The following is a 69,881-nucleotide window of genomic DNA, read 5'->3' as shown; positions in this document are numbered from 1 at the left end:
TTGATGAGCATATGTGTGTTGGCTGTCCAGGTCAGGTCATCTGATATTTGTGTCCCCAGGAACTTAAAGGAGGCCACCCTCTCTACACTTTCTCCACTGATTTTGTAGTGCAAACAGCTGTTACTTCTGTATGGAGCTGCCCATGGATATAGAATCTGGACCATGCAGACCACACAGACCTTGATTTGACCGATTTGAAATTTTAAAAAATTATATTCAGCACCAAATATTTATTTGATCCTGGTTATTGTCTCACATTTAAAACTTATCTATATCACCAACTCTGAAACTCACTGAAACCATTTGCGTGTAACCTAACCAAAGGACTGGGATTACAGAAGCACTAAAACTTGCATCCACTGTGACTGGATGAATGTTTCTAATAAGAGGCCATTCATTTTTTTAAATGACATTAACAAAGAATCTGTAATTATTGTGGATCAATCTTGTCCTGGCTGATTCTAGATCCACTTTGTTACCTTTTCTATCGCTGCTTCTCTCTGTTTCATCGTCATGTTGGAGTGGATACAGGCGGCCTTCAGCTTAGCTGGCAGGCCAGACAGCTACACAGGAACATACAAGATATTCACAAAATCATTACTCAAGTGCATCACTGTTTAGAGAAATTAGATTTGCACTTTGCCTATTGACAGTCATCAGGTGTAGAAGTCTTTACCTGGTCATCCATTAGAGAGACAAGAGGTGATATGACCAAAGTGATGCATTTGGATCTCTGAGCATAAAGGTAAGCTGGGAGCTGATAGCACAACGATTTCCCCATCCCTGTTGATAATACTACAAGGGTAGAGAGACCTAAAGATGGAAACACACAAAAATGTATGGAGAGATTATAAATGTGCGAATGAGTGCTGGCAGATGAGCTCACGAGTGTGCACTCAACATACCTGACAGGATCCTCATGATGGCTTCCTCCTGTCCTGGTCTAAATGACTGATAGCCGAGATCTCTTAGAGCTGCATAAACTTCTTCAGATGTTTCTAAACATAAAAAGTCCATTTTTAGCCTAATGTATAGTATTGCATCATTTTCCGTATGAATTAAGCAGACAGTGCTTACCCTGGACTTTTCCATCCTCTGTGAGCTGATAAAGTGGTTCCATGGGTGGTGGAGGAGCAGGCCGCTCATAATCGGGGCGAATCACATTCAGCAACACTTCATCTCTACGCTTACTGTCCACTTCCTTTTCCTGTTCCTGCTGCTCCTCTTTACTAGCAGAAGCTACCGCTAGAAGACACAAGCACATCAGTATGTAACCATACACAACTAAAGAAGACAAAATATCTGTATTTGAGGCTTTGTTACATAAGGCAGCTCAAAAGTAACATTTGGGAAAAAAAAATGACACAAATTTACACGAGCAAAGTGTTAAAATCGTACAAAGGTTGTGTTGTGTACCTCCAGTCTATGTGTAAGCTGTGGAAAACATAAAGTTAATAATTTTTATTGCAGAGTGCCTCTGCCATACAGATGAAGGTAATACTAAGACTCATTAATAAACATATACAGTGCATATATGATACTGGAACTATACTGTCAGAAATAAGCTGACTAGCTGTGATAGACAGCAGCATGCTCACAAAACAGGCCATCAGTTCAACAGATGTACCCAGTGGCTGAGGTCGTAGCGTTCCCGTTGCCCTGGCAACATCCTCCAGGGTGGGCAGTTCAAATGGCTCCTCATCAGGCAGCTTGTCGTCAGCAACAGGAGGTGGAGGAGCTGCAAAACATATCAGAGGTTTTAGTGGACCTATTATGCTCATTTCCAGCTCCACAGTTGTATTCTTGGACTCTACTGGAGTAGCTTTGCTCCAAATAATGCTAATTTTTCTTACACTGGGCCTTGGTGGGGCCCTCAGTTCATCCTTTGTCTGATGGATGAACTAAGGGGCTCCAGCAAGGCTTTGAAGAGAACTCTTATTTAAAGCCAAGCAAACTTTTTTCTTATTGGCTTCCTCTTGTAAACACAAGATTTGAACAGCCGGTGGGTGCGGCTGCTGTGTTGACTATAGTTAAGATATCCCCTGGAGCATTAAGAGCAATCTGAAGCCCAGGGAGTACTTGTACATATGCTGACCTCCTTGAAAATTTGTCCATGTTTAATATGAGCATCCACTATGACAGCAGTATATATGTATATGACAGATAGTAAGGAAAAGCATAAAAAATATAATATATTTGTGCTCATTTGGCAGTGCTAATACAGAGCATTCATATCACAAATAAGGAGTCAGATTCAAGGGGTCACAGCAGCTTGGTTTACAACAGCTGTTCAAACTCCTGCAGGCATTTACTAAAACTTAGGGAATATAACATTAGTTATGTGGTTAATAGCAAAAAAAAAATTTCTCTCATAATCAACACAAAATGTTGTTAAAGCAAAATCCAAAAAAGCAGCAGGGCTCAGGTGGGAACATCAGGTGATTTTACTCTGAAGAATATAGACAGTTCACTTAAAGGTGCAGCACAAGGATAAATAGCGGTCTCTCACTGATCATCTTTTATCTGTTTTAGCTTTGTATGTGTGTTCCTGTGTCACCTCGTCCCTTGCAGTCAATAGCCCAGTGTCCAGCCCCTCCACATTTGTAGCAGGTGTCACCCTGTCGACTGAGGCCCCCTCTGAAGCCACCCCTCCTTCCTCTACCAAAATATCCGCCACCTCCACCAAAGCGCTCTCCCTTCAGCTGGAACTTCTGCATGTACAACTGCACCAAAAAGGACACATTTATGACACAAAGGAAACACAAAAACAAAGACATATTTATTACTGTGAATACATTTTGTATTATGATATGGACACGTTATAATTTCTGAGAAAAAATAAAGATTAAATACAAACAATTTTGATGCTAGAGTCTGTATAACTGATCTGAGTTTTAATTAACAAGACAAAAACATAATAAATTTATAGGCTTTTGAGAGGAATTGAACAAATAAAAAAAAGTGCATTTTAAAATTTCTCTCCATTCCAATATTGTCCAAAGCAGCCCTCCCTAAGACAGGCATAGCATTATGCTTCAATTATACAACTTAAAATAAGATAGGTGTAATCTTGCATGCACACAATGACAACTACACACACACACACAAATAAACTTGATGTACCTGTTTGCGCAGAGCAACCCCTCTCAGGGCATATCCTTTGACATGAGATTTCGTCTTCAGATTTATTTTCACAAAGTTGCCCTCCGCACCTTTCGTGACTCTGTTAAAATAGAAAAATACACATGTAAAACCTTTCAGTGTCATTTTACCTTCCTCAAATGCACTCTGGCTTACCTCGCTCTAGCAGACTGTGTCCGATATATTCTGTTAACTCCAAATTCCTCCTCTATTTCTCCAAGCAGGTTTTCTTGGGGCATCTGGACAGAAGCAAAGCTACATCAGATAATCTCCATATAACTGTAAAATATAGCCATAAAATATGACCTGCCATGCCCTTTACCTTTTTTGGTGCCTTGGTTTCTTTCTCCTCTTCATCCGCTCCATCGTCTTCTCCTTTGTTCTTGCGTCTCTTTTTCTTCTCTGCTCCTCCGTGAGCTGAGCTGGGGCTAACATCAGTGCTCTCCTCTTTCTTTTTACCACTACTCCGCCTCTTCTTTACTCCTCCTTCTTCTGTAGTGTCTCCCTTCATGTCACCCCCTTCTCGCTGCCTCTTCCTCCCCCTCTTCTTTGTACCTTTAGTTTCTGGACTACTCTCATTGTCATCATCAGCTGTTATAATTGGCACCTGTCCTCTTTCCATCTCCCCCTGTCTCTTCCTTTTCTCTTTTCCATCCCCTTCTCTTTTGCCTTTTCCAGAGTTTGCAGCACTGTCAATGACTTCTTTATCCCCTATTATGCTCTCAAATGTTTTACATTCTCCCATTTCTAATGACTGCTTTCTTTCTCCCTCTACATCTAACTCTCCCTTTCCTTCTCTTTCACCACCTTGCATTTCCCCTTCTAATTTTCCACCCATTTCTGTCCCTCCTCTTTTCTCAGCCTTTATCTCCTGGTTGCCAGCTCCAGGCTTCTCCTCTGCTCCCATCTCTCCAAATACTTGACACCTTTCTAGCCACTGCCTGTCAACAAAGCTAAGCCTGCTAGCAGGAGAGGGCCTTCCTCCTAAGCCACTGCCTCCTCTGAAACCTCCAAGAAACTGCGGACTTCCTTTAAATCCAATTAAAGTTCCACTACCTGCAGAATCAGTACCCCTATGTGGAGTTTCAAATGTTTCGGCATTTTCTTTAACATCTCCTAAACTGCCTTTAATTTTATTTCCTGTAGTTCTGGCATCTACATTTGAAGCCCCTAAAGTTCGCTCAGGAGATAAAGACGACAACGGGGTGGAGGATCTGACATGAGAAGCACCTGAAGTGAAGGTAGTGAATTGTGAACCAATGCCTTTGGTAATGCTACCACTGGCATTACCACTAATACTACAACTACTACTAGCATCTGCAGGTTTGTCATTGGCCGGTCTGACTGGTTCAAATGGTTGAAACTGCTCTTCAGGCTCTAATGGCTGGAGAGTCTTTGAAGCCAGAGATCCCAAGCATGGATTAATTCTTCTGTAAGCAAAGACACATTAACAAGGAAGGCTACCATAAATAATCACAAAGTCACAGTTTTTAAATAGCTGTGTAAGAGGAAAACTTTAGGTAGAACAAACAAAACTACACAGTAATTTATAGTACATGACTGGGCCAAGCAAAAAAAAGCTATATTGGGTTCTCTAATATCCAAACTTCTTATGTTTATAGTTTAGTGTCCTGATGGTAGTTTTCTAATATATAAATCTGAACAAATCTTAATAATCAAATTATCATTATAAAAATTTTCATTTATTATAAATTAAAATAAATATTTTTGGTTATTTTCTGGTCTGTAAAGCTTCAGACTGTTCTAAAAAAAAACAAAAAAAAAAAACAGCTTTTACCACCCGAGAACTAAAATAAAGTCAGGTATACTTGTTTTAAAAGCCCTCCATGAATTAACTTCACAGTATATATATTTAACTCCAGGTCACTGAGGTAATCATCAAAGCAACTTCTCTCAGCGTCCCTCTTCTTGCCTTAAAAAAAAAATAGGCCTTTGGTGTTATTGCCTGCATGATCTGGAATAGTCTGCCTTCACACATGAGAACTTGTTCAACAATTAACAATTTATAATCAGCTCTAAAGACATGCCTACATTTTTGGTTGCTTTAAGTCAAGTCTCTCAGGGTTTGGTCACTGTAAATGTTTTCTCTTGCACTACAGACACCACATTTTCTCTTGCACTTTTGTATGACTGATTATGTTCTCTGTTTATGGGAGTTTTGTAATTAGGTGCCTGGAGACCTGAAAAGCCCTTTGGGTCACTTCCTTTTTTTAAAAAAAATGTGTGATATAAATAAAATTTAACTGACTTGAATACTTGGTTCCACACAGATTTTTACAACACTTGGACCTCTATGATGTCAGTGAGAGTGTACATCTTTGATAATCTTTGATTATTTCAGGGAAAACACAGCTCTGAGTATGAGCACCCAAGCACCACCCAACTGCTATTCAAACCATCTGGTTGTGAGGGGCACCCAATCAGAAGAAAGTTGGCTTAAAAGGGGGAGGAGCTAAAACAGACCATCAGAAACAGACTGTTTTAGCTGTTGGACAGAGGGAATCCACCAACGCCCAGAAAAGGATAAATTAGGATTACCTTGACTTATCATGCATAAACCATTATTTATAACTGTTATTTATTAATGGGTGACACCTGTAATATAATAACATTAAATTTCTTTCCTTGATCTAATTACCTTGGTGAAAAGGGGCTGGATTCGGGGTCAGTGACTGTGTTCTTGGCAGAAGCATCAGTAGAAGTGGTGCTCTTTGTTGGTATAGTTTGTTCATCTTTCAAGGAGTTCAAAGGTACTCGACCAGGATGGCGCATTTTCTTCAGTGAGATGGGTTTCTCCTTGAATAATGAAAACATAATAATAATAATAATAGCAGTATGAAAGCAATATAAAGGCTTCTTTGGTTAATACCTGGTGCCAATATTTTTTGGATATTTTATTGTTTTCTGTCCATATTTGCTACCCTCTTTGGACCCGGGGAAGGGAAAAGCTCTTCATTAAAATAACTAATAAAGTCTTTCCACCCTTCACATTACCTTTATATCACTAAACACAACACAAAGCTCAAGGCAAAATTCAGATGGCTCGGCCACTGCCACTGGTTAATGTTGTCTTCCTCAGTCAAACTGAATATTGTCCTTCGGCAGAATATTGTCCTTCGGCAGATAAATCAGAGCATCCCTGGTTGGTTCTTACCTGTCTTAGCATAACAAGTGGAATTAGCTGCAGTGATCCTCACCTTACTGAGTGAAACCAAGTTGTTTTTAAGCTTTAGGCCGTAATATTGAGAAGAGGCCTTCAGACTGTCTCTGTCCTGAGATGTCAGTTTGGGAGAAGATGCCGGCAACGCACTGCGATTCAAGTGGGCACCCCAGCAGTCTGAACCCTACATAGACAGAAAACAATGGAACGGACTAATTTATAGATGAAAATGAAGGGAGGAACAGTGGCAGAATAGCAAAGATCTTTAAGAGTACTGTTCAGATATGTTAGTGTCAGATTTAGTTAAGACAGTAGCAGACACAAACTGAGGCTCTTCATTACCTTTTGGGCTGTGCTGCTCTGAGCTGCAGCTTGAAGATGCCCACTGGCTGCCTCAACAGTGCTGTTCTCTTTGGCTTGCTTCAAATTACGGTACTCTTTGTACAAATCTACACAGAAAACACACAAAATCAGTCACCATCTTCTTTGATATTTACACTGCAGCTGAAAATGCATTGATTTATTGCAACTCATGGTGAACACTCACTCTTGGTCTCCTCTGGAGCCCGATCAATGTCCTCCTGGAAATCAAAATGCCAGTGAAACAACAATACTTAAACAGGCAGCATGCTAACAAAGCTCCATCCTTGTTTTTACTTAAGGTAACGTGTTTCTCACAACAGCTAAGGGCGTGCTAACGTTTAAATCACCTTGTTAGGTTTCCTCTGGTGCTCTTTGACAAACCCCTGCTCCCAGCGTTTCAGCAGAAGTTTCACTTCATTGTAGCGATCCATGCTGAGAGGATGTTTTCAGACTGCTGTCAGACAATAAGGACGGCGTTATTGTTCTTTTTTTTTAAAGGAATTAGCAGCGTACACTTGCATGTTTTGCCCCTATTATCTGCTATAGCTTCTTCTTACTCTAATTAACATGTCTGCAAGTCTAAAGATAGTTTTCAGAATCTAAGATGACTTTTGTGAGGTATAAACTCACTATCAAACCCCCCTTCCGCCGTGTTGTTTACGATTTTCCCGCGCCGGAAACATGTCAGTTTGTGTTGCCATGTTTCTTCCTGTATCCCCCGATCTCACGAAACTGAGTTTTCCGGTTTCAAACTGACTGGTGATGAAACTGCAGTGTAAACCTTTTAATGGCGACGACATAGGAGCAATAGCGATAAAACAATAGCGCCTATAATAAAAATAGCTGCGAAATACTAAAATTTCTCTTGAGAGATTCCGTCAAATAAGAAAAAACCGGCATCCAATTTGTCGTGCAGGCACTTCCGCTTAGCTTTGACCCTCCTTCACTAAAGACGCTGTAAAAGTGCTGAGACTAAAACGACTCCGCTCTTTAATCTGTGCTTGTTTACGGGTTACAAAACTGTAGAAACATGAGATTCCTATGTAATATGCATTTTGGAACGATATTACTCCATTATTATTCCAGGCTGCAAATAATGTCAATTATTGTCTAAGTCACAAGTTTAATTTATTCAACTAAGCAAAAATGATCAATTATCAGACGGAATTTAAAAACATAAGAGAACATCTATCTATCCATATTCATTAGTTCCACGGGGTGTCTTTTATCCTGTCTCCCTCCCCCGACCCCCAACCGGTTCTGGCAGATGACAGTTCAAAGATCACCAAAGATTTTTTTTTTTTAATTAAAAATCCCTCTCTCTCATCATCTTTTTCTATTTTAAATCAAAAGACCATAATGCGATGTGAACTTAAAAAAAAAAAAAAATCACATACACAGGTACAGTTCATGTCTCAGCAAATGTTTGTTTTTCTTTTTTCATTTTGCTTTTTAGAAGATGTTATTAAGGGCACATAAACCAAATAAAATACATCTAGACTATGTATCATTCATGTGGATCTATTTTTTTATTTTTATTTTTTTAATATACAATTGTTTTACAGTTTTTAGAAGCCAAAAAATACATTTCAGCCGGAAAAGGGTGGAGTGCCCACTTCAGTTTTCGACAAGTTGCTGCTGGTGGAGGAGCTTGAGTATTTCGGGGTGTTGTTCACGAGTGATATGAGAAGGGAGCATGAGACTGACAGACGTCATTGGGCTGCTCTGCATAGAGCAGGGGTAGGGAACTCCAGGCCTCGAGAGCCAGTGTCCTGCAGGTTTTAGATGTGTCCCTGATCCAGCACACCTGAATCACATATAGAAGTCATTAGCAGGACTCTGGAGAACTTGACTGCAGACTGAGGAGGTAATTCAGTCATTTGATTCAGGTGTGCTGGATCAGGGACACATCTAAAACCTGCAGGACACCGGCTCTGGAGGCCTGGCGTTCCCTACCCCTGGCATAGAGTATGGAGAGCAGTCATTTGGGAGGAGTTCAGAGTAGAGCTGCTGCTCTTCCACATCGAAAGGAGCCAGCTGAGGTGGCTCGGGCATCTGACTAGGATGCCTCCTCACCTCTTGGGTGAGGTGTTCTGGGCATCTCCTACTGGGAGGAGGGAGACCCAGGACATGCTGGAGAGATTACATGGATGGGGTAATCTTGTAATTTATAATTGAGTATAACATTGGGTGGTATCTATTACTGTGAAGTTTCTTCTCCAAAACTGAAAATTTGGGGTGGGCAAGATATGTGCACTAATGAGGGTCCTTCTAGTTGTCAGAGTTACAGACATATCTGACAGCTCAGGTAGAGGCAGAATTCATCCAGAGGAGGGGGTGCGTCATTACAAACTACACTGCTCAAAAAAAATAAATGGAACGCTTAAACAACACAATATAACTCCAAGTAAATCAAACTTCTGTGAAATCAAACTGTCCACTTAGGAAGCAACACTGATTGACAATCAATTTCACATGCTGTTGTGCAAATGGAATAGACAACAGGTGGAAATTATTGCCAATTAGCAAGACACACTCAATAAAGGAGTGGTTCTGCAGGTAGGGACCACAAACCACTTCTCAGTATCTATGCTTTCTGGCTGATGTTTTGGTCACTTTTGAATGTTGGTGGTGCTTTCACACTTGTGGTAGCATGAGACGGACTCTACAACCCACACAAGTGGCTCAGGTAGTGCAGCTCATCCAGGATGGCACATCAATGTGAGCTGTGGCAAGAAGGTTTGCTGTGTCTGTCATGTAGTGTCCAGAGGCTGGAGGCGCTACCAGGAGACAAGCCAGTACACCAGGAAACATGGAAGAGGCCGTAGGAGGGCAACAACCCAGCAGCAGGACCGCTACCTCCACCTTTGTGCAAGGAGGAAGAGGAGGAGCACTGCCAGAGCCCTGCAAAATGACCTCCAGCAGGCCACAAATGTGCATGTGTCTGCACAAACGGTTAGAAACTGACTCCATGAGGATGGTATGAGGGCCCGACGTCCACAGATGGGGGTTGTGCTCACAGCCCAACACCATGTAGGACGCTTGGCATTTGCCAGAGAACACCAGGATTGGCAAATTTGCCAATGGCGCCCTGTGCTCTTCACAGATGAAAGCAGGCTCACACTGAGCACATGTGACAGACGTGACAGAGTCTGGAGATGCCGTGGAGAGCGATCTGCTGCCTGCAATATCCTTCAGCATGACCGGTTTGGCAGTGGGTCAGTAATGGTGTGGGGTGGCATTTCTTTGGAGGGCCACACAGCCCTCCATGTGCTCGCCAGAGGTAGCATGACTGCCATTAGGTACCGAGATGAGATCCTCAGACCCCTTGAGAGACCATGCTGGTGCGGTTGGCCCTGGGTTCCTCCTAATGCAGGACAATGCTAGACCTCATGTGGCTGGAGTGTGTCAGCAGTTCCTGCAAGATGAAGGCATTGAAGCTATGGACTGGCCCGCCCATTCCCCAGACCCGAATCCGATTGAGCACATCTGGGACATCATGTCTCGCTCCATCCAGACTGTCACAGACTGTCCAGGAGTTGGCGGTCCAGGTCTGGGAGGAGATCCCTCAGGAGACCATCCGTCACCTCATCAGGAGCATGCCCAGGCGTTGTAGGGAGGTCATATAGGCACATGGAGGCCACAGACAATACTGAGCCTCATTTTGACTTGTTTTAAGGACATTACATCAACGTTGGATCAGCCTGTAGTGTCTTTTTCCACTTTAATTTTGTGTGTGACTCCAAATCCAGGCCTCCATTGGTTAATAAATTTGATTACCATTGATGATTTTTGTGTGAGTTTGTTGTCAGCATATTCAACTTTGTACAGAGCAAAGTATTCAATGAGAATATTTCATTCATTCAGATCTAGGATGTGTTATTTGAGTGTTCCCTTTAATTTTTTGAGCAGTGTATATAACAGCAGTTCTTCCAGCTGCGCTCTTTAGAGGTCACCACAGTGGATCTTCTGTGTTTGTCTCACCTCATCTCTAGGCATCCTTTTTTGACACACCAACCCTCTGCATCTCCTCCTTCACTACATCCATGAACCACATTTGAAGTCTTCCTTTCTTCTTGATTGGAAGCTCCATTCCTTCTCTCTCACTGCCTCCTAACATCCCTATCCCTTTATGGAATGTCATAACCAAGTGGCTGGGATAGTATACCGGAAAATCTGTGTCAAGTATAGCCTGGAAGTCCCAAGGTCAAAGTGGGATAGGAATAGGAATGGTGGAGACTGCCCTATAATTAGCTGAGACAGAAGCTAATATTTGGTTTCTGAAAAGTGCAGAACAGCCAAATAATTTAACATAAACCTAAATGTAATTTTTTACATGATCATGTAAATGTACAAATTTTAAAAATTTCTTTTAAATGTGGCCGAGGTTGATCTAAGGAGAACACATTTTTTATTTGGCACCTTGGACACAGACAAGCTTAAATGTGTAAATCTACTGTTGAATTCACAGGCATCAGAAAAAATGTGGTGAAAGAGGGACAAGTTTGTTTTCCTTGAGGGAGGTGTTTTTGTGTTTGTCTTCTTATGTTGCATTTGTGTTTAATTTGTTGGATGTTGCTAGTTCCCTGTAAATTCTCAGTGGAATGCCCTAGTAAAATAATACTAAATAGATAAAAGAATCTATTAAGCTACAATTCTGAACTACAATCACTATATGTAGTTATCAGTATTCAGGTATTGCCATAGATTAATATTACATTAATAGTTTTTCCACAATGGACAGAAAGTTCCATTGCACATCTACTGTAGTACTCTCATGAACATTCCAGGTAACCTAAATTACTTTGCAAAAAAAAATTTACACTTTTTTCTGAGTATGAATTTTTGAAAACTGATTTTACCAAAATTGTGGTTCTACTAGACCGGTTAAACTGATGTTTATGTTGTAACATGGAAAAACAGTAACACACAGTTATAGGATATAATCCTATAACTGTGTGTTATGGTCATGCCGCTATCACAGATGCTCCAAATACATTTGATAGTTTCTAAATTAAGCTTACAAGCATTATATCCATTATATAACTGTGGGTTATAATTGTAAGCACACTGAGTGCACTGCATCAAAATAAATCCAATTAGATCATGAAACAAACAGGACAACACAAAAAAGTAAAAGACACTTTTATTATCAGAAGTGTGTGTATAAAACCGTACACTGTGGATGGTAAATCCATGTCGCTCTGATAGAGAACAAATATATTTGACACCTGTCATGATGAGACACCATAAAATCACTCCAGCAGAGAGACCTCATGGAAATATGCTCCCAGCATCTTGATTCCCTGAATGTAGTTTGATCTGAAAACGGAGAAATAAAACCATGATCATAGTTTGTGATTGAAAGCCTCAACAAGAACTTCTGTCTTTACGTTTAACTATCACTCATTTTAACAAGTAGAAGAATATTTTAAGAAGTAATATGGAGATGATGAACATGAAGCTGTTCCTTTACCTCAACATTTCCGCTGTATTAGAAAAAGTTTCTATTTGCTATACATTTCAAAGGAAGTGAAACGCTGGGCGCTGTGACAAACCTGTTGAGCTTTTCATTCTGAGAGTGAGCTCCGTCATCGGAGGATCCTACAGGAAGCAGCATGACGTTACGGCCTGTGGCCTCCTGGAAGGTCAGGGTGACCGGGATGCTGCCGCCCTCACGAGTCAGATCAGGCTCGACCCCAAAGACTACAGCACAGCAAGGAGGAGAAAACAGGAAAAGCAGTCAAAATGTGTAAAAAATAAACAGCAATAAGACTAATTGTAATATCTTTGTTGTCATTGCACATGTACAATGAAATTGTATGCAATCCCATCAGTGCAAATATCTGAAAAGGCTTAATAATATGTCCACAAAAATATATAATATATATTAATAATATATTTAAAAAGTATATCTATATATATATATATATGATATATATATTATATATATATATATATATATATATATATATATATATATATATATATATTATATATTATATATATATATTATATATTATATATATATATATATATATATATATATATATATATATATATATATATATAGACAGACAGACAGACACACACACCACACACCACACACACACACACACACACACACACACACACACACAGTGTATCACAAAAGTGAGTACACCCCTCACATGTCTGCATATATTTAAGTATATCTTTTCACGGGACAACACTGACAAAATGACACTTTGACACAACGAAAAGTTGTCTGTGTGCAGCTTATATAACAGTCTTCATGTAGAGCAACAATTCATCTTTTAAGATCCTCAGAGAGTTCCATGAGGTGCCATGTTGGAACTTTCAGTGACCAGCATGAGAGAGTGTGAGAGCTGTACTACAAAACTGAACACACCTGCTCCCTATGCACACCTGAGACCTAGTAACACTAGCGAGTCACATGACATTTTAGAAGGGAAATGACAAGCAGTGCTTAATTTGGACATTTACAGGTGTAGTCTCTTAGGGGTGTACTCACTTTTGTTGCTGCTGGTTTAGACATTAATGCCTGTATATTGAGTTATTTTGAGGGAAGAATAAATTTACACTGTTATATAAGCTGCACACAGACTACTTTTCATTGTGTCAAAGTGTCATTTTGTCAATGCTGTCCCATGAAAAGATAGACTTAAATATCTGCAGAAATGTGAGGGGTGTACTCGCTTTTGTGATACACTGTGTGTGTGTGTATGTATATATAAATACTGCATGATTCATTCTCTTAAAAATTACACACTTCCATCAGGCTTCCTTAATATTCTAAGTATACAACTCATTTAAACTTTGTATCAAGATAACAGTAGAAATAAGTGGGAATACATATTATTGAGTGAACTGACCCTTTAATCACAGAGCTTTTGTCATTAAGGTCCTGTTTACCTGTTTTCATGGCCTTTCTTCCTGCCATGTAGTGCGGGTGGTTGAAGTCAGACACCCAGGCTCTGGCCCCGTGGCCCATGTGCACTTTCAGTTTGTTGGGACTTCCCAGTTCAGCAAACTTCTTCTGCAGATGATCAATGACCTTGATGAGAGAAAAAGAAATTAGACGTCTGGCTGCATTTATGCAAAAACAAACTGGAGCTGATCTTCAACTGTTTCCAAGTGGCCAAGAGTCAAGAGATTTAAATACCAAAAACTAAATACATGGCTTTGTCAATGTTAATTCAGAGTAAATTCACTATCTAGATGATTTAAGTGTATTGGAGGGAACTCTTTTTGATAAGATTACACAAAACAGCATTTATGATTATTATAAACAAAGAATTAATAGTAGCCAAAGGGTTATTTATAATATTTCAGTGACTCCATCTGTTTCAGCTGACAGATTGTCTTTTTCATTTTCTTTATTGTTCTTTTTTATTTGGCTCGTTATATGCACAGGTCAAATTCTCAATAAATCTTTGCAAAATTTCAGCTGCAGATGCAATATCCTGTCCTAAAAAAAGTATGACTGAGCAAATCATCTGAGCAACAAGCTACAATTAAGCATGTTGTTGGCACAGTCACTAGTTTTTCATTCCAGTGGTAGATATGCAAAACAACCTCTGCTACCCTGTGACTACTGTACTCGAATGTAAAAAGATGACCTGATGTACAGTGGCTTGAAAAAGTATTCATACCCCTTGAACTTTTCCATATTTTGTCACATTACAACCACGAACATAAATATATTTCACTCAAATTTAATGTGAAAGACCAACACAAAATGGTATACAACTGTGAAGTGGAACGAAAAGTATACATGATTCAAAACATTTTTTACAAATAAAAAACTGAAAAGTGCGGTGTGCAAAAGTATTCAGCCCCCTTTTCTCTGAGTGCAACCAATTGCATTCAGAAGTTGCCTGATGACTGCTAATGACTAAAAAGAGTCCACCTGTGTGTAATCTAATCTCAGTACAAATACAGCTGCTCCGTGACGCCTCAGAGGTTGGTTAAGAGAATATTGGGGAGTAAACAGCATCATGAAGTCCAAAGAGCACACCAGACAGGTTGTCAGGCCGTCCACCTAAACTGACAGGCCGAACAAGGAGAGCACTGATCAGAGATGCAGCCAAGAGGCCCATGGTGACTCTGGACGAAATGCAGAGATCCACAGCTCAGGTAGGGGAATCTGTCCACAGGACAACTATTAGTCGTGCACTGCACAAATGTGGTCTTTATGGAAGAGTGTCAAGAAGAAAGCCATTGTTAAAAGAAAACCATAAAAAGTCCCATTTGCAGTTTGCCAGAAGCCGGAAGGAACAAGGTGTTTTGGTCAGATGAGACCAAAATTGAACTTTTTGGCCAAAATGCAAAACGCTATGTGTGGCGGAGAATTAACACTGCACATCACTCTGAACACACCATCCCCACTGTCAAATATGGTGGTGGCAGCATCATGCTCTGGGGCTGCTTCTCTTCAAGTTGGTCAGAGTTGATGGGAAGATGGTTGGAGCCAAATACAGGGCAATCTTGGAAGAAAACCTGTTGGAGTCTGCAAAAGACTTGAGACTGGGGCAGAGGTTCACCTTCCAGCAGGACAACGACCCTAAACATAAAGCCAGGGCTACAATGGAATGGTTTCAAACAAACATATTCATGTGTTAGAACGGCCCAGTCAAAGTCCAGACCTAAACCCAATCGAGAATTTGTGGCAAGATCTGAAAACTGCTGTTCACAAACGCTCTCCGTCTAATCTGACTGAGCTTGAGCTGTTTTGCAAAGAAGAATGGGCAAAAATTTCAGCCACTAGATGTGCAAAGCTGGTGGAGACATACCCTAAAAGACTTGCAGCTGTAATTGCAGCAAAAGGTGGTTCCACAAAGTATGACTCAGGGGGGGCTCAATACTTTTGCACACCACACTTTTCAGTTTTTTATTTGTAAAAAATGTTTTGAATCATATATAATTTTCTTTCCACTTCACAATTGTATACCACTTTGTGTTGGTCTTTCTCATTAAATTCCAGTGAAATATATTTATGTTTGTGGTTGTAATGTGACAAAATATGGAAAAGTTCAAGGGGTATGAATACTTTTGCAAGCCACTGTAAGTGTTATATGCCATCAGTGTGAGCTATCAGTGTTTACCTGCTTCTCCACAACTTTGGGGTCCATGTCAGGAACAAGGCGGATGGAAAACTTGCCGATGACCTTGCGGGGGATAACCGTCTTGGCTCCTGCTTCAGAGAAAGCCCCCTCAATACCATGAAGTGATAGAGATGGGTATCTCCAACGGTGCATGAGGATTTGCTCCTACAGTGGCAAAAATAAAGAAAACGAGGTTCAAATGAGTGTGAGTGACCCAAAACAATACACTGCATTTCCATCGATGAGTGATATGAGTGACATAAATAATTTTCTTGCCTTAGTGTCATGCAGCAACTGGCAAACTCCCACATCTTTGCAGTACTCATCCAAGTCAAAGTCGATCTTCTCATACAACTTTTGCTCATCTGCTGTCAGAGGGGCCACGCTGTCGTAGATCCCAGGAACCAAAATCTTCCCCCTTTTGTCAACAAGGCAGCCTGTGTAGGAAGTCACAAAGAAAAGATTGAAACTCCAAACAGTTCAACGAGAGATATGTTTGTGACGATAGTCTGCCGTAAAATAAGCTTAATGAAACTCAAAATCTAAATTATTAGTTTCACTTGCCCATAAGTGCAATGAGGTCAGTCATGGCCTCATGAACAGAACCACCAAACACCCCTGAGTGTAAGTCCTTCCCACCACACTCCACCTTTAAGTTGGAAAGTAAACCATCACTTTAAAGTTTGTAAAAAGATTAAGTGTGCCTCTCTTATAATGAAATATTACACAGGACTTTACCTCAGTGAAGAAATAGCAGATTCCTCTCAGACCGTAGGTGATACAGGGTTTGCTCTTGCCCAGCCAGTAGTTGTCAGAGATGCAGACGTAGTCCACGTCTTTAAAGAAAGTGTCCTTTCTAGAAAACACAAGATCATCCAGGCCCTCAGATCCAGATTCCTCCATCCCCTCAAAGCAGAATTTGATGTTGATGGGAAGCCATGCAGCAAGAAGAGAGAGAGAGAGAGAAAGAGAGAGTGAGAGAGAGAGAGAGAGAAGAGAGAGGAGAGAGAGAGAGAGAGAGAGAGAGAGAGTCAGGGGAAAACAACAACAAATACAAAACCATTAACAAGCCTCAGTGTGCACAACAAAATCAGCAGAATTAAATTTGGTCACTGGTTCAAGTTAAAATTCAGTGTCACTGTGAATCTGTATTCCTCACTTTCTAGAGTTCAAATAGTGGAAATAAAGCTGACATTTTTAATTTAGCTAATAACTCCCTGCACATGCCAACTGTTGCTCTTTAATGTCCAGCCTTTGCTATGACGAGATCTTTCCTTTAACAGATTAAACTGTCCAGTAGTATTCAGGGAAAGCAAAGGTGATTAAAACAACACACAGGTGGCATGCTTCAGTTTAAACATTACGTGATACTTTCTTAAGACAATTCTACCACAGGACCTTTGACCAGGACATCTACTGCTGACAGCTCTGAAGCGATCGAAATCAGTGGTGTACTTTAACACAGAGATAATGCATTTCTAAGAATGATGCTTAATCAGAGTTTGGTACTACAGTCATGTAATTTGTCATATTGTAAAGCTTCTTTATTATCAACTTATTCTAATTATGCTTATTAATATTTAATATAATTATGTATGTTTTACATTTCTCACAATTAATCTTACTAATGATAAAAACTGAAGAAGTCGTAGCAGAAAGCAAAAAGTAAGGAAAAAAGGCCTTAAATTAACTGCAGGCTTGTGCACAGTTGAGACTACAGGGCAGGTTGAATTTCTGCAAATAGGCCAAAAATATATAATTTTAATGTGATATAAATGGCTCATATCTTTTCATAATACAATGCTGTATAACAGCGATTCTGCATTATTACTATTGTACAAAAACAACAAAACAAAACCGTGAATAAATTCTAAATAGAGGTAAATATTTCCACATCCTAAAATAAACCGTCACACCTCCATACATTTCCACTTCGTTACACAAACAGCATTCGTTTCAGTAAATTCAAGTCAATATTCAGCCACACCCAACCTACTATTTTAAGCCACTTCAGAGATTTTTTTTTTTTTTTGGATGCACTAAATCACTGCATCATCTTATAGTGTATCTGGACATAAAGAAAACACAGCTTAAATCTGACAAAAATAACTGTACCTTTCCAATCTTCTGATACGCCTCAATGCAGTTAAACCAGGCCAACACTGGACCCTTGTCATCAGTAGATCCTCTTCCATAGAGCTTACCTACAAAAACAAATACATATATTTTTTTTTTTAGTTTAAAGGTTCTAATGAGAAGTTTTGGTGTTGCGAAATTATTCAATTCCTGTAAATGTCATGAAGGTTGTGTTTATTACAACATCAGGGCACCACAGGCACCGTCATGAAATCATGACTTAGATTATGTGTAAATATATGAAACCCTTGTTCATGATTAAAGTCTGCATCAGGTTTTTGTAGAACATAATGTAAGCGACACTGACACAGCTTAACAGGCAGGAATGAGACGGGGAGAAGAGGACGTGGCACATTGTGTCAGCTGACTCTCACCAGAAAGCACACTAGACCAAATATGCTGGATTTTGTAGCTTAAAAAAAAAAAAAATAAATAATGCAACATAAGAACCTAAAAGAAAAGCAGAAAATAACTAGGTTACCTTGCACAACACACGCAACACAATCAACTAAAAAAATCCTAAAAATAAAGCATAAACACCCATTCAGGAATGCTGCAACGACTTGGTTATGCACAAAGAAATGCAGAGTACGTGAAGTAAAGCATTATGTGCTTTAATACCACCTGTCATGACTAAGTAAAATGCTTCACTTGAACCTGTTTTGCCATTTCACAAGCTGAGTGCATTCCAAGTGCTTCTTAAAATAACTTTACAGGTTCAATTTGACCTGAGAAGATTGCGCATAAGAATGCAGCTCTAACATAAAAGATGAGTTCATTGAGCATTGAGCTGGAAACATGTCGCCAGCTTATGCGACCACATGGATAAAGCTTATTAAAGCTCGATTTTAAATACAATATAAGCTATCTAACCACCAAAGACAGAGTTTGACGTTGTTATTCGTGTTGCAGTGAGATGGCACCTTTAATTAGCATATTGTAATGACCCTTGTCCCTTCCTGTAAACTATTAGAAACACACTCTACCTTCCAGCATTCACACACCACTCTCACTCTCATGCTCATGTTACACTGCTGATTGGATTTGTTTTTGTTCTCTGTAATCTCAGAGGTTTTTAAACCACTAAAACACTGTGACCTCATCAGGTTGACACAATGCTCTGATAGTAACTGACGAGCTTTGTGTTACTCTGTTCTAGTTCTTCTTGTTCTTTGATTTTAGTTTTGCCATCTGGCGTGTCTACAGGATTTGTACTGTAGGTCTTTTTTTTTTGTTCCCCCATTCATATTTGATACTATAAGTTTGCCAAACCAAAAACTGGCTGATGTAACTGTTACATCAAACAGCTGGCAACAGTAGCCTTGAAGTTGTAGTTGTCATCTAGTTTTACAAGCCCAAAGTGTGTTCCAGTTGACTTCAGTTACTCAAATAACTTTCCAGCTCATACAGAAGCAGCTCTAAGGTTACTTTTACAGGATGCAGGCCAAAAAATATTTTGCTCTTACCATCTTTCTCCACCAGAGTGAAAGGCTCTGTGTCCCAGCCGTCGTCAATATTGGCTGGCTGAACATCGAGGTGACCATAAATGCACACAGTCTTCTTGGCTGGGTCTGATCCTAAGCACCCCAGGATGATAGGAGGCAGGGGGATCTGCTCTCCTGTGTGAAGCTGCACAAATGAAACTTAATCTGAGTGAAAGTATAAAAACGAGGCCTATTCTGTGGTGAAAATTAAGCAAAAATGCAATATACAAATCTTTAATACGTTAACAAATGCAAATGTAGCCAGTGCAACACCTCCTGCTTGCCGACGTCCACCAGCTCCACTGTCCCCCCCAGCCTCTCGATGTCCTTGGCAGCCGTCTCCATCATTTTTTTGATCTCCCCACGCTTCTCAGGCCAAGCAGACACACTCTGGATACCTACCCATTCAGCAAGACGCTGAGGACAATTTAAAAAAAAAGAAAGAAAAAAAGAAATTGCAGTGGGTGTTTTGTGAATTTTGCTCATATTCTCCATCAAAGAAATGAGCCACGGTGAGTAATTCTTAGAACATCAGGCCTTCAACAAAAAGTACCTACAGCTCCAGTTAACATATCACTGAATCTGATCAGGAAAACTGGTTTTACATTTAGAACATCTGGCACCTACATTAGTGCCAACTTAAATGCTCTCTAGCTGCAGTAAATTAAAATATTTTTTATGCTTGATCTGCACATACCTGCACATACAGGTCCTGGTGTTCGTCCACATACTTGAAAAGTTCTGTGAGGTGAGCCATTTTTACCAGCGACAGGAGCTGAGGGTTAAACAAGCAGACTGGTGTGAGACTACCTCCGGTTTGCGCTATCTTATGAGAGGACAAAGAACACGCCCTCCTGCAAACCTGCTGACTGTTGCTGTATTTGTAGCTCCTGTCATGACATCAAGTCATGAGATTTCCAGACCAATTTGTTTCACATCATAATTTTGCAGCACTATAGCCACAGCTGATCAGCACTTTAATGGAAGGCTTTCAGAACAAAAAAGTGAGAAAATGTCACAAAGCCAGTGTCTACTACACACTTATCAGATAACCTGAAGAGCCACAGCTAATGCAGTAAATTAATTAAGGTAACTGAAACTTCGTGCATTATGATTCATTCACTGATTGAACTGCACTTTAAATGCAGTTAAACTTCATTTACCTGTCACAGGAAGTATAATCTGGTCTCTTGGTGCCTCAGACGTGTGTGCCAACCAAATATTATAATCAGATCTGCACAAAAAGAACTAAATGAAGTTTATATGTATTTATTAGTATTAAAACAGTAGTTATCAGCGTCTGATTGACAGCGAGAAGGATATCATTTGTTTCATTTCACTAAAAACAACAACAAAAAACACTTTTTGTGAAGAAAGCCACAAATGATTGAACTGTGTCACGCTGGGTATAAATACATCTGCAAATAAGCTATCGAAATTTCAGCTCACAAGGAGGCTATTTTTTCCACAGGTATGAATATAGGCGTGCACTGAAACTCTGGCTCGCCCTTTCTCAGCATGTTTCAGGACCAATCCAAACCATCATAAATGTAATATTTTCATGCAAATAAGCATAGGGGCTTGGAGGTAACATAGTTACTAGATACTTATTTTAGGGGTGAATTACTCGCCTAGACTTTTAATACTAGCAAGTTTTGTGCACCGTACTATTACGCACGAAAAATGAGGTAAAATCGCAAGAGAAGTGAAACTAAGTTGGCTAATAGCTAAGCTAAGCGAAAGCGGAATAGGTAACGGGTCATAGCGGTTATATCTGCTGAGTGGTTTAACGTGACCGAGAACTAGCCCTCTGCTGAACACTGCTTTGGTCATTTCTGAACTACAAAGAGACATTTAAATCTACTAGTACCGTTTATCAGACTTACTTTGTATTTATTCCAGACCAGCTGATGCAAGCACGTGACTCTTGTCAGCTGACAAACACTTCCAGGGTTTTCTAACGACAGACAAATCAGTGAACTGAATGAAGAAACAAAAACGGGTTTTTATCGTGGGGGGAAGCGATACATACAGTTCAGAAAGCCAAAAAAAAAAGTTTTCATGGCGCAAAGAATTGTGGGTCATTGGCAGCTAACGCGTCATAGTCGTCCAAAGACATTTTAGAGAAGAGTTGCATCAGGAAAAAAAAATAAATTACCATCGCAAATGTGCTCATTTTTTAAAGACAAAATCAAAATGGGTTTGTGTTGATCCCTGACTTTTAAATGTTTTCCCTCCTCAGTATATTCTATTACCCAGCTGTGCGGTTGCAATTGTTCCGTTGCATTTTTGTTTTGTATGTTCAAGTTCAAGCAATAAAGTTGGGAGGAAAACCCATTTAGGAAAGGAGCCTGACTCCAAACCCATGTTTACTCCCTTTACTGTTAAACAGTAATGCACTTTATGTGGAAAGGAAAACATTAAGCTCAAATTTTAGAGGGGTGAACTTTTTTTTTTTTTTTTTTTTTTTTTTAAAAAAACAATGTAGTTACATGTGGGTGGTTATATCTTTAACCTGATTTCAAAGAGTGCATTTCAGGGAGTTCTAAAGATTACTGACAATCTGATGTAACCAGTAACTGAAGAGTTTATTCAAACAACATTTAATTTCATGCATTTCCTGCACATATGCGCACAGCAAAATGAGTCTTTGATTTAACAGTTTCAGCAGTGACTGATGCCACTTTATACATTTCACAGTGCATTGAGAGCCCATGGTTCTGCTGTAGTGAAGGCTGAACTCGACCAAGGCTCCACCTCCTGGCTTTGCACCAACAGCTCCTCTTCCACACCTTGCTCTTCAAATTTTATTCCAAGGCCAGTAATCATTACTTGAGCTGTTGTGCTCTGAAAAGATTGTTAGTAACCAAAGACAAGCACTACAGTTGCCTTAGTGCTATAAAAGCAAGTTCAGTTGCATGCAACTAAACCTAAGCAAAGTAGTCAAGTTTACCAACTTTGGTTATTTTACTTGAAAAACCATACAAAAAGGAATCCATCTGCCAAGCATTTCCATTACATAACATGTTCTGCAGCTTTTGAAGATCAAGTACCAAATTCTTTACTTAAGTGTCAGTGAGGTAGCTCAGTGTGGATCTGGAAACAGGCTTTTACACCAGTTAAACTTTATAGTGAAAGAAATGAGACCATGTATACTGTATAAAATCTTTTATTTCTTCATTGTTAAATCCCATTCAGTTTCCACAAACCCTTACTGAACCTGGAATTTAGTCAATATTTTACCACTTATTTAAAAAGGTCTAGAACTTTTGAGACTCACCCTCCCAGCAAAGCATCGCTCATCACATCTCTTTTCTGCTGGCAGACACACTTCTGCAGAGCACATGAAATAAATCTGGCAGGGAATGACCCACCATGTGAGTAAACTTTTCAAAGCAAGGTATACAGTAATTTTAAGAACAGTCATCTTAAAATCCAGACAGTATGTACTGCAGAGGGCATAGTTTTAACTTAATGAGTGATTAGTCAAAGGTAAACAGGAAGTGATCCAGTGCAAGTGACCTCTGAATGTAGAGGCACTGAACAAGACCCATATGACCAAATACTGACTTATTCTTCATTTAGATACTTGTTTGTTGTTTGATCCATAAACTGGAAGGCGCTCACTATAAAGCGTCTCTCATTATTTTCTCCAAGAAGGTTGCTGACTTCAAGTATGGACACATGTGGATCATGAGGATTGGCGCACCTACAGACAGAAGCACAACTTGCAGTTAGAAGTCCAAGCTGACCCTGAATCTCTAGATAGTTAACGGTTATGCTTACCCTTCATAAATGAGAACCAGAGCATTTCTTGCAGACCGAGGATATGCCAGACAGTAATTGACAAGAATTACTGCATCCATTTTAGGAGAGCTGAGGCGCAATTCAAGATACACAGGGCGGCCGAGGAGCAGCCCCAAGGGCTGATGGTGATGATCATAGAAACCTGAATAAGTCTCATCTGGTGGAATGGAACAGAAGTGCATTTTCACTCCAGCCAAGTTAAAGAAAGACTGCTTATGTAGTTTAAAAAATAAATAAAAAGACACCTGACCTTTAGCAATTCTCAACTCAACACCATATAAGCTGTTGGAGGTGACTGAAGATGGCATACTGGAAGGAGGGGACTTGACCATGTAGCCAACACTAGCCATTGACTGAGCAGTGCCCCATCTGTTGTAGCGACACTCAATCAGGAATCTATGAGAACAGCAAAACTCATGACCAAGTGCCAATCTACAACAACCCAATTATACTTTTGCTAGGATCACTACTTTTGGTTAAAATTGTGCTTGCATGTTTAAACGGCATAATTCACTAACCTGAGTGGATCCGTTCTTGTGATTACGCCATACTTTAGGTTCAGAGCGTGGACAATACTCTGCACTTCAGCCAGGTAAATCTTCAACTCACCAACATCCTGTCAAGTTGTACTGAATTTACCGGCTGAGGTGCCATTTACAATACCAGCCAGGTCATTAAGAGGCAAGTGCATGCTTAAATTAAAAAAATAAATAAATAAATAAACCTGTACATCTTTTAGAGGAAATGCATAGTAGTGACAAGTTGATTCAGGAAAATAATGCGATTGCTTGCAGGGTTCACAAATCACTATCAGACACACACCCCTCAGTTTAAGCTGCAAAAATGCCACTCCCACATGTCAGTGCTGCTGTCCACTATCCTGGCATCCACCTGCAAGCTGTAGGGACATTTATTCATCGCACCCCAATTTTTGGGTTAACAGCTTCCTCCACAGCTGTAAAGTCATTTCAAATGTGAACCCCTCAGCTGTTGCAGTGGCAGGTCAGGATGAAAGCTGCTCATGATCATGATTTCATTAACCCATCTTATTAAAACACCATTGACCACTAAATCCCAAGCAAGCAATAGATATCAAGTACAATACAAAAGACATCCAGTTTTGGCTAAGGTTGCATCCCCAAAAAGTCAAAGCATTCCTATGAAGTTGATCAAGTGCCACTAGACTCAAACCGCACTTTTTAAATAAAAACCAAAAAAAAGAAAGAAAGTAACTTACATAAGAATGAGTTCCACATTCTGTCATTTTGAACTTGAAGATGGCAACCCGGTTGTTAACAATGACTGGTTTACACTGTGGATTACCAGGAATAACCAGCTTGGTGGGGTCCACAGGGATGGATGCAGAGTTGTGCCGAATAGCAAAAACAAAGTGTTGATCGACTGCACTCTACAGGGAGGATGGGGAAAACCAAGAGAAAAGCCACTCAAGTTTTACATAAGTTACAAATGCTAAATTTAGACCATCAAAACCAGAGCCTTACCCTCCAGTGGGTAGTAGCAGACAAGTGTTCTCAAATCCACGCAGCATCCCATCGCCTGACAGTCTGAGATAGATATTTTCTTGTGACCACATCTCACCTGCTCTCCAGCAGGGACTGCACAGTCTGAAATTCAAGAAGGGGGGGGGGGATGTCAGTCTGATGTGTGCTAAACATTGTCAAAGCAACTTGTACAAATCACTCACTTTGTCTTAATGTTGGTGATTGTGGTAATGCTGGTTTTGGCGCTTGAAGAACTAATTCTGATTCAAGTGGTACTTGTCCTAGTGGTTCTCTGGTTAGTTTAATGCACATCATGGGGTCGCCACTTGCACGTGGCGACATGTCTGGTTCAAACTTCTGACAAGATGTGGTAGAAACTCGTTTCTGACCAAGCGTATCAATATACAACAACTGCAGACTGAAGCCATCAGTCTGAAATGATTGGAAAAATAAAGTTTTAAAATGAATTCCAATTAAGATAATGATCCAAGGTAGCTACTATCAGTAACATACATGTTGCTCCACATTGCACCCACTGAAGGGCACAGTTAAGATGTTTGTCAGAAGATCCACTTCATAACCACAACTTTCTGGGGCATCAACAATAGGCAGCAGACGGTCCTCAGAGCCTGGGAGGGAGTAAAGAATGCCAGAATTTGAACATATTCAGGAACGTTAACATTAAAAAAAAAAAAGTTAAAAAAACAAAAAAAAAAAAAAAAAAAACAAGTACATACCAAACACCTTAACCTCACTCAACTGTCCAGTTGGCAGAGTAATTTGGAAGCCAGTTTCACTGCAAACCACTTCTAGATCAGAAGCAATTGGATTGCAACTGCCCAGCCAGCTCTTTGGAGGCTCATCTTCAAATTTTACCTGAAACCCACCATCTGTAGCGCTGGCAAAGTTTGTGGGTCCATAATCATCTATGTCCAAGTCATCATAGTCAACGTCAGGATCAAAGTTTTCACTAGTGGAAACACCTTCAGCTTCAATAACTGCATCTTCAAGAATTTTTGTTTCACCATGGTCAAGGCCACTTCTGTCATCTGGACAAGAGGGATGGTCATTATGTCACTGATAACTGGTCAAAAACTACTCAGTTATCAGATATATGAGGAGAGGAATAGGCTCTAAATGCACTCGACCTATAAAAGCAGCATTTTGGTGAGGTCTGCCTGATCTCGGGTCACTAAACTACACAGTGTTTTACCATTAGCAGTCAGACATTACCCTTAGTAGAAGCTATTAGTTATACCAGATCAAGGGAGGTTTCACAAAAAACAAAAAAGGCAAAAACAGTTAATTCACTGCTAATTAAGTCAACTGTAGAGCACCTGAGGGGAGGAAAAAAAAAAAACACACACACACACACACACAACACACACACACACAACAGCAGCAAAACTCAAGTGCCATAAGCATCAAGTTTCCTACAACCCAGGAAAATATTATGTGCTGAAACTGTTTACCTGTAGGCTCCAGTGGTTCGCCCGTCTCAGTCTCATACAAACTGCGAAGCTGAGTTTCGTTTATGCGCTCCCATCCTCGGACTGACACCAGCAGCAAAGTCCAAGACAGGACGATTAACAGCTCGAGCCTGCACCCAGCCATTCACGTGAAAGCTCCCTTGCAGCTACAGAGCACCTCGCGCCCTGCTAGAAGTACTGAGTTCAGCTTAATTGATTGCACCTGTCTGCAGCTAATTTTCACCTGCCGGTCAAATATGGATACTATTTTTAAGAAAAAATAAGGAAAGTTGTTTATGTTAATGTGCCTATGACAGTATTTGTGCCTATGATAATTAAAAAGTCCATGGGAGGTTGAAAATTTTTTTTTTTTTTTTCGAGTCAAAATTTTGGGTTATCATCTCAAAATCGCGGGTTACGATCTTAAAGTTTCAACTTACTAACTCAGACATTTTGAAATTATATTTTTTTTAAAATGAGAAAAAATAACTTGAAATTTGAATATTAAGTTAAAAAAAAATTACAGATGGCAAAAACAAACACAAAATCCAGTATTTTTCAGAGACGGAAACAACTTCCTTTTTTTACCTGTTCACTTATTCCTTGCTTAGGTTGTTGTTACTTTCATTGTATACTTTTTTATTGCCTTTTTACTCAGTGGGTTTGGTTCAGATCAGTTCATTATTAAAGGCCCACCAACTTAATGTTTTTAAGATGGCGCCACTGTGTACGGCCTTGCCGTACGGCCCCTGCCGTCAGCTGTTCTGTGTATGTTTGCTGTCGCTCTGTCCTGGTAGTCATCTGCCCAGATGTCTCGCTTTGATCACCTACGATCGGCAGACACTTCTAAACCTCCAGTTTGTTTTGGTACCAGCATATACTGTAAAGAAAAACTCAACGATTTTTCCTCCACACCTATCGGATGTACCTGAGAATTTGCGCGGCTGCCCAGTGCTCGGTCCCCAACAAACGCCAGAGGAGACGCGGAAGCGTGGAGGTATCGCGGTGCGGGTCAAACTTACCTGAGACTCCTAGGTTTGTCTGTTCATTACCCCCTGGATGGTGGTCTTTGCCGCCTCAAGGCTGTTGGGCTGCCTGTGGATTTCGGGCGTCGCTGGATCAGGCCGATTGTCCCACCTGTCATCCTGGAGACTCGGCGTCCCTCGTCCTGGCGCAGGATGCGGGATCGTGGAGGCGGCGTTAAACCATGCTAACCTTCGCCTGTTGAAGCGGGCCCCGGCCTCAGCTAACAAGGATCTGGACATCGGATGGCCCTACTAAATGCTAGATCGTTAGCCAACAAACTTTCCTTCTCAATGACTTTTTCATCGCACAGCAGTTGGATTTATGTTTGTGACTGAGACGTGGCTTCATGCTGGTGAGTCTGCACCTTTTTCCGAACTTTTACCTCCCGGCTGTTCTTTCTTCAGCTCCCGCGGATCTCTGGAAAAGGTGGAGGACTTGCTTCAATATTTAAATGCAGTTTTCGCTGTCGTCAGGTCTCGGCAGACCTGTTCGCCAGCTTTGAACTGCAGCTGTTGGAGATAAACTCTTCCCCCTCGGTGCTCTGCGCGGTGATTTACCGACCACCGAAGTGCACGAAGGACTTCATCGGTGACTTTGCTGACTTGCTGACGGGTCTCATACTAAAATATGACCGTATTTTTAATTGTTGGCGACTTTAATATTCATGTGTGTTGTGAGAGTGGTCCACTGGTTAAAGAATTTGCCTCGCTTATTGACTCTTTTAACTTAACACAACTCGTGTGTGGTCCCACTCATGAAAAAGGTCACACACTGGATCTGGTGTTGTCTTATGGACTTAGAGTCTGCATCACAGGGATACGTGACTGTGGTATATCGGACCATTTTCCTGTTTTATTTACAGCAGCGCTCCCCAGCTCTGGGATAAATAGAGTATCCTCTACACGTCGTGTGCGCTTGGTTAACTCTTCATGCGCTGCTGATTTTGCAGCTGCTTTTAAAAACTCTGACTTAAGCAATTTGGATTTTTGCTTGAGCCTGAATACCGAGGACTTCACTAACTCTTTTATATCTGCTTGCACTGCTGTACTGGACTGTATTGCCCCTTTTACAACCAAACGCACCAAACCTTCCTCCCAGCCCTGGCTGGATGAGACAACCCGCGCTCTCAGACGTGAGTGCAGACGCGCTGAGAGAAGGTGGAAAAAGGATAAGCTCCATGTCTCCTTAGAGATCCTGCGTAACTGTTTATTGAAATACCAGAAAGCAGTAAAATATGCAAAGTCTGCTTATTTCTCTAACATTGTTTCAAGTAACAGTCACAGGCCTCATTTTCTTTTTAGTGTTTTTAATTCACTCACTGATCCTCGCTGTAATGTGAACCAAGCGAAGGTCTGTCCTGCACTGTGCGAAAACTTTAAGAAATTTTTTGTGGAAAAAATTTCTGCCCTCAGGCCTTCATCACCTCAGGCTGAAACAGACTCATCTGCACCTCCTCCCAGCAGAGCTGTCTTTGAGCAGTTTGAGCCTGTCACACTCTCTACACTAAAGGAGGTGATTCAGAATATGAGACCTGTAAACTCTCCCACAGACTGTGTTCCATCTCGCCTTTTTAAAGAGGCTTTTGATTCAGTGGGACCAACTATCCTCGCTCTGATTAACAGTGCGCTTGCATCTGGTTGTGTTCCAGCTGCCTTTAAACATGCAGTTGTACAGCCTCTAATCAAGAAGAAGAACCTTGACCCTGATGTTCTTTCAAATTACAGACCAATTTCTAAATTACCATTTTTATCCAAGGTTCTTGAAAAAGTTGTTTTTAAGCAACTTCAAGCATTTTTAAGTGAACATGGAATGTGGGAAAAGTTTCAGTCAGGTTTTAGAATGCGTCACAGCACAGAGACGGCTCTTTTAAGAGTTTTTAACGATCTGCTTTTAACTGTGGACTCTGGTAGTCCTGCAGTTTTAGTACTTCTAGACCTGTCAGCTGCCTTTGACACTGTGGACCACGAGATCCTTCTATCCCGCCTAGAACATGAAATTGGCATTAAAGGCACGGTTCTGACTTGGTTCAGATCATATCTTACTGATAGAAGTTTCTCTGTCCATCTAGGAAACTGTTTTCTACCACAGCAAAGCTTTCTTGTGGAGTGCCTCAGGGGTCCATTCTGGGCCCAATTCTTTTCTCATTGTATATGTTGCCTCTAGGGTCGATTTTTAGGAAACATAATATTTGTTTCCACTGTTTTGCTGACGACATCCAGGTGTATATGTTAAAAGTCCGTGCCCTCATTTGGCACCTACGTTACCCATGATGCACCTGTTTACTTTGTAGTTCTACTCGCTCGTAGGTAGCCAGGTTTGTGTGCTTCGGTGGGGCTCAGTGCCGTGAGAACAGCATCCACGGAGCAGGAATCGCCATCCACTGCCAATCCCCTTTTAACCTTGTGTGTATGAGTGCTGTGTGCGTTCTTATGATGTAAGTATAGTTTTTTGACCCAAATTGGTGTTTAATTTAGGTATTAGCTCAGGTGGTAAAATTGTCCTCGTATCTTATCCGCCTACTGCTTCTGCATTGGCTTACTTAAGACAATAACTTAAGTTCTGTATTATATTTTGACAAGTATGCCCTGATTATAATAGCAACTGTTAGATTTACCGTTCATTTCACTTTCTGATAATTTTCGTCACGTGGCGTATACGGCACTTAGTCGATAATTCATGTGTGGTGTTATGTTGCCCTCTATGGGATTTTCAGTGCTACTGCAGGTCATTTTCATACTGCATCCATGTGAAGCTGTAGTCCACTGATATGGTTATTAATATACACTTTATTGTTCGCTTTCTGTTTCAGATGACCACACACACACACACCCACACACGCACACCTCTACGCACCTAGAAATACTTACAACAACCTCTGTACCCTCATCATTTCCCATGTACCTGATTCTATCGCCTCCTCAATAAACCCTCTAAGCGGCACCACTGGAGTTGGCCTATTCCTTCTGACCGAGGAAGATTCAGTTGACGAGCGATCCGCAATCAGCACACATTAGACGCACACAGTCTCTTACAAGTGGTCCTTCGAGCCGGATGTGCTTATTGGTTGGATCAACAACATGGCAACTCCCAAGGATAAAGCTTCTCAGGAAAAGAGTCATAAGCACAGTCCCCGTCCACACAGGAACAGGAAGCTTCCGGGACATCTGGCGGAATATGAGCATGACGTACCTGATCCAGAGGAGTCAGAGTCATCTACCAGCAGCAGTTCAGAGGAACCTAACAAGGAGAAGATGCGAAGATGGGAGAAGATGGAGGCCGTTTTGGGCAGAGTACTGGAAACGATGAGTGAGATGCAAGTCACTATGAAGGAGACCAGTGGCACACTAACCAAGCGTGTGGAGCAACTGGAGCGAACATGTAAGTCATGCAGCCCTCTCCTGCCACATGCTCATGCTCCACGACATGATAGAGCAGAATCCCTTCCTGCATTCCTTCTAACACCACAGCCTAGCAGTGTGGGCATGCACAACAGCCGTGGCCCTGATCAGCTGAACACCCTGGCACCAGAAAGGCAGGGCAACAGAACACCAGTGAACCTACTGAGGCCAATAGAACCGGCTGCACTCTTACCAACACAGCAGGCAAACCTCTTGGTGCAGTCAGCACCATGGCCAGCTTCACGGCCTCTAGCTTGATTAACCAGCCAGCTCTATCGCTACTGGAAGTTCAGTCAGCTCCACAGTCAGATGCAGCTGAAGCACCACAGCAGATGATTCAGCCACGGCCAGAGCCTCAACCTGTACTTCAACCCAGAGGGAATACGGCCTTCCAGTCTGTAGGTCAGCCTGTACTTCAGCCCCTCCATCGCCAAGGGGCCCTCCCGTTTATCCAGGTATCCAGGTAGCGTCGTTACCAGCTCCACCTCCTAGAGGGTGTCATATGATACAGCCTGCTCTACAACCTGTCATTCAAGTAGCACAATCCATGCCGCTCCGGAGGTGCGAACCGCATCAGACTGAGTCCCTATACAGTCAGAGGTACCAACATCCACAGCCTCCAAGCAGCTCCAACCAGATACACTCTGCACCACCAGACCCCTACCCAGCTTCTGCTACACCCCGGTATCAGCCACCACAGGGAGCGGCAGCACAGCAGACCTATAGCCAGCATTATGCAGCTGCACTTGCTGATTCGGCTACCACCACGACTCTGCTGCCTCTCGATCACCGCCTGCGGCATACCATGCACCAGCCCCCCTACTATCTACAGCGGAAGTTAACCATCCAAACCTGATGGAGATGATTGTTGCATCATCATATGGCATTCCAAAGCCCAGACTGGTAACATTTAAATCAGGGAAAGAGAGTGATTTTGCACTATTGAAGAAAGGACTGGACAGCCTACTCAGGCCTCATGCACACCTCACAGAGGAATATAAATATCACATCCTGCTGGATCATCTCGAGCATCCATGTGCTTTACAAGTGGCCAGGCGCTATATCCATGACCGCACTCCCTACACTAGTGCAATTCAGGCTTTGGAGCAGAGATATGGACAGCCTAGACAGTTGGTCCAGAGTGAACTCAGTGCTATACTTAACTGCTTGCCTATTAAGGCAGGTGACCCTCAAGCATTTGAAGATTTCTCCCTGGCAGTATCTAGCCTAGTAGGTCTCCTCAGTACTATGGACGATGTAGCAGCCAGTGAGCTCCAGTGCGGTTCACATGTAGACAGGTTACTCACCAACTCCCTCCTAGCTACAGAGACAGCTTCATTGAGTACTGTATCACACGTGGCATCATACGCACTGGCAGTAGCCGCACATACAACATGTATGACCTCTCTGAATGGCTCGAGCGCAAGTCCCAAGTTCTTCAGCTGTCAAGGCAAGCCACTCAGCTACAGTCATCAGACAGACCACGCCCAGAGAGGAGTAACCCCCGAGCCTCCGCAGGGTCTAAAGCACTGAGTAAGTCCACATCCATATACTATGGCTCAGATCCTACTCAGACACAGCCAAAGACGGACACTAAGGCACAAGCTATTAATCCTTCTTCCCCTTGTAAGAAGAGACAGAAGTTTAAGCCATATTGCCCATACTGTGAAGGAACAGAGCACTACCTCAGTGGCTGTGTAGACTTTAAGAAGCTAGACCTCACAGCTGTAGCCACCTGGCTAAAGGATAAGTCCAAATGCTGGCGCTGTGGCCGTAAACACACTCCGGAGCAGTGCACTCTGAAGAAGCTGTGCAGCACCTGTGGAGAACAGCACTTATTAGTGCTTCATGACCTGGCTGAAGCTAGGAGGCGGGACCCTAACATCCTAACAGTGAGCACCAGCAGAGTGTTTCTGGATCCGGTCAGTCACTCTGGCCGGGTGATGCTCAAGGTTGTGCCCATCCAGTTACACCATCAAAGGAAATCTCTGAACACACATGCTCTCCTCGATGATGGATCAGAGAAAACCATCATACTCCCAGCTGCAGTTAAGTTATTAGGCTTATCCCCAGACGAGGAAACACTGTCTCTGCGCACCATCCGTCAAGATGTGATTCATATAAATGGAGGCTACATCTCATTCCAAGTGTCTCCCAAGGCTAAACCCAAGATACGTTATAACATCACACGTGCCTTTACTGCCCAACAGCTCAGCCTAGCTGAACAGTCATGTCCAGTGGAGCTCTTGAAGGAGAAGTATCGCCACCTACGGCAAGTGCAGGTTGAGGGATTCAACCGGATACAGCCTCTAGTGTTAATCGGTTCAGATAACGCTCACCTAATAACTCCTGTCCGTCCAGTCCTGCGTGGCCCAGCCCATGGACCTGTCGCTGTTTGCACCAAGCTAGGGTGGGCCATCCAAGGTCCAAGCAGTAGCATGCCTACACAGCAAGGGGAGGCGCACTGCCTGAACATATCATGCCTTTCTCCTGCCGAAGCCCTGCATCAGGATGTACAACGTCTGTGGCAACTAGATGCTCCCATACATAGACCCGAGAAGGAGGTCACGCGCTCAAAGGAGGACAGACAGGCCATAGCCATGTTGGAGGCCAAGACCAGCAGGGTACCTGTGAACGGTGTAGAGAGATATGCCACCCCCCTGCTGAGGAAGAAGGACTTTCCGCTGATGCACGTCCCTCCTGACGTAGTTAAAAGCCTGCTGAGATCCACAGAGCGTAAGCTGATTAAACATCCTGATCTGGCTCTCACCTACAACCAGGAGATCAAGAGGTTGGTAGATTCCGGTTATGTGGTGAAGTTGACTCCAGAAGAGATCCATGGCTCTACTGAATCTTGGTATGTACCACACCACATTGTGCATCATAACAACAAGGCACGAGTAGTCTTCAACTGCTCCTTTGAGTTCCAAGGGAACGTCCTTAATCACTACCTCCTGCCCGGCCCTCCTCTGGGGCCTACACTGCTGGGTGTACTCCTCCGGTTCCGCCAGTATTCGGTGGCAGTGAGCGGAGACATAAAAGCCATGTTTCACCAGATCTGCCTGCTTCCTGAAGACTGCCCCCTGCTACGGTTCCTGTGGAGAGATGGTGAAACAGAGAGGCCCCCAGACGTATATGAGTGGAGAGTCTTACCTTTTGGGACAACGTGTAGCCCCTGCTGTGCTACATTCGCCCTTCAGAGGCATGTGAAGGACCACAGAGACACCCACAAAGACATCTATGACTCTGTCCACACAGCCTTCTATGTAGACAACTGCCTGCAGTCCCTTTCTACCCCACAAGAGGCCAAGTTACTCATTGACAGAATGAGAGAGCTGCTCCTCCAAGGTGGATTTGAGATACGACAGTGGGCCAGCAACCTCCCTGAGGTGGTTGCCCATCTGCCCAGCACGGCCAGGTCAGAAAGCTGTGAACTGTGGTTAAACTTCAAAAGCCTCGATCCACAGGAGTCAACATTGGGTCTCAGCTGGCACTGCCCAACTGATGTCCTGGGATACAAGCACCGCCCAGTGTCCTACACGACGGTCACACTGCGCAATATTTACAAAGTGCTCGCCAGTCAGTATGACCCATTGGGTTATATCTCCCCCTACACCACAAGAGCAAAGCACATTGTGCAGGCCCTGTGGAACACAGAGAGAGGATGGGATGAGCCCATAGAAGGAAACCTGCTTCATTCCTGGCTCGAATGGGAGAAGGAACTGCCTAATCTCCAGCATATCACCATCCCTCGATGCTATAGTCCTTTTCACAACAGCAGCGGTGCTACATATGAGGCTCACATCTTCTGTGACGCCTCTGAGAGGTCCTATGGAGCAGTGGCTTATCTCAGAGTAACAGAGCAGCAGGCACACATCTCCACCTCCTTCATCATGGCACGTTCAAGAGTTGCACCCCGCAAACAGGTGTCAATTCCCAGACTGGAGCTGTGTGCAGCGTTGACGGGAGCCCAACTAGCGAAGGTACTCCAAACTGAACTCTCACTACCACTGGACTCTGTCTACTTGTGGACTGATTCTACTACAGTGCTGCAGTGGATCCAGTCCAGCTCATGCAGGTACAAGGTATTTGTGGGGACTCGGATTTGTGAAATACAGGAGTTGACTTCCCCAGAACAGTGGGGGTACGTGAACTCTGATGAAAATCCAGCAGATGACATCACAAGAGGGAAACCACTGTCAGAGCTCACTGCCTCCAGCCGTTGGTCACAGGGCCCACACTTCCTCACCCAGACTCCTGACACCTGGCCAAAACCCCCGACAGAGTTCCCAGACTGTGGCAGTGAAGAACTCAGAAAGACCGCATTCTGTAGCTTCACATCTGTATCTCAGAGCCTACCAGATCCCGCACAGAGCACTTCACTAGAGGACTTGATTCTAGCCACTCACCAATCACTGCATGGGGTGGCTGCGACCTCCTACACTGCTACTGAGCGGCTGGAAGCAGAGACCGAGCTGCTTCGCTTTGCACAGAAGGACAGCTTCCCAGAGGAGGTCCAAGCGCTCCAAGCAGGCAACTCTGTACGCTCAAGCAGTCGTCTCAGTGCTCTTTCCCCTGAGTATGACAGCCTCAGTGGACTGATCCGAGTGGGAGGCCGCTTGCGTCAAGCCATGGATGTGGACCCTGACAGCCTCCATCCAGTTGTGTTAGCACCTGATCACCCTCTGACTCACCTCATCATAAAGCACTATGATGCTCAGCTGCTTCACCCAGGTGCAGAGAGACTCTATGCAGAGATAAGGCGCACCTACTGGATCCTTAGAGGTCGCCAGGCTATTAAGAAACATCAATACCAGTGCATGGACTGCAGAAGATGGCGTGCCTCACCTCCTACACCAAAGATGGCAGACCTTCCCTCAGCTCGGCTGAGACTGTACAAACCCCCATTCTGGTCCACAGGGGTCGACTGCTTTGGACCGTATCTGATTAAGATTGGACGTAGGAGAGAAAAACGCTGGGGGATCATCTACAAATGCCTCACCACTCGATGTGTTCACTTGGATCTCCTCCCTAGCCTTGATACTGACTCTTTCCTGATGTCATTACGCAGGTTTATTGCTCGCCGGGGGAAGCCGTATGAGCTGTGGTCCGACCGAGGCACCAATTTCAAGGGTGGCCACAGAGAACTACAGAGCGCCTTTGAAAAAATGGCCCCAGAGCTGCAGCACCAGTTGGCAAAACAGACCATCAACTTTAACTTTAACCCACCGCATGCTCCTCACTTTGGGGGAGCCTGGGAAAGAGAAATCAGGTCAGTCAAGTCAGCTCTACAAGTCGTCCTAAAAGACCAAGTCATGGCAGAGGAAGTCCTCCTAACAGCTCTCATAGAGGTTGAAGGCATTCTTAACTCTAAACCGCTAGGTTATGCCTCCTCTGATGTGGCCGACCCAGACCCCATCACGCCAAACCTTCTGTTAATGGGGCGGCGGGATGCAGGACTACCACAGGTAGTGTATGGTCCTCACGATGCCCTGTCTAACAGGAGATGGAAACACAGTCAGGTGGTCAGTGATCATTTTTGGAAGCGCTTTATCCAGAACTACCTCCCAGGGCTCCAGTTGAGACCGAAATGGAGGAAATCTACTGATAATGCCGCTGTGGGACAAATTGTGATGATCGTTGACTCTAACCTTCCCAGAGGACTGTGGCCAGTGGGGACCATCACCAAGGTTTTCCCTGGGACAGATGGCTTTGTTCGAGCTGCTGAGGTGAAGGTTAAAGACAATATCTACGTTCGCCCAGTAACCAAACTGGTGGAGCTCCCTGAAGAGCCTGAAGACCTAAGTTGTACTTCTCCAAACTAGTGGACTTTTGAATGAGTGTATTTGCTTGCAAATACAGGGGCGGCTGTTAAAAGTCCGTGCCCTCATTTGGCACTACGTTACCCATGATGCACCTGTTTACTTTGTAGTTCTACTCGCTCGTAGGTAGCCAGGTTTGTGTGCTTCGGTGGGGCTCAGTGCCGTGAGAACAGCATCCACGGAGCAGGAATCGCCATCCACTGCCAATCCCCTTTTAACCTTGTGTGTATGAGTGCTGTGTGCGTTCTTATGATGTAAGTATAGTTTTTTGACCCAAATTGGTGTTTAATTTAGGTATTAGCTCAGGTGGTAAAATTGTCCTCGTATCTTATCCGCCTACTGCTTCTGCATTGGCTTACTTAAGACAATAACTTAAGTTCTGTATTATATTTTGACAAGTATGCCCTGATTATAATAGCAACTGTTAGATTTACCGTTCATTTCACTTTCTGATAATTTTCGTCACGTGGCGTATACGGCACTTAGTCGATAATTCATGTGTGGTGTTATGTTGCCCTCTATGGGATTTTCAGTGCTACTGCAGGTCATTTTCATACTGCATCCATGTGAAGCTGTAGTCCACTGATATGGTTATTAATATACACTTTATTGTTCGCTTTCTGTTTCAGATGACCACACACACACACGCACACCTCTACGCACCTAGAAATACTTACAACAACCTCTGTACCCTCATCATTTCCCATGTACCTGATTCTATCGCCTCCTCAATAAACCCTCTAAGCGGCACCACTGGAGTTGGCCTATTCCTTCTGACCGAGGAAGATTCAGTTGACGAGCGATCCGCAATCAGCACACATTAGACGCACACAGTCTCTTACAGTATATGCCCATCAAACTGAACAGCAGAGATCCATGGGAACCCCTGCTGAACTGTCTAAGTGACATCAAGTCCTGGATGAGAAACAATTTCCTAAAACTTAATGAAAGCAAAACCGAGGTCATATGCTTTGGTAAATTTGACCCCTCAAGCTACTCCTCTGGCACTCCGAGTCATTTGGCTCCTCACTGTCGTGATGCTGTGAAAAATCTGGGTGTCATTTTAGATAGTAGTTTTAAAATGGAGAAGCAAGTAAGTGCTGTTACCAAAATCAGTTTTTACCAACTCAGAGTCATTGCCAAGGTAAAACCTTATCTCCCACAGCAGGACCTGGAAAAAGTTATTCATGCTTTTATTACTTCCCGCCTGGACTACTGTAATTCTCTGTACTTTGGCATAGATCAATCATCTGTGCGCCGCCTGCAGGTAGTCCAGAATGCGGCAGCTCGTCTTTTAACCGGTTTAAAAAAGCATGAACACATTACCCCAGTCCTGTCATCCCTTCACTGGCTCCCTGTCCGTTTTAGAATCGATTTTAAGATTTTATTGCTTACTTTTAAAGCCTTAAACGGACTGGCACCTTTGTATCTGTCTGAGCTGCTTCACTGTCACACCCCTGTAAGAGCTCTGAGGTCATCGAACCAGCTGCTCTTACAGAGGCCTAAAACTAGACTAAAACAGAGAGGTGATCGAGCTTTTGCAGCAGCAGCACCAAAGCTATGGAACGATCTACCTCTCCATATTCGCACAGCTCAGACGATACACACATTTAAATCTCTATTAAAAACACATTTCTTTTCCTTGGCATTTGGCTGCAGTGCTACCTCCTTTTAGATTGTTTTATGGTATTTTATGGTACTTGTTTTAAACGTTTTAATTTTTAATTTTCTTATGTTATTTATTGTTCTTAATGTTTTTATTTATTTATTTTTATTTTATTATTTTATTTATTTATTTATATATTTTTATTTTTATTTAGTATAGTCCTTGGGGTTACAGATCTTGTACAGCACTTTGGTCAACGTCGTTGTTTTAAATGTGCTTTATAAATAAACTTGACTTGACTTGACTTGACTCCCTGCTTTATCACACATAATTTGACTGGTCAGATAAATAATGTGTGTTTGGGTGATCAGAAACAAATTTACATTAATACTGCTAATTTACACCAAAGCTATTTCAGTTATCAAGGATGGTTAATCAGATTTTTGTTCAGTAGGGAGAGAAGGCAGCACTAAGCATTCAGGAGGGTATGCCTGTTTTTATGAGCATGGGTCAGTAACCATAACACTGAACCATGCTCCTGCTGGTTCTTTTTCCAGAAGGTGATGTTACATTTCTAATTTTCTTTCTTGTTCTTCTTAGCAGGGTTATTATAGTTAACGAAAACGAACGAAATAACGAAAACTGAAATTGAAAAAACATTGTCGTTAACTGAAATAAAAAAAATAAATAAATAAAAAATTTTTAAAAAATTAACAGGAAAAAACATTAACTAACTAAAACTGTATTGTAAGTTTAAAAAACTAACCAAAACTAACTGAAATTGTAGATAAAATTACCTTCCTTTTCTTGTTTGTCATTTTATTTAAAAGCCTTGTGGATTGATCATTTTTCCGCTCCCCGAGTTTAAGGGGGGAGCGCCGTCGGTAGGACAGCTGTGTGCGTGCGTGTGCACGAGAAAGCGGCAGAGTCGCTCTGACCCGACGTAACCTGACGTTCACCTCTGGAGAAATGTGACTACTGGTCGGGTCCACGCAGCCGCAACGTTGTGATTAACCTGTTCCGTCCTTGTGCGTTTCCAGCTACTTTGTCAGAGAATAACAATCAGGTCTAATAATCAAAGCCAAAAAATCGAGCACAAAGAGTCCCAGCCGGTGTTGCGTTTCCCCATCAGATATGGTTTCCCCATGTTAAACGCTGCGGTGTCACAAGCCCTAGTGCAACTAGCCCATTTATTTACAATAAAATGTTGATTTTTGGATGTGATAGAAAAACAAATATGGCCTACTGATGTTAATGTGGGGTCAAGAGAAGATACACAAGCTGGTTTTTCAGCTCCTCTTAATAGCGTTAAAATACCAGAGAGTATTGCATCCATTACGACAGCAAATTCTTGTTTGGTAACACGAATGCCATACTTCTGAAGGACCTCAGTATAATATAAAAGATTTCCATTTTCATTTAATAACTCGGTTACTAAAATTAGGTTGTTATCAAACCACACATTAAGGAACAACAATTTGTTTTTGTATCTAATATACTGGTTGTTCCAAATGAAGTATCTATGTGGAGAGAAAATATGCTTATAGATTAATGACCATGCCAACAACATTTGTTTATGGAAGTTTGACAGGATAAGGGGAAGTTTTTCTATTTTCTATTCACATAAAAGAACATATTAAAGGTCTCCAATGGCAGAAAAGATATATTTAGGTACGAAGTTCCAAATAGATGTGGGATTGTGTAAAAACTGCTTTATCCAATTTATTTTAAAGGTAGTGTTGAGGGTAGTAAAATCAAGAAAGTTTAATCCACCAGAATCATAAGTGTTCATAATCACAGATTTTTTAACATAGTGCGTCTTGTTTTTCCAGATAAAGTTGAACAAAAACTTATGGATGGCATCACAGAGCTGTTTGTTGACAGCCAGAGAAACAGCTGCATATGTTAGACGAGATAGGCCTTCTGCCTTTGTCAGCACAATACGGCCTTTCAGTGATAAATCTCTTTGAAGCCACTGATTGAGCTTTTTCCTTGTCTTATCAATAATCAAATTAAAGTTTTCAGAGTATCAATCTATCTGGTTTTTCACAATGTTGATCCCAAGATACATGGTTTTAGTTTTAATTGGTATGTTGTGAACATGTGTAGCATCACAGTCTTTGAGAGAGAATAGCTCACATTTCTTCAGATTTAAGCAGAGTCCAGAAGCTGCAGAGAATAGATCAATGATTTGGATAGCAACAGGGACTTGGGTAATATCTTTTAAAAATAATGTAGTATTGTCAGCCAGCTGACTCATTCAAATGTCTCTGCCTGCTATGAAGATACCTTTTAATGGACTGTTTTTAAGTGAGTGGAAAGCATATTTACAAAAAAAAAAAAACTTTTCTTTATCCAAAAACGAATCAACTGATTTTCAAGATCCTGGTAAACAGCAGTTATAGCTCACTTGTTTAACAGTACATATTTGTGCTTTATAAGCCTTAAAAGACACGAGGAATGGTGTCAAAAGAGATGGAAGAAATAAACCATGTTTATGTGTCAATGACAGACAAGGACTGAAATATTGATGTTACAGTAACAAATTGTAGGGACAAAGCAATCCAGATCATTTGTGGGCTCATGTAGTGCTTTTTGCTGGTTTGCTTTGTTTCCCTCCTTTCTTTTTTTGTAGATCTGAAAAGGAAAAGTAATGAAAAGTAAATGTTTAAAAAAAACTTTAGAAATTAGATTTTATAAAATCCAAGTAAACAAAAATCACAAACTCTACTGGGGATTTGTTTATTTAAAAATTGTTAAATAGCTCATGTAACAGATGCTTCCCTCAAGTAAAAAAATAATGACAGACATCTTAGTTTGGCAAAAAAAAAAATTTAATGCACTCAATTGCATGAACACCCATGTATTTTCTACTGCAGCATAGATCAAATAAACAAACTACTCCACAGTCTTTATCATTTAAAACATAAAATATCTTCTCTTCTTGAGCTTGTTCTCATGATAAAAAACAAAACAAAAATCTTGATGATTTTAATAGTTGAACAAAGAGAAAATCACTTGTAGGAGTTGGCTTTATGTTTGGGCAGGAACTGGAAATTCTTTGGTATGGGTCCAAGCAGCATTTCACTGGAAAATGAAAAAACATTATTTAAAACACTAATTGCAATATTTGCATTTTTTTCCCCTTAGTTTTGTGCAATCTTGAAAGGTGACTCTAGAAAAAGCAGGTGTGCTTGTGCTCACCTTATCCTGATCCAGTCCCCAACGTTTTGACTGGCCATTAATGTCTCCAAATAGTTTCTGCCCATGTAGTACGGAGGTCTCTCATTAATCTTCTGAGGCACTCGCTCCAACAGGCCCACTGGAATATATCTGAGAGAGAGATGGAGGGGGAAAGGAAGACAATGTTTACATTATCCACAGGACACAGGAAAAATTCAAAGTGAAAGGCTCCATGTGTAGTAGCTTTATGTTTTTTTTTGTTTGTTTTGTTTTAAATAAAAGACATTTGGAGCCATTAGCATATGCAGTGATCTAAAGTAGTGCTGAATCACAAGATTTGTGACTCTTTCCGTTATTCTTCTTGTCTTTTGGGATCACAAAATAATTAAAATGTCAAAACAACATAGTCTATCACACATTTTAAAGCTACTGAACTAAGAGTCGGTTAATCTAAAAAATATTAAAATAAAATAACTGTACAGCATCTCTGAATTGAATTCAAATTCATTGTTCCTGCTTGTTCAAATAAGAACAAATGCAAAACTTTGAAATATGTGTTACTGATTACCGGCACATGAAGGAGAGCCACTCGAGCAGGAAGGTGCGTGTCTTCTCCACGCCTCGAGTGTCGGAGCCCCAGTGCTCCAGACCAAAGTTGGTGAAATCCTTCAGGATGTCCAATCGCTCGCTGGACGAGATGTCCCAGTGTCTGCTCTCCTTGATCTCCGTGAAGATCCAGGGCTTAATGAGAGCTCCCCTGAAGAAAACCAACCACAAAAAAAGTTAAAAATAATGTAATGCCAAATTTAATGTTCCATACTTTGGAGTAATTTCTATTCAGTATTCTGTTTGGATTTATTTCCCTCTGAGTTTCCTGACTCAGAGGAAAGCAAAACAGAAAAAGAACAATTTTCATGTTAAAGTTTCAAAACAACTTTAATTGTAGCAAAATACACTCACTGGCCAATTCATTAGTTACACCTTGACTTCATTCTTTGTGGCATAGATTTAATAAGGTGCTGGAAACATGCCTCAGAGATTCTGGTCCACATTGACATGATAACATCACACAGTTGCTGCAGATTTGTTGGATGCAAACCCACGATGCAAATCTCCTGTTCCACCACATTCCAAAGGTGCTCTATTGGATTGAGATCTGGGGAATGTGGAGGCCATTTGAGTAAAATGAACTCACTGTGATGTTGAAGAATCCAGTTTGAGATGATCTGAGCTTTGTGACTTGATGTGTTATCCTGCTGGAACCAGCTCTCAGGGTACACTGTGGTCAGCAACAGCTTGAACCATTGATACCAAGCAGGACTGAGCCATGCTTTCATGTTGTTTATGCCAAACTCTGACTCTACCACCTGAATGTTGCAGCAGACATCAAGACTCATCACACCAGGAAACAGTTTTCCAAACTTCAATTGTCCAGTTTTAGAGAGTCCATGTGAATTGTAGCCTCAGCTTCCTGTTCTGAGTTGACAGGAGTGGCACCTGGTGTGGTCTTCTGCTGCTGTAACCCTTCTGCTTCAAGGTTTGACATGTTGTGAGTTCAGAGATGCTCTTCTGCATAACTTGGTTGTAGTGAGTAGTTATTTGAACTACTATTGCCTTCCTATAAGCTGGAAGCAGTCTGGCCATTCTCCTTCGACATCTGGCGTCAAAACTGCATTTTTACCCAGAAAACTGCAGCTCACTGGATATTATCTCTTTTTTTGGACCAATCTCTGTAAACCCTAGAGATGGTTGTGTGGGAAAATCCCAGTAGATCAACAGAAACAAAAATTGTCTGGAAACTATATCAATACCTGACAAGTTTTTAAAGCATTTCAATCATTTTGTTTACACGGCATGCCAGTGACACTAACCGTGCAATCATAATACCAGAAACGCCGGTCTCCCTCACTTTCATGGCATCCTCATAGGACAGAATGTCTCCATTACCTGGAACAATAAACCCAAATGACTTTAGTTCACCATATCATGTGCAATAAAACACTACACTAAAACCCGTGCCAGGTTTTACAACCTAGAGATCACCAAACTGAATACTGAAACTGTTTAAACATCAGGTGTTTTTTTTTTTCCCCCTTGTATTTTGCAAACAGTCTGCATTATATGTAACCTTTACAAATGCACATACCAAAAAGTGGGACAGGGCTAGCCAGCTTAGCACATGTTGTTATGTAGTCCCAGTCGGCTAACTTTGTGTATCTCTGCTCTCTGGATCTGCCATGCAACTGTGGGGAAACACACAACATCAATGTTCTGTCATAACGTAAAGCTGACTTATAATTAAGCTTCTTTTCCAAACCAGTGTTAAAGTTTCTGTTGTCAAACTTTCCCACACTTGCCAATAAAAGACTGAATTATGTAGGACCTTGTTCTTTTTATTGTTCGAGGAATTTAAGCCAAGATGAGACTACAAAGTCACAAACACAAACTTCTAGTCAGTGTACTTTACCTGCAACATGGCCTAGAATTCAAATGCAGTCAATATAATGGAAATCATTTCTATGTTAACTTCATGATGTGTGTCCGTTGATGCATTTTGAGATTATAAGACTGCCTGAAACCCTTCCCACATTCTCCACAGACGTATGGTTTCTCCCCTGAATGTGTTCACTGGTGTCTCTTCAGGCGGTTGGCGCTCAGGAAGCTCTTGTCACACTCGTTGCAGGAGTACGGCCGGACTCCAGTGTGGTAGCGCAGATGGATGGTAAGGTAGCAAGACTGCGTGAACTTCTTACCGCAGTGGGGGCACTGGAAGGGCTTGTGGCCCGTGTGGAATCGCTCATGCTTCAAAAGCTCGGTGTGGGAGAAGAAACCCTTCCCACAGTCGGAGCAGAGGTACAGCCTCTCACCGAATGCGTCAGCTCGTGTCTGATTAGTGTCGCCTTGTACACGAAACTCTTGTCACACTGAGCAGCTGAAAACGTTTTCCCTGGTGTGGCAGCACTCATGTTTCTTCATGTTACGTTCTCTCTTGAAGCTCTTGCCGCAGAACGAACACATGAATGGCATTTCCTCTGAGTGGATCTTCATGTGGCTCAGCAGACCACCCTTGTAGAGGAAGCCCTTGCCACACTGTGTGCATATGTGTGGCCGCTCTTTCTGATGAATCCGCTGGTGTGCGGTAAGAGCTGCCCGGTAGGTAAAGCTCTTTCCACAGTTGCAGGCATGAACTCTTTCTTCTTGGTGAGTCTGGAGGTGCCTGTTGAGGTAGCTGACACAGCTGAAACCCAAATCACAGCGAGGGCATTTGTAAGACTCCTCTGACTTGTCAGCATCCACGCTGTGGGTCTTTAGGTGCCTCACCAGTGCCGATTTCCAGGCGAAAGCCCACCCACACTCCGAGCACAGGTACTCGCCGTTTTCCATGTGGGTGCTCTTGTGCTCTTTTTGAGCAGCCAAGGACTTGAAGACCTCTCCACAGATCACAACACTCGTACTGGCGTCCTGAGGCATGCGTCTGCTTGTGCCTCTCCAGCAACTGTTTGAAAGAGAAACACCGACCGCACTGAGAGCAAGCGAAGGGCTGCTCTCCTGTGTGGATGCGCTGGTGAGCTCTTAGTAAAGAATGGAACCTGAAGCTTTTCTCACAGTCTGCACAACTAAAATATCCCTCTTCATCTGTGAGGGCCTGAAGGGACGACCTGTCCTCAGTGGTCTCGACAGAGTGAACCTCATCAATGTGCTGCTGAACCTGTGCTTCTTCTGAGTGACGGAAGGAGCATGTGGGACAGGAGAAAGCATCTACTGCTCCATCTGCTGCAGAACCTTATGGAGAAAAAAAAAAATTACAAACTGGAGCAAGAAATTTACTTTGCTGAGAAATAACTGTTAAATACACAAACAATGTTTTAAATAAACAAATTGAACTGAATTGAATGAAATGTCTCAAAAATGAGCCTGGTATCAAATGTTGGTAAAAATCGAGCCTGTTACAGTGATATCTGTGGTGTAAAGGTAAAATCAAGCATGGCTTCATTAAAAATGTTCAAGTTATTATACAAAAAAAGTTGACTTTGACCCTCTATTCTGGTAAAAGACAAAACTCTCCTGCTTCCAGTTAGATCAGATTGCAGCATCCTGACTTCTTACTGGTTTTAACAGACACCACCACATTGCCCCAATCCCGGCTTCTCTCCACTGGCTTCCTGTATGCTTTAGAATTGATGTTAAGACTGATAACTCTTACAGCACTCCTGAGTCTGGCCCCAAGCCACACAGCAGAAATATTGACCTGTATAGGGTGAGGTCCTTCTGGCTGTTCCAAAGTCGAGGATCAAATCTGAAGGTGACCTTGCTTTTGAAATGACTGCCCAAGAGGCTAAAACTTACAGAATCAGTGACGTCCTTGACTACTTCATATACACACTCTTGCAGATTTGTTGTTATGTGATGGCTTTTATCGCCCTTTGTTTTACTGTCATGAGTGCTTTTATTCCTTTAATTCCTGTTTATTAAATATGCAATTTGAGTTTTGCATTTTCTGTGACGTTTTGTTCCATCTCAACTTGAAATGAGTAACGTTTTGTTTTTGACCCCAGTGTCCTGCTTTGATTTTTGTTAAGTACTCAAATGCACTGAAACTAAAGAAAAACACCAGCAAACAGAAAATTGCTGTAAAAGCACACAAACCACAACGGAAGTGTTTTTGGGGACACAATAATGTGACGGAACAGCTGTGGACGTGAAAGCTAACAGTAATCATATCTACAGTATTATATGAATCATGCAATTAAAAACACACACATTACCTGTATCCCTTACAACACCAATGAATCCTCTGCTTCTTTTAAGTGTGTCTCAGTGCGATCCTTCACACGCTTTTTGGTTTCTGTCACTTCCGTAGCTGTTACATCACGTTATTGTCTCCCCAAAAACACTTCTGTTGTGTCTTGAGATTTTTTTTTTCCCCCTTCTTCCTTTTTGTTTTACTCCACTTTCCTTGTGTTTTGTGTGCTTTTGCAACATTTTTCTATTTGCAGTTTTTTTCTTAAGTTGTGGTGCATTTGACATCTCAGGGCTACCGTAGCTTTTGCTCATATTTCAGAGTCCCTAAAACAATTATTTTTAAAAAGATGCTATAAAGTTATTATTACTAGACATTTGTAATCTTATTTTGAGTTACAAACAAGTTACTTACAAATTAGCTTCTACTCTTGATCTAACTTATGGATGATTCCTTTATCTCTGATTGTGTATTTGTGGTAAAAAGCTTCAAAAACTTCGAAAATCAAGAACACTCACTGTCATCAGCATCCTTCGATGAGACCACGGGTGACCCATACGAGTGTTCTGCACTGTAACAAGAAGGGGCAAATAATCAAAAATCATTTTAATTACCCTGTTTTCCCACCACTTTTATAATTATTCATACACCATGAAATTATATGCACAACTAAACCTGCATGCCTGCAAATCTTGCATCACAGCACCACAACAACCTAATCAGAAACTAAAAAAAAAACATTTCTGAGACAAAACCCATCAAAAAGAAGATTTACCAGCTGAAAGGCATAGGCTTCAGTGGAGGGGGGTTCGCCCTGATGATCTCTTTCCTGTTTTTAGCCATCATTTGCTTTCATCTGTAGGCACATTTGCACTGTGCTCATCAGTGTGAGTTTTTAGATGCCTCGCGAGCGACAGCTCCCAGTTGAATTTTTTGTTGCATTGATGACACGTGTAAACGCAGTCTTTCATGTGTGTTTGCTTGTGCTCTGTGCGGGCCGACAGGGAGTGGAAAGTCTCCCCGCAGATGATGCAGTCGTACTTGCGTCCGGTTTTGTGTGTGTGCCTGTGTCTGTCGAGGGACTGCCTGAAGGAGAAGCAGCGGCCGCAGTCGCAGCAGCGGTGAGGGCGCTCCCCGGTGTGGATGACTCTGTGGGCAATTAGTGAAGAGGCAAACTTAAATTTCTTCTCACAGTCTGGGCAGTCATGCGGTCCTGCAGGTATTCCATGTTGAGAGGATGTCGAGTCGACCTCGTTCACTTCTGAATGAACGTTTGTCTTTTCTTGTGTATCTTCCTCCTCTGTTTCACCTGACCCCTCTTCCTTGGCTTTCTCTTCAGGAAGTGCTACCAGCAAATCTTCAGCCACTGTGTTAGCAACTCTTCCTTCAAAGCAGTTTTCTCCCATCACCACTTCAATATCACTGCTTGGACCCAATTCAACCTCTGCATAATCAGTCACTGTAATTATCTCAACTGCAACATCATCCACAAATGTCACCGCGTGTGCATCTTCACTGATGCCCTGTGCTGGATCTGACTGGCTGGGCTGTTCTGTAGGTTTTGACCCTCTGCTGGGAAGGACTGCAGAGAGTGTGGAAACAATGCTGTCGCCCATACTTGAAGGTGGAACTGCAGAAACAGGATGAGGAAGATGCATGAGTTACTCACACACACTTGCAGAAAAAGTAAAATACAATTGATGTGATTGTAGGAAGTGACTAACCATGTTGCTCTAAATGCCCAAGCTTTTTGTGGTGCTGAAGCAGATTTTTTAGGTCTGCAGGTTCAGAGACTGAATGCACACAATCCTCCAACACAGAGCATTCGGCTCTGAGCCAGGAAACAGTCTGTGGGAAATGTATGAAAATATGCTTCACAACAAACGCAATATACTTAAATTAATAATTCAAACACAGGTTTGAACTTCAAAAATGCCAATGAAGATTAAAGATAAAACTGCTTATCCAGTAAACTACAGTAAAGGCAAAATTAACCCATTATTAGTAACTATGATGAAATAAATGAAGCTGATGTTAACAAGTGCAGACAGTAACCAGCGACTAAACGGTGCTACCAATCCATGTAGCATTAGTGACAGTGACATAATAATAATATGCAGTAGTCTCAAACTGTCTCTTTTTGCTATATGGCATAACAAGTGACACCGCAATATTAAACACAACTGGAAAACTTGTTTTTAAATATTTAAAAAACCTGCAAACTGATAATCCAGACCCACGCAGACTCGTAAAATTATGACAGCTGTAAGATTTCTCACTAGTTTAGGACCAAGAATGCACAAGCATTGAGCTTTTACTATTCATTTAATCTATATCCGTAATTTCATGTGTCATTGGACTTGAGATTATACTGACTGCTCAGAGCAAAGTATGCTGACACAGAGGTTAGTGGACAGCTAAACAAAGACATCAAGCTAAACAAATAAAAGCAGATCACTGTTATGCATTTACCTTTGAGAGCTAGAAAACAAAAACTGCTATGAACGGCATGTACTGAATAGGGGTGTTTTTGTGATATAATACTTCCTCTATATTACAGTATCAGTATTTTTTACAGTAATCCTACAACAGCAAAGTAAGTTACTGAATCATTTTTATTATTAATACTTAGTTTAAAAGTAAGCTGTGACGCTCTTGTATGTTTATCAGCAACAACACCTCCCACCTGCTCAAGGTCAGGAACAGGTAACAGCTGAGTCAGTCGACAGTGGAACTCCCAAAAGAGTGTCTGCAGGTCACGGTCATACTGAGATCCAAACTCTGCAGGGAAGACCTCCTGTGATAAAAACAACTTTACTGGAACACAAGTGAAAGACAAGCATTTCTGTCTTCTGCAGGTGGGTTTAAAGTATCATTTTAATGTTTTACCACTTTAAAAAATAATGCATCTTTCATATTTTATTTTTGTCATCATTATTTTCAGTCTTTAATTTGATTTAATGTATCTTTTGTGGCATTTTCATTCATTAATTTCGAGATATTGTGCATTAGCACTCTGAATTACACTAAACAATACATAACATGATGTACAAATACTGTGTAACAATAACTTCAGTGGGTGTATTTGGCTTTAGACGGTGTAAGTGATGCTGCCTCACCATGAAAAAGTTTTGTCTCTCTTCAGGGTCTTTGAGGAGAGTCTGAATCAACTCAAGAAAGTTAACAGCTACATCCTCTGCTTCTGAAGCTTCTACCTGCAACACAGATGTATGTTAATCTGATTAAGGATCAAACACAAGCGTGCTGAATATGACAGCTCGAGCCATATTATAGACACTTAAATATAACGGGGTGGCATGTGGTGATTTAAACTTGTCCAGGTAAGGCAGGATCAACTCAGGTTTCACAAGCTGTTCACTTCGGCACAACTCAATAATATACTGTTGCGGAGGAGAAAAAAAAGGCGCAGGTATGCCAGAGATAAAGAATCACCTGTAACGAAAAAGAAAGCACCAAAAGCTGCAGCTCCCAGTCCCATTTATCCTGAAACAAAAGCCCATGCTTTCATACAATCCAATTTCCAAAAAGAGGTGTGCAATATAATTAAAAACGTGAATTTAATTATTTAACGAATGCAAATAATTTCCATATTACATTTAATTGAAAACATGACAAAAATGTATAAAGAGAACATTTCAAATGTTAGAAAATCACTTTAACTTGTCACGTCAATATTTACAACATTTGGACTGTATAATACAGCGATGTCAAACTTAGGTTGTCATTTACAATTGAAAAAACTCATTCAGTGATATTTTTGTATTGTATAATTAAAACTGTATAATCAAATGATAATGTGTTAGATAATAGTCTGTAGTACATGTTTAGCAAGAGTGCTTTTGTTAATGCGCTACAGCAGCTGCTTGTTTTGAACGCAACCCTTCAGTGCATGTTCAATAACAACGATGTTCCTCAAACTCAATTAGCTTCAATTTTCCCATGTTTGCTACCCACAGTTTGAACATTCAAAACTCAAATTCATAAAACACGCGTGTAAAAGGATTTATAATGCACAATAAAAACCGTCAAGCTGACCTTGCTATCTGAGAATAAGCCAATAAGCTAGCTTACTGAGGTAATTTCACATTCATACTGTATACTTAAGCCAATTTTGCTTGAATCGAATCGCTAAATGTCTGCATCGTTCAGAAAATGTGTTTTAATGTGTTCCTCTACAAACACACCTTTGGACGTGGCCGTTAAAACCTCTGAGTCCATTTTCTTCTCAGGTCGGTGCTGAAAAGTTTGAGTAGCTTGTTACGGGGTTATTGCAGTCAACTGCTTTTATTTTGTTAGGCACAAAACCCCGGAAGTAGGACCTGTCGGATCGTTTTGCTGAATACACGTTAAAACTGGAAACTCACGTTGAGTGTCTGTGTTTATTGAATGCTGCATCGTAACATGGTGTCAGAAGTCGGTGAACTTGCGCTTTTGCCATAGCCTGATTATCGTGGGAAATGTCAGTGGACGGTAGCAGCGATACTGTACGAGTGACCCAGCGCCCGCCGATCGCGCGGCCAGGCATGGCTGCCAACATTCCACCACCATCGCCCATGAGCTTTGCGGGCGACTGGAGTGTAAACTGGGAAATCTTCAGGGCTGAATTTGAGGACTACGCCTTGGTCACCGGTCTTGCTGACAGGACAGGTGATGTTCAAGCTGCAATGCTGCGAACTGTGATGGGAAGTGAGTGCAGGCATGTTTATCGTCACAATCTGAACCTCACGGCCGAGCAGCGAAATGACCCTAAAGCCATACTGGATGCACTGGAGCAGTACTTCAAGCCTGCCAAAAACGTGATCTATGAGAGGTATGTGTTCGGACGATGCACGCAAGAAGACGGAGAATCCATTGACAGTTTTGTCACCAGACTAAGAGAAAAAGCGGCCACATGTGATTATGGTCAGTTGAGGGATGAAATGATCCGCGATAAAATTGTACTGGGAATTACAGATGAGAGCACTAGACGCAGGCTATTAAGAGAGAAGACATTAACACTTGCTAGCGCAATTGAAATGTGCCGCGCAGCGGAGCAGACTGACATGCGCATGAAGATGATGGAGTGCGCGCCTCGATCCGAAGCCGTACACGCGGTTGCCCGGCAACGATTCAGACCAAGCACCTCGAAACAGAGCCTCCAACCCCAGCCACCGAAGCTGGTATTGTCGTGTATTTTTATCTTTTTGACATCAGTATTTCTATCAATATTTTTATATCATGTATTGTTATATATATTAATCACACACTCTAATTAATGGTCACAATATATATATTATTTGTCACCTATATTGTCATTCGTACACTGAAGCACTGCATGCTGTAGACAGGTGAAAAAAAGACTGAGGCCTGCTCTGCCCTAGGCCTGGGATTTTTCCATTGAGTAATGCTAGCCCCCACCTTTGTGAGGAGCTTCACCTTTTACACAGTGCACTCTTGACCCAGCTTCTCCCGAGGGGAGGGCGAGTAGCCGGAGTGAGTCCTGGAAGGGAGGGGTGAAGGCGCACCTGGACTTCGGGCCGTGGGAAAGTCGGGTGTCTTGCTAGCCCCCGCGATCAATTCATAGAACTGTTGCCTAAGGAGCATCTTATTATGCCCTCTACTCCTGATAACAGCAAGGGGAGGTGTGAGATTGGGCTATATAAGGGCATGGCAAACTTGGGAGGGAGCGCTCTTCTTTGCTCTTCCTCTCACCCGTGTTTGCAGCGGCTGCTGAGCTCTCACTCCCGAGAGGGCTTCTGTTTTTTATATTCTGTTAAACTCTGGACGTCTACTTCTTTGCTTTTCTACCACCCTTGCAACAGCACCCAAGGCACTCACTCTCGGGAGGCTTTTTGCTTTCTTGCATTTTGTTTAACTTTTGCTGTCTTGTATTTTGTTTAACTTTTTGCTATCTCGAACTTTGTTTAACTTTGTGCTTCAATAAATCCTGGAAACGAAACCTGCTCATCTCCAGTGAGTTTCTGTGAAGTGTGGAGCTTTTCTCAAGGTGCATTTGCTTCCATTGGTCTCCCCTCCGCCTGGTAAGAGCAACAGGGGGAGAGAGCCGCAAAAAAACCCGACAGTATTGCATGCAAATACTGTGGCAATGCACACTCCAGGGGTAAAGAACATTGCCCCGCATTCGGCAAATCCTGCAGATTATGTGGCACAATGAATCATTTTGCAAAGATGTGCATGAAAAGCAGGAAGGCTGAAAGGAAGCTAAACTGTGTAGATAATTCATCAGAGTGTTCAGAAATGAATGATGGTGACATATACATGCATGAGTCTATAGGAGCAGTGCAAACAAAGGGGAAGAAGTGGTTTGTAAGCATCAAAATCAACAAGAAGTCTCAACGTTGTCAGCTTGACACAGGTGCCACCTGTGATGTGATGCGCTACAAAGACAAAATGAAATTGGCACCCAATACGCCACTGAAGCAGGCCTGGATTAAGGTGGGTCTGGGCCCCGGGGCAAGGAGATTGCAAGGGCCCCCCCCTCCCGCTCCGAGCTCGTAATTGGCAGAGTCAAGAACAGTCGAAGTGCGATGTAAAGACTTGGAAAAGTGGACTGCAAATCCAAATTTACCACGGTCTTTAGCATTGTATTTGGGCATCTTTGTTCTTTTGGAATGAATGATTTGAATTGAACAAGTTCATCTGCCAGGCTCATGGTTAGATCAGTGGGATATGCTGCAGCAAGTGCTTCGGCCCTTGAAGTGAGCTCACTGATTGACATATTATCAGGCATGAAAAGAACATGAAAAAGATTGGTCAAGTATGCAGTTAACCGATGGTCAAGACAGGACACAAGCTTGTCAATTAGAACATTGAACGTTTCAATTCGAAACTTTTCTTTTCCACCTAATTTAACATCTGGCTCTGCACTTTCATCAGCCATATGTTTGCGCTTCTTTGTGCGCTGGAGATCATGTCTGTAGTCTTGGGAGACTGAATCAGTAACACTTAAGGCTGATCTTTCAAAATGGGCAAAATTGTCTCTCTGTGCTGCCACAAAATCACAAAGAGAACTGAGAAGCTGTGTTGCCGTATTTATGTTGATGTTAGGCTTCTGTAACTGCAGGCTTGTGGCTTGGAACCGCTGCAGTATTGTATCCCAAAAGTATGCCATGAGTCATGGCATACTTTTGGGATACAATAAAAATGTGATTGCTGTCCCCCTAGGCGCTCTAGTCGCCGTACCGCATAGCCCAGGGGCCCTTTGATTGCCATTTCCTGTGGCCCAGGGGCCCTATGGTTGCCATATCCCGTGGCTCAGGGGCCCTCTGATTGCCGTCCCCCGTGGCCCAGGGGCCCTCTGATTGCCGTCCCCCGTGGCCCAGGGGCCCTCTGGTTGCCATATCCCGTGGTTCAGGGGCCCTTTGCCATCCCCCGTGGCCCAGGGGCCCTCTGATTGCCGTCCTCCGTGGCCTAGGGGCCCTCTGGTTGCTCTACGACATGGCCCAGGGGCCCTCTGGTTCCTATGTCCTGTGGCCGAGGGCCCTCTGACTGCTGTCACTCCCCCCAGCCCATTTCAGTTAACCCTTATAGACTAAAGAAGTACAACTAAAGAAGATCCTAGAATAGAGGGCTCTATCGCAATCAGCATCGACATCGGTATCTGGATTGTTGTTGGGCCCCCCCTGGGCCCCCTGGATCCATGGGCCCCGGGGCGCCAGCCCCACTCGCCCGGTCAGTAATACGGCCCTGCACTGAAGGCCAGTAACACCAAATTAAAGCTGTATTCCGGTGACATGTTGCACTCCATGGGCATCTTTGAAACTGCCTGTGTGATTAATGGCCGAAAGCACAGGCTAGAGTTTGAGGTGGTTAAGACGGAGCAGAAACCTTTACTGTCAGGCTCCACTTGTGAACGCCTCGGTCCTATTCAGTTCAGGAGTCCAGCAGAGGTACATGCAGTAGAACACAATAGTTTCGGAGTGTTGACCAGAGAGCAGCTGATTAAAGAATATGGGGATGTTTTTAACTCACCTGTGGAATCTGTGCCAGGGGAGGTTCACTTTGAACTAGACCCAACCGTTCCCCCTGTGCAGTGTGCCCCTCGCAATGTCCCCATTGCAATGAAGGCAGACGTCAAAGCACAGCTGGATGAATACCAGGCAGATGGACACATCACAGATGTCATAGAGCCAACAGAGTGGATTAGCAACATGGTTGTAGTAAAAAGGCTCGACAAACTAAGAATATGTCTGGATCCAAAGTTTTTGAACAAGGCCCTGAAACGTTTGCATTACATTATGCCCACACTTGAGGATGTTTTGTATAAACTGCCAAAGGCTAAAGTTTTTACATTGGTGGATGCCAAGCATGCCTTTTTGCAGTGCAAACTGGATGAGGAGAGCAGCCTCATGACCACTTTCTGGACCCCCTGGGGCAGGAAACCCTGGCTCAAGCTGCCTTTTGGAGTGTCTGTGGCCCCAGAGGTCTATCAACGCAAGCAGCATGAGCTCCTGACTGGACTGAAGGGGGTGGAGCCAATTGCAGACGACATTTTGGTCGTGGGGTGTGGGGACACTGAAGACGTGGCAGAAAGAGACCATGACAACAACCTGCGGGCACTGATGGAGCGCTGCAGAAAGGTGAAATTGCGGCTGAGCTTAAAAAAGCTACAGTTCAAAGTAGCAGAGGTCCGCTTCCACGGGCACATCCTGTCAGCCGCTGGCTTAAAGCCCAACCCTGAGAAGGTGAAGGCCATCATAGACATGCCAAACCCTTCGGATGTGAAAGGTGTACAGCGTCTGGTAGGCTTTGCTAACTACTTAGCAAAGTTCATGCCACACCTATCAGATGTCTGTGAGCCACTACGACGCCTTCTGGACAAAGACACCACATGGCACTGGCTTCCCAAGCATGACACGGCGGTGTCTGAGCTGAAATCACTGGCTACATCTATGCCAGTGTTGCGTTATTACGATGTGACCCGATCTGTCACAGTACAAAGTGACTCCAGCCAGAGTGGACTCGGGTGCTGCCTCATGCAAGAGGGCCAACCAGTTGCTTTCGTGTCAAGAGCCCTCACTCCTACAGAGAGAAATTACGCACAAATTGAAAAAGAGTGCCTCAGCATTGTTTTTGCCTGCCAGAGATTTCATCACTACCTGCATGGACGTGATGTTGTTTCAGTCGAGACGGATCATAAGCCACTGATTTCCATATTCAGTAAACCACTTCTCAATGCACCCAAGAGGCTTCAGAGCATGCTTTTGACGTTACAAAACTACAACCTGAAAGTTGTATACAAGCCAGGATCAGAGATGTTCATAAGTGACACTCTAAGCAGAGCCACAGCTACCTGCTCGGGCCGCGGCACCATCTATGAATGTCAGGCCATCTGCTCGCTGCAACAGGCACAATCCGACGTGCAATACATCAACCAGGCGGAATACTTGAATGTGAGCGAGCAACGACTTGAGCAGATCAGGCAGCACACTGACAGGGATGAATGCCTACAGTCTCTTAAAACCACAGTTATCACAGGCTGGCCAGAGTCAAAGGAAAGCACGCCATTCAATATACGAGAATACTGGCCCTTTCGCGATGAAATCAGTGTTCAGAACGGCATTCTGTTCAGGGGACAGAAGGTCATCATACCCAGAGCGATGCGCCCAGAAATGCTTGCCCGTATCCACTCAAGCCACATAGGTGGGGATGCCTGCTACCGGCAGGCCAGAGAGACTCTATATTGGCCCAGCATGCAAGCAGAAATCAAAGATTTTGTGAGCACATGCTCCACCTGCAATGAATATGCACACAAACAGCAAAAGGAGTCCATGCTATCACATGAACTGCCCACACGACCATGGCAGATTGTTAGCATGGACCTGTTTACTCACAGACAGAAGGACTATCTGCTTATTGTGGACCACTATTCTGACTTCTGGGAGATTGAGCTACTCCCAGACTTGTCAGCAGACACCATCATTAAACGCTGCAAGTCCCAATTTGCTCGACACGGGCAGCCAGACAGAGTTATATCTGATAATGGCCCACAGTTTGGTTCTCAATTCAAGCGATTCGCCTCTGACTGGGAATTTGACCATGTGACCTCCTCACCAAGGCACCCAAAAGCAAATGGCAAGGCAGAGTGAGCTGTTAAAATAGCAAAAAACATTCTGCGTAGGGCAGCACGAGATGGAGCTGATCCATGGAAGGCTATTTTACACTGGAGGAATACACCCACAGAGAACATGGACAGCAGCCCAGCACAACGACTTATGTCACGGAGGCTCAAGACCTCTATACCTGTTACAAACAAGCTACTAGAGCCATCCGTGGTGGTGGGTGTCACAGAGAAATTGCGCCATCGGCGTCAGCTCGCAAAGTCCTTTTATGATCGAACAGCTAGGGACTTGCCAGAATTGGAGATAGCAGAGACAATCAGGATGAAACCTGTGCCAGGAGACAGTTCTGGCCGCTGGAAAATCGGCACCTGTCTTCGCCAGGTTGCACCCCGCTCCTACCTGGTGGATGTTGACGGCACCCTCTACCGCCGCAACAGAATAGACCTCAAGGTAGCAGAGCCCACAGCGTCGGCGGATAGGGATGGGCCTGAACCCCTCCACACACCTACACCAGAGGGGAATGTCACTGAAAGCCCCGCACCAAAAGTGGTGCTAAGCCCTGTGAGGCCCATGCCTGAGGCTTCCTCAGACACTGGGAAGCAAGCACCTCACCACAGCGGCACTTACACCAAAGCAGGGCGACTATCTAAACCGCCTGAGAGACTCAATCTATAAACTGTAATGTGTCATGGTTGTACTGTTGGGTTATTTACAGTATATGTACATGTATGTTATTTCAGACAACCAGTCAAAACGATAGGACAAAAAGGGGTGAGAGTAATGTACTGTACTCCCAGTTCTGTTCAGGAAATGTTTCAGTTGTTACCCAGGTTTGGTTATTACTGCCTAAAGATTTCACTTAGTTCAAGCACTATGGGGTCACAGTAAGGCTTTCTTCTTTTAATGATTTACTGTCTTTCCAATTTTGTAAAGGAGGATGTTACGGGGTTATTGCAGTCAACTGCTTTTATTTTGTTAGGCACAAAACCCCGGAAGTAGGACCTGTCGGATCATTTTGCTGAATACACGTTAAAACTGGAAACTCACGTTGAGTGTCTGTGTTTATTGAATGCTGCATCATAACATAGCTGTTAGCTGTTATTAGCCTGACAACCACAAACACAGACCCAGAGGAAGACGCGGTGTCTATCCAACTGGAACTGCAAAAAGTCTCCTCTAAATTAAGCGAAATACTAGAAAAAAACCGTGTGAATATGCCAAACATACATTTAAACGATATCATTGTTTTGCTGCTTAAGGCTTCTTCTTTATATAGGTTTTTACTTTACTTTACATTATTCCTGTTATTACCGCCATCTGCTGGAGGTTCTTTGTATCACGCCCCATACTCCCCTAATCAAACTTCTGCTGCTGCACTATTTTTTAAATACGCTGAATAGCAAATTATTGTATCTGTGGACCAAATGTGTGTATATATATATATATATATATATATATATATATATATATATATATATATATATATATATATATATATATTAGGGGTGGGACTCGATTAAAAAAATTGATCAAATTAATTAGAAGCTTTGTAATTAATTAATCGAAATTAATCGCATTTTAATCACATTTCAATATTTAACATGAGAAATATGAATTTAACCCTTATATGCGTTCACTTTTTTGCTTACGTTTTTAGTGACCTGGGGTTAATCTGTATCCCATGGATTTAATCAAAGAAAGCATAGATATAAACATAAAATGAACTTCATTTCAACCAATAAATGAACACTGCATGCATTTAACCACCAAAGAAACACTGCTTGCATTTAACCACCAAACAAACACTGCATGCATTTAATCACCAAAAAAACACTGCATGCATTTAAACAACTGAATTGGAATATTCTGCAAAACATTTATCATTAGCAACCTCATTCTGGATGAACATACCTAAAATGAAGTTACACAGTACCAGGTAGCTGATAAGACTTGGGAACAAAAATATCCAGATACATGTACAGAAACACTAGCTAATTCCATCTAAATTTGTCTGATATGAAACTTTTTCAAAATATTTTTTATTACAACAAATCACTTTTTTCTGTGTTCACTGTACAATAACATCCAGTCCAAGGTCAATGTCAATGTCCTGTATTTCTAGCTATGCCAGATATGCTGACACGTTTTGTATGTCTTACCCCTACTTATTCTCCCAGATCTTTTACACTTGCAGCTGGATTTGATTCGAGTATTCTAGTCCTATCTATATACCTATCTATATATGTATATTAGGGGTGGGACTTTAACGCGTTAATTTCGATTAATTAATTACGGGGAAATTAACGCGTTAAAAATTTTAACGCATTTTAATCGCACTTTGCACCGTGGAACGTTTCTCAGTGCGCGAGTTCCCGGCATACAGATTATATCGACGCACAAATTAGGGGCCGCATCCTGCGAAGGACCCGGCCCACGTCTTTCGCAGCCCACGAACACCACAAAGGCCGGAAGTGAGCGGCTAGCCTTTTTTTTTTTTTTTTTTTTTTTTTTTTTTTATTAAACATTTGAACAAATATACAGAATCATGTGGCATGTATACACAATAAACACATCAGGTTTTACATATTTAAGGCACACAATGATATATAAGCTAAAGATAATACTTCACACGTTAAACGGGGAAAGAAATGTAAAAGGATAAATTAATTAGAAAAAAACAAACAAAAAAAAAAAAAAAAAAAAAAACCATAGACAAAGACATAGGGGCACTAATTCTTATCAAAAAAACCCAGTTCTTCACAGGCATCAAGGAGCTGTACGCCATGCTTGCTTTTAATCAATTTTAAGGCTCTCAGGTGGTTGTCTATTAGAAGGCATTTAAAGGCTGAAAAGTTAGGTTTTCTATTTCCCCATTTACAGGTGTGGATGAAGAATTTTGCAAGGATTAGCAGGTTGTTAAGTATAAGGTCAGTTCTTCTGTCTCTGAAGGTGATTCCAAATATTATATCTTCCCTTTTTAAGGGATGGGGTAGGGAGAGTTTTGTTGAGATCCAGTCCTGAAAGTTTTCCCAAAATGTTCCAGTATGCACACAATAGAAAAAGAGATGGTCTGTTGTTTCAACGTCATTGTCACAGAAGGTACAGCTGTTTGTGTCCAAGTTGAATCTTTGTCTTAACAGATCCCTGGATGGAAAAATGTTATTGAGAATTTTGAAATGTACTTCTTTAGCTTTAGGACTTAATGGGTATTTAAGGTAAGTAGTTCTCCACTTATTAACCTCTGATTCAGGAAACAAATTTAAAATAGAGTTTCTGTTTGGTCGTGCTGGAAAAATAAGATTAGTCAGATGCAGACGCATTCGTTTGTTAGAATTACTTTTGTCCAAAAGGTTTACTCCATAGATTTGAAGTGCAGGTAATTGAAGATTAGCTGTTTGAGTGCTTATATTTTGAACTAAATATTTTACAGCAGTAGGGATAGAGTTCAATACAGTATTAAACTGAGTACGCGAGCAGTTCAAATTATACAGTGAGCAAAAATCTTCATAGGACAACCAACCTCCATTGTCATTTAGAAAATGTCTTATGGACCAGATACCTTTTTCCATCCAGTGATCCAAATACAGAGACTTAGTTCTATGTAGAACATATCTATTATTCCATATGGGAGTTTGGTGGGGAGTAAAATTGTGCGTGTACATAAGTTTCCAACATAACAACACCTGTTTGTGAAAGGAGGATAGCTTAACAGGGAGTCTGTTAACACCAAAGTCACACCTAAGAACAAAATCCATGCCTCCAATTTTTTTAAATAAACCTTTGGGGAGACAATGCCAGATACTATTACCATTCATTAAAAAGGATTTCAACCAGTTTATTTTTAAAACCGCATTTAAACATTCAAAGTCAATGGCTTGCAAACCACCATCTTTAAATTCTTTTACCATGTTTGCTTTCTTTAAGTAGTGGACTCGGTTTCTCCATATGAAGTTAAAGTTTAACTGATTTATAGCTTTAATGTATTTGTTGGGTATGGCCATAGAATATGCAGGATAAATACAACGTGCCAACGACTCCATTTTGGTCAAATAGGTTCTCCCGAACAGTGTCAAATCTCTTTGAAGCCATCTGTTTAACTGAGATTTGCATTTCTGGATTTTATTTTCTATATTAACAGTTTCATTGAGTTTAGTATCTTTAGTAATGAGAATACCAAGGTACTTCACTGAGGATTTAATAGGAATACCGTAAGCTTCTGTGAGACTGGAGTCATGAATTGCCATCAGTTCACATTTTTGTAAGTTTAGAGTTAGCCCTGATGCTTTTGAGAACGTATTAACTAATTCAAGTACTTTAGGGGTTTGGTCCAGATTCTTTAAAAAGATTGTTGTGTCGTCAGCTAGTTGACTGATTATAATTTGGTCGTCAAAAACTTTCAGTTTAGGTATGTTTCGCATGGAAGAAGTTGGCATTCAAATGAAGCAGCACAGTGCCATGTTAGCGGCTATCGCTAAGTCTGTGAACAACATCAACTTCTTCATTCATCTTTGTCGCTAAGTCGGGTGCAATTTTGCACAGAAGCTCCACAACTTCAGCTCGGACGTTCTCAGTAGGCTTTTCCTTTTTTCCTTTTATGCGCAGACACCACCGTCTTTTATATCTTTCACTGTTTAGGACTCCTTCCTTCAGACTCATATTTTCTTTGGTGAGCGCCTCCACTTGTTTCTCCATTTCTATTATTTTCATCTTGCACTCTTTAAGCTCCTCAGAGTTGACCTGTACTGAGTGGGTCGCAAAATGCAAAGCAAGAATCGTCAAATCATCATTCTGTTTGTGAGACGAGCTGTGAGAGATGATATCTGGAGAAGAACTAAAACTTCTCCTGTTTGCAAAGAAGAAGGCATTCGCTTCTCAGAAGATTTGACCCCAGAAGATTGGAAAGCGAGGCATGCGCTGTGGCCAAGAATTGTAAGTGCGAGGAAAGAAGGCAAAGCGGCAGGTTTTCAGGGGACCTTATGGTTTCATCGAAGGCAGACGTATTATGGAGAACCATCCAGCTGGGGTCTGAGATGAAGCAGTAATAATTATGGAAAGGTGGTGGACAGTTCTGTTAAGGGGGCCTCTACCTCATGTTTTTTTTTTCTCCCACCCTCCTAAACTTCTAACGTGTTCATGTGTTCTATTTTTAAGTTAAAAACTGATCTTTCTTTTATTTCTTTCAACACAAGGGGACTAAAGGACTCATGTAAAAGAAAAGCAGCTTTTCTGTTTTGTAAAGGACAAAAAGCACACTTCACCTTTCTTCAAGAAACCCATTCTGAGGCATCTGATGAGAAGTTCTGGTCACAACAATGGGGAGATAAAATCCTCTTTAGTCATGGGACAAATCGTTCGGCTGGAGTTGCCATCTGTTTTTACAGATGTCCAGGTAAAATTTTGAGTACAAAAGCAGATGAGGACGGACATTGGGTTGCTTGTGTCTTGGATGTAGATAGTGTTCCAATAATTTTGCTAAACATCTATGGGTATAACAACGATCAATACAATAGGAGTCTGTTACATAGGATCACAATAACAATAACAGAGTTAACTGCTAATTTCTCTACGGATCATATTATAATTGGAGGGGATTTCAATTTGGCCCCAGATGAATGGATGGATAGATGGCCTACACAGCTGTCAGGAGAAACAAAAAATCCTACTCTTGAAGACTTCGTTAACAACGCAAAACTGACAGATGTTTGGAGAATGCTACACACTGGAGTTAAACAATTTACCTGGCATAAACCTAATGGTCAAAGCAGATCACATATAGATTATTGGCTGGTATCTGGTGCAATCTTAGGCTATGCTATAGAAACGAGTATAGCAAGCAGTCCGCTAAGTGATCACTGCATTATCAATTTAAAACTAAAAAAACAGAACAGTAGTAGTAAATTTAATAATTACTGGAAATTTAATTCAAAGCTTCTCACAAATTTGGAATATTGTCAATCTATTAAGGAACTTATTATAAATATAACGAATGACAATACTATTGAAAAACCAATTCTTAAATGGGAATACTTGAAATATAGCATCAGGAAATGTTCAATTAGATTTGGACAAGATTTAAACAGTAAAATTAAAGCAGACGAAACAATGGTGGTCAAAAATCTAATGTCACTTTATAGTAAGTTGAGCTGGAGTGATGAGGACAAAGAAACTATAAACAAATTACAGTCTGATTTGGACAGATTATACATGAATAGGGCAAAAGGTGCCTACATAAGGTCTAGAGCCAGATGGATTGAAGAGGGAGAAAAGAACAGTGCCTTCTTTTGCAACTTAGAAAAACGTAGACAAGAATATAATGCAATTAATAGTCTTACGATTGATGGAGTGGAATGTTCAGAGCCTCAACAAATAACAGATGAAGTATTTAACTTCTATAGCAGTCTTTACAAATCTTCACATACAGAACAAGAGACTTCATTCTTTTTTGATAAAGTAAGAAATCTGATTCCTATTATTGATGAAAATTTTAAAGCAATTTGTGATGAAAAGTTAAGAATCTCTGAATTTGATTTTGCAATAAAAAAGATGGCATCTGATCGCGCCCCTGGGCCAGACGGACTAACAGCTAACTTCTATAAATATTTCTGGGAGGATCTAAAACTTTTGTTGTTTCAGGCTATAGAAGAGTGTATTACCAGGAAGGAACTTATGGAAACAATGAAACAAGGTATAATAAAACTCATCCCAAAACCTGGTAAGGACAAAAATTTTTTAAATAATTTAAGACCTATTACACTTTTGAATACAGATTATAAGATCCTTACAACAGTTTTGGCAACTAGATTAAAAACTGGTTTACCTAAACTAATTAGCCAGACTCAATCTGGCTTTCTAAAAGGCAGATCCATCCATAATAACATCCGCTTAGTTCAAGACCTTATTGATTATGGTCATCTGTATCGGAAATGTGACTGTTAGCAAAAACATCCGGGTTTTCCCTAACCAGAAACCCTGGATGAACAGCCAGGTCCGTTCACTCCTCAAAACCCGTGATGCTGCCTTCAGGTCAGGCGACAGAGCTCTGTACAGTGCTGCTCGAGCTGACCTGAAAAGAGGAATTAAAAAAGCCAAAACGGACTACAGGAGGAGAATAGGATTCCACAGAAAAGGAACAAATCTGTGATGGAGGTTGACTCAAGGAGCAGATAAGACAGTTCTCGTTTGTGGAAGTACAAAAAATGATAAGTGGGAGAGAAAGCAAGGTGGTAGCATAGAATGTTTGTCTGGCAATGCACAGAGAGTCGGTGGGTCTCGGACAGAATGGCCTTGGGGGGACCTTGTTGGGGTTTGGGCTGGCGGGATGTTTCCAGGATCCAGTGGTTGTGGTGAGAGCAAACTGGCATGATTCGTAGGGCAGGCAGGTGGATGCTGGAGAGGCAGTGGCTGAGTATTCAAGGATTCTTTATTGTCGTTCACACCACATTTGCATGCAGTGGAAAAAAATTCTGTCTCAGGTCCCAGTGACAAGGTCCCGTCATAACAAACAGACTCAAGAACAGTTTCTTCGCCAGAGCAATCACCACCCTGAACTCACACACTCACCCACTGTAACTGTGCAATATTATATTATTCATACTGAACAATATCTGACATTCCTATATTGTGTAATATCCAGTATTCATTCACTAGTGCAATATTCATTCACCAAGTGCAATATTCATCATCTTCATTATTATATGTATACACATATTTACTTTTCTTACAATGTACAGATGCACCAATGTATGTATATATTTTTATACATGCTATTTTTTGTATATTTTACACATTGTTTATTTCTGTATATCTCTTGATTAAATTGATCATACTAGATTATAATATTTTCATAATATTTTTATTTTAGAGAGTTTGATTTTCTGTTACATGGCACTGAACAGGAGTGGCCCTCCAATCTCATTGTACATCCTGTATAATGACAATAAAGGCATTCTATTCTATTCTATTCTATAATATTACATATAATATTATTATTACCCTACCTCCTTAGCCTGTATTTTCAAGGATGAAGAAACAGGTTGGGGATGATAGGGTGTCAGGAAAAGAGAGTAAAGGAAAGGGCAAAAGAGGTGAAAAGCAAGGGATGGAAAAGAGGAAAGCAATAGAGAAGAGAAACCCCCAACATTCCCGGATGAGCAAGCACTCTAGGCAACAGTGGGGAGGAAAAACTCCCTGTAGACAGGAAGAAACCTCCGGCAGAACCAGGCTCAGGGAGGGGCGGTCATCTGCCGAGGCCACTTTGGGGGGTTGAAAGGAAAAGGAAAAAGAAGGGAGATAGAAGAAGGGAGGGGAGGAAGAAGAAAGGGATGAAGAGGATGGGTAGATGTCTTCCTCCATCTTTTAAAGATGGAGGTAGATGAGGCTAGTTTTGTCCAGGTAGAACTGAAGAAGCAGCAGGGTTATAACGGGGAAACACGATTTTGTCTGTGCTTCTGTGAAGAATCAGTAGATTTATTCCAGCAAAACCTGAACCACTTTTTCTTTTTCTGGCAGCGTTCTTGCAGTTCTTCGTTCTCTAATGTAAGTTTTTTCAGTTTACTGATATTTTCTGCATTCTGCTCCTCAAGTTTCTTGCACTTTTTCTCAAGTTCTTTTAATTCTTGGTGCTTTTCTTCATGCTTTTCTTTCAGTTTTTTATATTTCTCATTCTGTACTTTCTGTGCCTCATGCATGTCTTTCACCATTTCTTGGCTCTTGCATTGCATCTCTGCAGTAGATTTATTCCAGCAAAACCTGAACCACCTTTTCTTTTTCTGGCAGCGTTCTTGTGGTTCCTCGTTCTCTAATGTAAGTTTTTTCAGTTTGCTGATATTTTCTGCATTCTGCTCCTCAAGTTTCTTGCACCTTTTCTCAAGTTCTTTTAATTCTTGGTGCTTTTCTTCATGCTTTTCTTTCAGTTTTTTATATTTCTCTTTCTGTACTTTCTGTGCCTCGTTCGTGACTTTAACCATTTCTTGGATCGTGCATTGCATATCTGCACATTTCTTCTCCAAATCGTTCTTGTCTTCCTTCATTTGATTGCACTTGTGATAAAGTACTTTAAATTTTTTCTTTTCTCTCTCAAAGTCTTGGACAATATTCTGCATGTTTGTCTGCATTTCTTTTAGTTCTTCTTTCATGTCCTGCATTTCTCCATTTTTCTGCAGGGCTTCCTCAAGCCTTGCTTCCAAGGCTTTATTTTTTTCCTCTGAGTCGTGAAGCTTGCACTGCACATCTCTGTGTGCCGCTTCCAATTCACAGAGCTCCCCCTGCAACACTACGCATTTACCTTCCAGTTTATCCTTGTCTAGAAACATATCTACAGTATTTGCCATGCTGTCTGCAAGATATACTAACAACCCTTCAGTTTTTTCGTTTGCTGTCTTGATCTTCTCCATGAGCTTGTCTTCCCGGTATCTCGAATAATTAGGTATTTCTTCTACTTCGTCCTTTACGGCACTGTACATTTCTTTATGAAAATTACTTTTTCTCTTCCATTGTTGAACTTCTTTTTGTGTATCAATTATAAGCTGATTTATAATGTCTCCTGACTCTTCAGTTAGAACTCCTATCTCTCTGTTTTCCTTCTGCTGAGACATCGCCTGCTGCATATTATAATCATATGAACAGCTGGGGGTTTTAGCATCATGTAGGTTCTGAGACATGTTGTAACCTTGACTCAAATGTTTGAATACTTTGAATACTGGGAATAAACTCACTTCTAGACTGAAAATGTTCGCTTCAAGTTTGTCTTGTTTACTTACAGGTGAAAGATCAAAATGGCTAAACATTAAAGTGACTTGAAGGTGAAAATTCTTATGACGTAACAGAGTAACAGCGTTTCAAATGTAAACATTCCATGTGCAAATTAGATTGTCACATGACCTATGTTCATTTTATTGTAAATAAATGGGCTAGCTGCACTGAAACCCTAGTGCAGCGACTTTTGGAGAGTTTTTTGTTAACCTGAAATCCTCCGCTATAGCCGTGTTTTGTGTACATACAGCGTTCGTATTGCGTCCGTTAGGACGCTTTGGCATCGCCCGGACCCCCAAGAGTACCTGGCTGTTGGTATGTACCGTAAGTCACGTGACCATAATAGCGGAAGTGGGTCTGTTCGTTTGTGATCCCGCGTTGAGCGGGTGGGGACGTTGCTGTGATACGTCAGCATATATGTCTATGGATTTACAAATCCTGCTGACTGAAGGATGGAAGTTTGTTCATTCAGTCTGTTTACATATTTTATTATCTTACACGCTGTGGTGAAGTCTGCTTCACTGTAGACTGGCTTTTTAAAGAATCAGTCAGTCTTTTGCTATTTTCGCTCAGTATCTTTTCTGTTTATATTTTAATAGCACAGCTACAAGTCTTTTGTTATGTAGAAAAAAGCATTAATTTATTTGAGGAGCGTTATTATTTAAACATGCCAGTGGTTTATTTTTGAGCAATATCTCATGTACATCTACAGCTCAATGTTAATAAAAGTGTCTGTGTGACATTCTCATTATAACCTTTAAACTAAAAAAAAAAATCAATTTTTTATTTTTTTTTGTAGGTAACCTCTATGGAAGAGGATCTAGTGATGACAAGGGTCCAGTGTTGGCCTGGTTTAACTGCATTGAGGCGTATCAGAAGATTGGAAAGGTACAGTTATTTTTGTCAGATTTAAGCTGGCCAACAGGACTCTGTGTTGTCTTTATGTCCAGATACATTATAAGATGATGCTGTGATTTGGTGCATCCAAAAAAACCAAAAAAAAAAACCCTGAAGTGGCTTAAAATAGTAGGTTGGTGTGGCTGAATATTGACTTGAATTTACTGAAACGAATGCTGTTTGTGTAACGAAGTGGAAATGTATGGAGGTGTGACAGTTTATTTTAGGATATTTACCTCTATTTAGAATTTATTCACGGTTTTGTTTTGTTGTTTTTGTACAATAGTAATAATGCAGAATCGCTGCTATACAGCATTGTATTATGAAAAGATATGAGCCATTTATATCACATTAAAATGATATATTCTTGGCCTATTTGCAGAAATTCAACCTGCCCTGTAGTCTCAACTGTGTGTTGTTTTAATCACCTTTGCTTTCCCTGAATACTACTGGTTAATTTAAGGCCTTTTTTCCTTACTTGGTGCTTTCTGCTACGGCTCCTTCAGTTTTTATCATTAGTAAGACTAATTGTGCACACAATTATAATTATATTAAATATTCCATCCATCCATTCGCTTCCGCTCATCCTATTCAGGGTCGCGGGGGGACTGGAGCCTATCCCAGCTGTCATAGGGCAAGAGGCAGGGTACACCCTGAACAGGTCGCCAGCCTGTCGCAGGCCAACACAGAGAGACAAACAACCAACAGGGAGAACATGCAAACTCCACACAGAGAGAGGGAAAGGCCTGGGCCAAGGTGGAATCAAACCCAGGCCTTCCTGATGGTATTCTAACTGTGAGGCAGCAGTGCTAACCACTGCGCCACTGTGCTGCCCTTTATTAAATTAAACCAAACTCTGATTAAGCATCATTCTTAGAAATGCATTATCTCTGTGTTAAAGTACACCACTGATTTCGATCGCTTTAGAGCTGTCAGCAGTAGATGTCCTGGTCAAAGGTCCTGTGGTAGAATTGTCTTAAGAAAGTATCACGTAATGTTTAAACTGAAGCATGCCACCTGTGTGTTGTTTTAATCACCTTTGCTTTCCCTGAATACTACTGGACAGTTTAATCTGTTAAAGGAAAGATCTCGTCATAGCAAAGGCTGGACATTAAAGAGCAACAGTTGGCATGTGCAGGGAGTTATTAGCTAAATTAAAAATGTCAGCTTTATTTCCACTATTTGAACTCTAGAAAGTGAGGAATACAGATTCACAGTGACACTGAATTTTAACTTGAACCAGTGACCAAATTTAATTCTGCTGATTTTGTTGTGCACACTGAGGCTTGTTAATGGTTTTGTATTTGTTGTTGTTTTCCCCTGTCTCTCTCTCTCTCTCTCTCTTTCTCTCTCTCTCTCTTCTTGCTGCAGGAGCTTCCCATCAACATCAAATTCTGCTTTGAGGGGATGGAGGAATCTGGATCTGAGGGCCTGGATGGTCTTGTGTTTTCTAGAAAGGACACTTTTTTAAAGACGTGGACTACGTCTGCATCTCTGACAATTACTGGCTGGGCAAGAGCAAACCCTGTATCACCTATGGTCTGAGAGGAATCTGCTATTTCTTCACTGAGGTAAAGTCCTGTGTAATATTTCATTATAAGAGAGGCACACTTAAGCTTTTTACAAACTTTAAAGTGATGTTTTACTTTCCAACATAAAGGTGGAGTGTGGTGGGAAGGACTTACACTCAGGGGTGTTTGGTGGTTCGGTTTATGAGGCCATGACTTTTTGACTGCAAATTAAAACCCAATTAAAACCATAGTTACCAACAAATCACAGGGTTGAGCAGGTTCCGATGCAGGCTGTTTATTAGACATCTTAGTTGCACACAAATAGTTAAAAAGACACAGACAGTAGCACAGTGAAGACTGAGATACACCCACAGAGTAACAGAAAAGAAGAAAGAACCTGTTGATCATGCCCTGGCTTCCTCATCACACCCTCCGACCGAGGAGAGCCCGTGTTGAGATTAAGTATGAGTCCAGAAAGGTGCAGAAAGGTGAAATTGCGGCTGAGCTTAAAAAAGCTACAGTTCAAAGTAGGAGAGGTCCGCTTCCACGGGCACATCCTGTCAGCCGCTGGCTTAAAGCCCGACCCTGAGAAGGTGAAGGCCATCATAGACATGCCAAACCCTTCGGATGTGAAAGGTGTACAGCGTCTGGTAGGCTTTGCTAACTACTTAGCAAAGTTCATGCCACACCTATCAGATGTCTGTGAGCCACTACGACGCCTTCTGGACAAAGACACCACATGGCACTGGCTTCCCAAGCATGACACGGCGGTGTCTGAGCTGAAATCACTGGCTACATCTATGCCAGTGTTGCGTTATTACGATGTGACCCGATCTGTCACAGTACAAAGTGACTCCAGCCAGAGTGGACTCGGGTGCTGCCTCATGCAAGAGGGCCAACCAGTTGCTTTCGTGTCAAGAGCCCTCACTCCTACAGAGAGAAATTACGCACAAATTGAAAAAGAGTGCCTCAGCATTGTTTTTGCCTGCCAGAGATTTCATCACTACCTGCATGGACGTGATGTTGTTTCAGTCGAGACGGATCATAAGCCACTGATTTCCATATTCAGTAAACCACTTCTCAATGCACCCAAGAGGCTTCAGAGCATGCTTTTGACGTTACAAAACTACAACCTGAAAGTTGTATACAAGCCAGGATCAGAGATGTTCATAAGTGACACTCTAAGCAGAGCCACAGCTACCTGCTCGGGCCGCGGCACCATCTATGAATGTCAGGCCATCTGCTCGCTGCAACAGGCACAATCCGACGTGCAATACATCAACCAGGCGGAATACTTGAATGTGAGCGAGCAACGACTTGAGCAGATCAGGCAGCACACTGACAGGGATGAATGCCTACAGTCTCTTAAAACCACAGTTATCACAGGCTGGCCAGAGTCAAAGGAAAGCACGCCATTCAATATACGAGAATACTGGCCCTTTCGCGATGAAATCAGTGTTCAGAACGGCATTCTGTTCAGGGGACAGAAGGTCATCATACCCAGAGCGATGCGCCCAGAAATGCTTGCCCGTATCCACTCAAGCCACATAGGTGGGGATGCCTGCTACCGGCAGGCCAGAGAGACTCTATATTGGCCCAGCATGCAAGCAGAAATCAAAGATTTTGTGAGCACATGCTCCACCTGCAATGAATATGCACACAAACAGCAAAAGGA

At 41.9% G+C, this 69,881-nt stretch overlaps 6 protein-coding genes across 11 annotated transcripts in view; all 6 read right to left on the bottom strand.

The window, feature by feature from the left end:
• recql4 (RecQ helicase-like 4) overlaps positions 1 to 7,501 on the bottom strand; it is a 20,185-nt gene extending 12,684 nt beyond the window's left edge. The window contains exons 1-15 of one of the 4 annotated variants that reach the window (XM_030741000.1): positions 7,316 to 7,501; positions 7,033 to 7,139; positions 6,870 to 6,903; positions 6,665 to 6,771; positions 6,360 to 6,506; positions 5,801 to 5,958; positions 3,464 to 4,571; positions 3,298 to 3,380; positions 3,124 to 3,223; positions 2,558 to 2,723; positions 1,628 to 1,738; positions 1,078 to 1,245; positions 906 to 998; positions 677 to 813; positions 480 to 563 (exon numbers count right to left, since the gene is read on the bottom strand). In XM_030741000.1, coding sequence (XP_030596860.1) covers positions 480 to 563; positions 677 to 813; positions 906 to 998; positions 1,078 to 1,245; positions 1,628 to 1,738; positions 2,558 to 2,723; positions 3,124 to 3,223; positions 3,298 to 3,380; positions 3,464 to 4,571; positions 5,801 to 5,958; positions 6,360 to 6,506; positions 6,665 to 6,771; positions 6,870 to 6,903; positions 7,033 to 7,116 — 2,580 coding nt within the window. In that variant the 5' untranslated portion in view covers positions 7,117 to 7,139; positions 7,316 to 7,501. Of the gene's footprint in view, positions 1 to 479; positions 564 to 676; positions 814 to 905; positions 999 to 1,077; positions 1,246 to 1,627; positions 1,739 to 2,557; positions 2,724 to 3,123; positions 3,224 to 3,297; positions 3,381 to 3,463; positions 4,572 to 5,800; positions 5,959 to 6,359; positions 6,507 to 6,664; positions 6,772 to 6,869; positions 6,904 to 7,032 lie in introns of all 4 variants that reach the window. The other 3 variants (XM_030740999.1, XM_030740998.1, XM_030741001.1) reach the window with 3 other exon arrangements.
• A 4,313-nt stretch (positions 7,502 to 11,814) lies between these two features.
• Positions 11,815 to 21,465, bottom strand: cndp2 (carnosine dipeptidase 2). Of its 3 annotated transcripts, none has more exons than XM_030740797.1 (13): positions 21,299 to 21,465; positions 20,576 to 20,660; positions 20,110 to 20,187; positions 19,686 to 19,829; positions 19,395 to 19,557; positions 17,907 to 17,996; positions 16,531 to 16,730; positions 16,357 to 16,441; positions 16,069 to 16,229; positions 15,793 to 15,957; positions 13,601 to 13,742; positions 12,244 to 12,391; positions 11,815 to 12,007 (listed from the first exon to the last, which is right to left on the bottom strand). In XM_030740797.1, the coding sequence occupies exons 3-13, from the start codon at positions 20,167 to 20,169 to the stop codon at positions 11,941 to 11,943; spliced, it is 1,425 nt and encodes a 474-aa protein (XP_030596657.1). In that variant the 5' UTR covers positions 20,170 to 20,187; positions 20,576 to 20,660; positions 21,299 to 21,465; the 3' UTR covers positions 11,815 to 11,940. The 3 variants fall into 3 exon arrangements, with proteins under 3 accessions (XP_030596657.1, XP_030596656.1, XP_030596658.1); XM_030740796.1 differs by having other exon boundaries at positions 20,576 to 20,646; XM_030740798.1 differs by lacking the exon at positions 20,576 to 20,660.
• A 1,502-nt stretch (positions 21,466 to 22,967) lies between these two features.
• Positions 22,968 to 26,335, bottom strand: LOC115788613 (zona pellucida sperm-binding protein 4-like). Its single transcript, XM_030741719.1, has 10 exons — positions 26,194 to 26,335; positions 25,459 to 25,770; positions 25,235 to 25,350; positions 24,925 to 25,153; positions 24,722 to 24,844; positions 24,457 to 24,620; positions 23,738 to 23,835; positions 23,470 to 23,615; positions 23,199 to 23,376; positions 22,968 to 23,121 (listed from the first exon to the last, which is right to left on the bottom strand). The coding sequence occupies exons 1-10, from the start codon at positions 26,333 to 26,335 to the stop codon at positions 22,983 to 22,985; spliced, it is 1,647 nt and encodes a 548-aa protein (XP_030597579.1). The 3' UTR covers positions 22,968 to 22,982.
• Positions 26,336 to 40,857: 14,522 nt separating this feature from the next.
• Positions 40,858 to 43,490, bottom strand: LOC115787561 (tRNA-dihydrouridine(47) synthase [NAD(P)(+)]-like). Its single transcript, XM_030740301.1, has 5 exons — positions 43,372 to 43,490; positions 43,097 to 43,172; positions 41,794 to 41,982; positions 41,247 to 41,375; positions 40,858 to 41,129 (listed from the first exon to the last, which is right to left on the bottom strand). Exons 1-5 carry the CDS (start codon positions 43,487 to 43,489, stop codon positions 41,057 to 41,059), a joined length of 585 nt encoding a protein of 194 aa, XP_030596161.1. The 5' UTR covers position 43,490; the 3' UTR covers positions 40,858 to 41,056.
• A 360-nt stretch (positions 43,491 to 43,850) lies between these two features.
• Positions 43,851 to 44,696, bottom strand: LOC115788240 (zinc finger protein 502-like). The gene is made up of 2 exons (XM_030741195.1): positions 44,207 to 44,696; positions 43,851 to 44,125 (listed from the first exon to the last, which is right to left on the bottom strand). Exons 1-2 carry the CDS (start codon positions 44,694 to 44,696, stop codon positions 43,851 to 43,853), a joined length of 765 nt encoding a protein of 254 aa, XP_030597055.1.
• Positions 44,697 to 63,941: 19,245 nt separating this feature from the next.
• On the bottom strand, positions 63,942 to 65,798 carry LOC115787558 (interaptin-like). Its single transcript, XM_030740299.1, has one exon. The coding sequence runs from the start codon at positions 65,705 to 65,707 to the stop codon at positions 64,463 to 64,465; it is 1,245 nt and encodes a 414-aa protein (XP_030596159.1). The 5' UTR covers positions 65,708 to 65,798; the 3' UTR covers positions 63,942 to 64,462.
• Between the last annotated feature and the right edge of the window lie 4,083 nt (positions 65,799 to 69,881).

This window comes from Archocentrus centrarchus, chromosome 11, assembly GCF_007364275.1.
Source record: "Archocentrus centrarchus isolate MPI-CPG fArcCen1 chromosome 11, fArcCen1, whole genome shotgun sequence".
Lineage (NCBI taxonomy): Eukaryota > Metazoa > Chordata > Actinopteri > Cichliformes > Cichlidae > Archocentrus > Archocentrus centrarchus.
The sequence above is the reverse complement of the archived record's forward strand: the minus strand, read 5'-3'. Positions and strand labels throughout refer to the sequence as shown.

Coding starts and splice junctions, on each gene's coding strand:
- cndp2 (XM_030740797.1), bottom strand. CDS start 20,169: ATGGCTCACCTCACAGAACTTTTCAAGTATGTGGACGAACACCAGGAC. Junction 12,392..13,600: donor AAGAAAGGCCATGAAAACAG/GTAAACAGGACC, acceptor GCTGTGCTGTAG/TCTTTGGGGTCGAGCCTGAT. Junction 12,008..12,243: donor CAGAATGAAAAGCTCAACAG/GTTTGTCACAGC, acceptor CTCCGTTTTCAG/ATCAAACTACATTCAGGGAA.
- LOC115788613 (XM_030741719.1), bottom strand. CDS start 26,335: ATGGCTGGGTGCAGGCTCGAGCTGTTAATCGTCCTGTCTTGGACTTTG. Junction 25,351..25,458: donor GAGTGAGGTTAAGGTGTTTG/GTATGTACTTGT, acceptor ACTCCCTCCCAG/GCTCTGAGGACCGTCTGCTG. Junction 23,377..23,469: donor TGAGTTGAGAATTGCTAAAG/GTCAGGTGTCTT, acceptor CCATTCCACCAG/ATGAGACTTATTCAGGTTTC.
- LOC115787561 (XM_030740301.1), bottom strand. CDS start 43,489: ATGTTGTGTGTTTCCCCACAGTTGCATGGCAGATCCAGAGAGCAGAGA. Junction 41,376..41,793: donor TGGCTCTCCTTCATGTGCCG/GTAATCAGTAAC, acceptor TCTCTCTCTCAG/ATATATTCCAGTGGGCCTGT. Junction 41,130..41,246: donor GGGGACTGGATCAGGATAAG/GTGAGCACAAGC, acceptor TTCATTTTCCAG/TGAAATGCTGCTTGGACCCA.
- LOC115788240 (XM_030741195.1), bottom strand. CDS start 44,696: ATGCCTCAGGACGCCAGTACGAGTGTTGTGATCTGTGGAGAGGTCTTC. Junction 44,126..44,206: donor CAAGAGCTTCAAGAGAGAAC/GTAACATGAAGA, acceptor TTCGTGTACAAG/GCGACACTAATCAGACACGA.
- LOC115787558 (XM_030740299.1), bottom strand. CDS start 65,707: ATGTCTCAGAACCTACATGATGCTAAAACCCCCAGCTGTTCATATGAT.